The 72,089-nt window shown below is 38.4% G+C and overlaps 4 protein-coding genes and 1 non-coding gene across 8 annotated transcripts; all 5 read left to right on the forward strand.

The window, feature by feature from the left end:
- Positions 1-12,318: 12,318 nt before the first annotated feature.
- Positions 12,319-23,179, forward strand: LOC107774009 (sorting nexin 1). Its single transcript, XM_075222440.1, has 11 exons — positions 12,319-12,467; positions 12,572-12,709; positions 15,111-15,246; positions 15,644-15,777; positions 16,980-17,054; positions 18,251-18,410; positions 19,396-19,529; positions 19,614-19,682; positions 20,755-20,834; positions 22,538-22,598; positions 22,691-23,179. The coding sequence occupies exons 1-11, from the start codon at positions 12,456-12,458 to the stop codon at positions 22,895-22,897; spliced, it is 1,206 nt and encodes a 401-aa protein (XP_075078541.1). The 5' UTR covers positions 12,319-12,455; the 3' UTR covers positions 22,898-23,179.
- Positions 23,180-23,845: 666 nt separating this feature from the next.
- On the forward strand, positions 23,846-26,403 carry LOC107774005 (uncharacterized). The gene is made up of 3 exons (XM_016593447.2): positions 23,846-24,276; positions 25,430-25,483; positions 26,070-26,403. Exons 1-3 carry the CDS (start codon positions 23,980-23,982, stop codon positions 26,301-26,303), a joined length of 585 nt encoding a protein of 194 aa, XP_016448933.1. The 5' UTR covers positions 23,846-23,979; the 3' UTR covers positions 26,304-26,403.
- Positions 26,404-27,423: 1,020 nt separating this feature from the next.
- On the forward strand, positions 27,424-31,416 carry LOC107774004 (protein ORANGE-LIKE, chloroplastic). The gene is made up of 8 exons (XM_016593446.2): positions 27,424-27,818; positions 29,056-29,173; positions 29,290-29,406; positions 29,637-29,723; positions 29,879-29,955; positions 30,121-30,248; positions 30,508-30,641; positions 31,150-31,416. The coding sequence occupies exons 1-8, from the start codon at positions 27,607-27,609 to the stop codon at positions 31,225-31,227; spliced, it is 951 nt and encodes a 316-aa protein (XP_016448932.1). The 5' UTR covers positions 27,424-27,606; the 3' UTR covers positions 31,228-31,416.
- Positions 31,417-48,417: 17,001 nt separating this feature from the next.
- Positions 48,418-52,398, forward strand: LOC107773425 (putative late blight resistance protein homolog R1A-3). Of its 4 annotated transcripts, XM_075222442.1 has the most exons (3): positions 48,418-48,666; positions 48,856-51,496; positions 51,845-52,398. In XM_075222442.1, exons 2-3 carry the CDS (start codon positions 48,859-48,861, stop codon positions 51,853-51,855), a joined length of 2,649 nt encoding a protein of 882 aa, XP_075078543.1. In that variant the 5' UTR covers positions 48,418-48,666; positions 48,856-48,858; the 3' UTR covers positions 51,856-52,398. The 4 variants fall into 4 exon arrangements, 3 of the variants coding, with proteins under 3 accessions (XP_075078543.1, XP_075078542.1, XP_016448331.2); XR_012695316.1 differs by lacking the exon at positions 48,856-51,496; XM_075222441.1 differs by lacking the exon at positions 48,418-48,666 and having other exon boundaries at positions 48,673-51,496.
- A 582-nt stretch (positions 52,399-52,980) lies between these two features.
- Positions 52,981-53,060, forward strand: TRNAL-UAG (transfer RNA leucine (anticodon UAG)). Its single transcript has one exon. It is a non-coding gene; the product is annotated as a tRNA-Leu (tRNA).
- The last annotated feature ends 19,029 nt before the right edge of the window (positions 53,061-72,089 follow it).

Here is a 72,089-nt window from a genome sequence, read left to right on the forward strand (position 1 = left end):
TGATTACAATGAAGTATTTTCTCCAGTTGTAAAACATTCCTCCATTAGAATTATGTTGGCTTTGGTAGCACAGTTGGATTTGGAACTAGTTCAGATGGATGTAAAAATTGCATTTTTACATGGAAACTTGGAGGAGGAAATCTACATGAATCAGTCAGAAGGATTCAAAGTTGCTGAAAAAGAAAATATGGTATGCAAACTTGAAAAATTGTTGTACGGATTGAAACAATCTTCTAGACAATGGTATAAGCGATTTGACAATTTTATGTTGCGGCAAGGGTACAAGAGAAGCAAATACGATCATTGTGTGTATTTGCGCAAACTTAATGATGGTTCCTTTGTATATCTTCTCCTATATGTTGATGATATGTTGATAACTTCTAAGAATTCGGAAGAAATTGATAAGTTAAAGATTCAACTGAAGGAGGAGTTCGAGATGAAGGATCTAGGTGAGGCAAAGAAAATTCTTGGCATGGAGATAATAAGAGATAGACGTTCAAAGAAACTCTGTTTATATCATAAAGAATATTTGAAGAGAGTACTACAGTGTTTTGGCATAGATAAGAAGACTAAGCCAATTAGTAAGCCACTTGCTCCCCATTTTAAGCTAAGTACTACTATGTCGCCAAAGGATGAAATTGAACAGGAGTATATGTCAAGGGTACCATACGCAAATGTTGTTGGTAGCTTGATGTATGCAATGGTTTGTACGAGACCTGACATTTCACAAGCCGTTGGAGTTATTAGCAGATATATGCATAATCCATGAAAGGAGCATTGGCAAGCTGTGAAATAGATTCTACGGTATATTCATAGTACTGTAGATGTTGGGTTAGTTTTTGAGCAGGAAGGTAATCGGTCTGTAGTTGGATATTGTGACTCAGATTTTGCGGGTGATTTGGACAAACGAAGGTCAACTACTGGTTATGTATTTACTTTTGCAAAGGCACCAGTTAGTTGGAAGTCTACTTTGCAGTCAACAGTTGCTTTGTCTACAACAGAGGCAGAGTACATGGCTATTACAGAGGCTGTGAAGGAGGCAATTTGGCTTCAGGGGTTGCTAAAGGAGCTTGGTATTGAACAAAAAAATATTACAATTTTTTGTGATAGTCAAAGTGCTATTCAATTAGCGAAGAACCAAGTTTATCATGCAAGGACGAAGCACATTGATGTTCGGTATCATTTCGTACGAGAAATCATAGAAGAAGGTGGAGTCACGGTGAAGAAAATTCATACTACGGAGAACCCTGCTGATATGCTGACAAAAGTGGTGACTGCGGTCAAGTTTCAACATTGTTTGGATTTGATCAACATTATTAAACACTAATTATTGAAGATGAAGACACAACCAAAATTTTTTATTGAGAGAAAATTGAAGATGTAGAATTTTGCCAAGGTGGAGATTTGTTGAAATTGTCAAAAGTCCCACATCGGTGGATGACAATTTTGAATGGGAATTTCACCCTATAAAAGGAAGCCTAATATTTAGGATTTAAATACACCTCTCATTTGCCTTTTTATCTTCTTAAGGCATTTGTATCTTCTCTCTTTAGTATTATTTCACTTGTAATTTTAGAGTGGAATAAAATATTGATTGTGTCCGAGGAAGTAGGCAAAATTGGCCGAACCTCGTAAATTCTGGTGTTCTTTTATTGTTGTCTTATTGTCTTATTTATTATTTAGTGGTTGTCATAATTTTTAGTATAGTAGTTGTGACTCATTCACACTATATACATTTGGCTTCCGCAACAGATATGCCCGTTTATGTGTGAAAGTTCCTCTTGATCACACTCTTAAAACCCACCTCTTTATAGGAATGCATAAACAAATAATTCATTATGAAAGTTTGGAACTTCTTTGTATTAACTGCATATGGATTGGACACCCCACTACCAGATGCCCCCACTCCACTAAACGAATCTCGACCTCGCACACATCGACCATCGCTGCCTCACCTTCCACCGATTGACAGTCGTCTTCCTCCACCCCACCAGGCGAACCAGAAGAATGGAAGATAGTTGTTTCCCCCCAAAAACAACAAAAACACATACAACCCTGCTTGCATGCAAAAGAATCCTCACTATCGAACTCAATGACTATGCCAATTACTCAAAGGTCGGCGTCGCTATCTCCACCAAGTATGTCTTCTAATCTTACACAAAATATCTCCAATACCGCTGGTTTTCAACTAGATAGTAATGTTAATTCTCCAAAAAAAATTTAATCTAAAACATTTGGCAATATTACCTGATAAGGACTCATCCCTGATATAGCCCACCTACACTCAACCAAACGACCCAATTTTGTGCCTCATCTCCCCACAAGTAGGGGTGAGTGTCGTTTAGTTCAGTCGGTTAGTATAAAAGTATGATTCGGTTTATTGATTTTCGATTTTGTAATATTAATAACCAAACCAAACCAAAGTATTTACGGTTCGGTGCAGTTTTTTCAAGGTTCGGTTCGGTTATTTTCGGTTTAGTTTTTCGGTTATTAACGGTGCAAGTTAAACATAGCCAAATTAATTTGTGAGAAGTGATATATGCTACTGATTTAGTTGTTTGCCTCTGGCGCTGCCAATTTGAAAGTTAACATTTTGTGTAATTAACGTTAACCAGCTGATTCGGAAGAAGATAGTTGAAAGTGCAAAGGAAAGTATCAGGCGAAAAGCTAGTAACTCTGAAATCTATGTCAACATGCAAACTGCGTTCATATAAACAGATAGTTCTCCTATTGTAAGTCTATTTTATCCAATTCTTGACCGTTGATTCACTTTTCAAGTACTACCGAGACTCTTGACACATCTTGTGATTGCATGCTCTATATGGAGAATCAATATTTGTTTTGCCAAATGCAGACTGATGTAGTTAAAGAGTTGGAACTATCGAAGGAGGCAGTAATGAAACATGAACTAAATGAATATGAAAATGGATTTGCAAAACAATAAGAAGAAAGGGATTAGCAGCAATTGCAGTGAGCATTGAATCTTCCATTTTTCACATGAAAACACTCACACTTTTAAGCAACATACGTTAGAGATTTTGCCACGTTATACAGAAGACCGAAGCAGTCAACAACTACTATTTATGGGAGCAATGCAAAAGTTTTAAAGAAGCAGGCAACAATTACTATTTTAGTTCAATACAAGATCCTATAGAATTCAAGAGATAGCCGAAATAAGTCTAGAAATATCATCACCAAATAACAAAACAGTGGCAAACTAGTCACAATCCACAAGCCACAAAGTAAGTCTAGAAAAGGATACGTAAAGTCTTAAATATGAATCACTGGATGAGGCATGAGACACTTCTTAATATGCCTCACTAAGCCAAAAGTTCCATAATACTTCGGACTACAATTATAAACTCGACCACAATGAACGCACTTTGCATTGCGGACTTCTTCATTTTCTTCAACTACCTCAAAATGTTCCCAAATAGGCGATCTAGCTTTAGGACCACAAGGCATAGTTGAACCTACAAAATAATAAAAGATCACATGTTAATTAAAATATTTTTAATTATAAATAACAAAAGAATATCATAAAACAAGAAAATCTTTAAACTTACACTTGTTCAAACTATGCATCAACAATGCTAGTATCTCTTTCAACAATGCAAGTTTCTCTTCCGCTCTTTACCATATCTAAATATAATTTGATAAAGTATGTCATATAAACTTACAAAGTAAATTAATTTTCACTAAAACACTCATAAAACGCAAAATCTTACCAAGTTCAATTTGCTCAAGGAACTCCAAATCTTCTTCAACATTAATAGGAGTACCCTCGCATCTAAACCAATTTTGAACATAAATAAGACTTTGCACCAACCGAGGAGTCAATGAACTCTTAAATGAATCAAGAATGCGGCCACCGGTGCTAAATGCACATTCCAATGCAACACTAGAAATTGGAATGGCCAATACATCACGAGTTAGCTCAGATAGAACAGGAAATCGAGGCGCATTAATTTTTCCTCAATCTAAAATTTTAAAGTCATCAGAATCATCAGACACTGGCTCTTGTCCTTCATCAATATATCTTTCCAACTCAGATTTAGCACCCCACTTACTCTACTTTCAACTTCTGTCATCTATACAAAATTGAATGAAAACAGAATTAAAAATGCAAAAACAGAGGCAAAAAACAGAAGATGCAATTGTCACTTCTTTTTGGCAAATGTTAACTCGAACGAGTCCTAAAAGTCAGAGGCAAACGCACATAAATACTATAAACAAGAGTAGAAAAATCGAAAGTTAAAAGAAACCAGCAATACTAAGAAAGTAATAATAATCGAAAGGTTAATTTTATGCATATTTTAATTTTAATAGCATGCACATTACAATTTTCTTTTTATGCATTGCAAATTTATGCACATTAGAACTCAGAAGAAGAAGAGAACTAGGGAAAAGGAACTCAGAAAAAGGAGGTAACCTGAGGAAGAAGGACGAGGCGTGGAGGACTAGAGGCGACGAGCGGCGGAAGAGGAGGAAGGCATCACAGCAGGCGACTAGGCGCAACAACAACATGCGACAAGAGGAAGAAGGAAAGTCATGTCTCAACTCTCAAGAACCCTAATTAGAATTTAGAACTAAGACAAAAAGACAATTTCTATTTTCTAATTTCTAAGGAAGATTGAAAGTAACGTAAGAGTACTAGACTGTAGGGTTAGTGTATTGGGTAAATTGGGCTTCAGATTTGTAGATTTGTATTGGGTAAATTGAGCTAAAAGGGAGGTGGGTGAGCCCATATGTTCAAACCCAATAATTAATATCCTATGAGTATATTTCTGATTTTCTCAACTCGTTTCTCATAACTTTAATTTTTCGGTTTAACCAAAAACCGAAACACCAAAACCGTAAACCGCATCGAATACCGAAATTAAATAATTTAAAAACCGCACACCGACCGAATAATCGATTAAACCGAAAAATCAAAATTTACGGTTCGACCAATTTTTTCGGTTCAGCCGGTATTATGCCCACCCTACCCACAAGCAGACACATCCCATAATGGACCGGCCCCATCGCCTAATCCATTAGGCCCATTAGACAACACTTCTCTACAACATATCCCACCAGATCGATCCTCTCCAATATCATACGTGGCAACTACCCCCTCTCAACACACCTTACCCATGCACACTTTACCTGACTCAACAACCCTATACCCCCTACCACATCCTAATATTGTGCCACCTCCTCCACCCGACAAACCAACTGACAAAACCCATGATTACCTACCCGACCAGCCCACCAAAAATCCCTCTGCCACTATATATCCTCTAATGGGCTTATCTCAAGCAGCCCCTCCTTTGACGTCACCCTCTCCTATTAATTCCCCTATGAGCCCAAACACAAGCCCACCAACAACTCTTTTTTAATAATACTACTCTTTCTTATACCCATAACATTTTATAGTTTACAAATGACTTCCCTACTCCCTTATATCATGCCTCACCAATTCCACTCAACCCCAAAACACACACCATCTCGACGTGAACCCACCAATCCCAAACATTAACCCTCTACAGAGGATCTTCACAGTACAAACTCCACATGCAACCTCCGACCCCGAGTCATGGCTCAAATTAGCGTTACAGAATCAAGCCCTAGCCTTCACAATGGAGGTCAACCACCAAGAGGTCATGATTCTCCTTCACAACCCATCATACCTTGCCCAGATAGTGACGGAGGGCATGGGGTTAGCCATGGACCTCTACAATCAGTATAATTGGTTTCTCACCACCAATACTACCACCCATGCCAACCTCCATCTCCCACAGCCTCTCAGCCTCCCCTTCTACCCCAACCCATCTCTAATTTCTCCAACTCCATGGATACAACCTTACGTCCTATCCCCAACACCCTGAACACACTCCTACTATCTCTTGTCAGCCCATACGACCTCTCCTCTCCCCCCAGAAACCTCAACCCTACTCCACACACACCATCCCGTTCCCGACGAACTAAAAGATCCTGACCCACAAGAAACTACTGCGATAATACACCAGTACAGAAAAATAAGAACAAAGGTGATATATCGCCGAGAAATCCAAGCCTATGTCCTCAAAGAGCAGTATGCAAAAAATTATTTCTCATCGGTCCACTAAATCTACGTCGTTGCTCAATAATTCTACGTCCAACTACCAACCCGGAGGTGGACAAATATACAGTGGTGTTGAATCCAATGCTACATGCAGATGAGCCACCACACCCCCTTCCCCCTAATTTAAATTTCATCATCTGGAACTGTCGTGGTACTCACTCACCCGATTTTTATATAAACTTATGTTATCTGTTGGATTACCATCGCCCAGCCCTAATAGTGCTCTTAGAATCCCATCTCGTAGATCATGCTACTATTAGGAATGGTTTTAGTTTTACTAATATGGCTCAAGTGCGTGCTGATGGGAACTCTGGAGGAATTGTTGTTCTTTGGCTCAATGACTTACTTATTATTGACGAAATGGCTATAACGCACCAAGAAATACATTGCATGGTCCAGGTACTACCTCTTCCTACTAAGTGGTTATTTACTGCAATATATGCTAGTAATGTCTATACTGATAGATGTCTACTATGGAACAATCTCAAATGTATTTTAGATACTTATAAAGGCCCTTGGCTCATAGGAGGTAATTTTAATGAAATCCTACATGCTACTGAAAAATTTGGTGGTAATATGCTATGTATCTCTAGATCAAACAATTTTTTAAATTGCATAAACTATTGTGGCCTCTCCGATTTAGGATTCAAAGGGAGTAAATATACGTGGACCAATAAACGTTCGAAAGGCCATACAATATTAGAAAGGCTAGATCTCTTGTTTGCTAATTATGACTGGATTCATTTATTTCCAAATGCAATTGTCACTAATCTCCCTAGAACTCATTCTGATTATTGCCCATACAACTTTCCCTTGCAGGATTTACCCCTCCAACCACTAAGGTGTTTAGGTTTGAAACAATGTGGGCTTCTCACCCAGATGTTCAGTCTATGATTTCTACCATCTGACAAAAAAGCACTAACCACATACATGTTATTTCTTGCTTCACCAAAACCATCCAACAATGGAATACAAGTACCTTTGGTAACATATTTTAAAAAATGACATTACTTGCTAGACTTGCTGGCCTACAATCTTCGTGTCATTACCCCACAAGCTCATTCCTACAAAACCTTGAATACGAACTTACCCAAGAGTACAATCATATTCTTAAATTAGAAGAAGAATTATGGGCCTTAAAGTCGCGCATCAATTGGCTAAATGAGGGCGATGCAAGCACGTAATATTCCCACTTATCTACCCTACAACGTCGTAGGAAAAATAGAATCACTGCCCTGCAAGATACAGCTGGTAACTGTTGCTATGATTTGCCATCAATCCACGATACTCTATGGAAATATTTCGCGGGATTATTTACTACGGAATCCATCTATTCCCACAACACCTTTTCTATAGCCACTCACCATGTTCTACGGCCAGAAGCATGCAATACTCTTGATAAACTAGAGGATAGGGAAATTATTTAAGCAGTACGATCATTTATTAAGGCACTCAAGGCAATGGGGCCGGATGGCTTGCACCCTTACTTCTACCAACACTACTGGCATGAAATTCAATGACATGTCCTTGCCATTTGTCACCAAATTTTCGCTATCCAAACCATCCCTGAGAATATTAATTCAACTTACCTATGCCTCATCCCCAAAATTTAAGAACGTGGCAACAGTCCATTGATTTCGCCCTATTAGTTTATGTAACACAATTTATAAAATTATCACCAAAATTATTGTCAATCGTATCAAGCCATTTCTGGACACACTCATACATCCCACTCAAACTAGCTTTCAGCAACACAAACGAGCATCGGATAATGCTATCATTGTCCAGGAGATAATCAATAAATTTCGCACAATGCGAGGTGCCAATTCTAGCATGTTACTCAAATAAGTTTCTAATTTCCGAAATCGTCTTAGCTAAACTCATTTTGTCAGTTTAAGTACTGGAATGGGAGTTACGGATATTCATTCCTAAACTATGTCACCGTTTGATCGCCTCGAATGGTCTTTCATAAAATATACTCTTACCTACTACAATTTTCCTACACCCCTAGTACGCTTGATTATGTCATGTGTTTTCACCTCATCAATCTCTATTTTGATTAACAGCACACCCATAAATGTATTCAAACATTCCAGCGGTATCCGGCAAGGAGATCTTCTATCACCATACTTATTGTATGGAAATGTTATCTAGAAGCATTCATGTTGCTCTAGACTACAACTCCTGGTACCCTATTACTTTATATCCAACAGGTTCTCCAATCTCACATTTTTTTTGCGGATGACATTATACTTACTTCACGCACTACTTCCACTTCCTGCACAACAATTATCAACACTCTTCGCCATTTCTCAGAGTGGTCTGGTATGAAGATTAATTTAAAAAAATTCATATATTTTTCTCCAATAACTACCCCCAACACCTTAGAATTTCAATACTCCAGGCCTTCAACATGTTGGAAGGTAAACCCTTTGGAAAATATCTAGGATTTCCCATTTTTCTAAAGAAGCCAGCAAAAAGGGACTTCCTATTTATCCTTGATAATTTTAAGCTTCGTTTAGCAGGGTGGAAAACCACTTTTCTTACTATGGCATGTTGTACCACCCTCATTAAAAGTACTTTAAATACTCTGGCAAATTACGTCATGTAATACATTAAGCTCCCTCCCTATATCATTAAGTATCTTGAACGCTACCAGCGAAATTTCCTCCGGGGTAGACCACAAAAAAAGATTACATCTTATTAAATGGGATATAGTCACTACCCAAAATCACGGGGGGATTAGGCATTAAAAAATTATCCGTTAAAAATAATGCTCTACATGCATCGCTTGCGCGGTGACTATTTCATTCCCCCACTACTTTATGAGCCTCCAACCTCATTCCTAAATACTGTAAATCCAGAACCAGAAGATCAACCCATTCTTCATTTATCTGGCATAACATCACACAAGGCTGGATTAACTGTCAAAAAGGAGCCTTTTAGAAAATATACAATGGTAATTTTGTGAATTTTTGGCATGACTCATGGTTTGCACCAAATACACCCCTCATATCCCTTATTTGCGCCCCCCTCACTTATCGTGAAAGTACACTATATGTTACAAATTTCATTACCAACAAACACTAGAACCTTTCCAACATATCTTTTGATCTCCCGCCTCATATCACTAATCAAATTTGCAGCATTTACCTACCCCAACTTTCTATCACCAATGATAAACTGTCCTGGGCCCTTACCAACAATTGCCTCTTTACCGTTAAATCCTCCTACCTTGCCCTATTATAACAGAACACAAACGCCACTTTCACATGGATCTGGAAGTTGCATATTCCTCCAAAAATTACGCATTTCCTATGGTTATGTAGTCATGAAAGTCTACCCACAAAAGCTTATCTGTATAAGCTTAGCATTACCCCAGATAATTTGTGCCAAATCTGTCACCAGGAGGAGTCCCTCCAACATATCTTTCTTCAATGTACCAATGCCAAATTCCTTTGGTCACAACTTAATATTTTACATGAGTTAGAATGCAATTTTAGTCACCCCACTAGCTGGATACAATGGCTCTACACAATAACTCGCTTACGGTATACTCCCTTTCCTAATTCACTACCCCCTACTATATTCCTACCATTTTGCCTGTGGTATTTATGGTTAACTCATAATTCCAACTCCTTCCATAATTTACGCCATCTCCCCACTCCTCAAACTATCATCACTAGAGCATCAAAATTTTTCTACCTCACTCATTCTATACCAAGATATACACCCAAAATTCTAATGTATGTGAAATGGCAACCACCACAACATGGGGTCTTTTAGCTACACACAGATGGGGCCTCTACTTCGACCAACAGATCCAATGGTTTTGGTGGAATTTTTCGCAAATCTGATGGAACATGGTTACTAGGATTTACTAGGCACTCCTTCTCAGGCTCAAGCAATGAAATGGAATTATTAGCCATCTTAAGATGATTGCAACTGGCGGATCAATACAAGTTCTAGCCGTTGGAAATTAATGTGGATGCCACGGCTGTATTGTCTTTAATTTACAACGAGCACACCCACTTATCTCCCCTTCTTAATGATTGCAGGTACTTGCCCAACACGCTGCATGATCCTCCTATCAAGCATGTTACAAGGACCAGAATATGGTTGCTGACCAACTAGCAAAGTATGGGACTACCCTAGTAAATATTACAATGCTGCTTCTCGACTCACCACCACCTTTTGCAATGGACGCGTACCAAGCGGACCTACAAGGAGTAGCTACTAAATGCCTTGTCAATACTTATATTTTTTATCACTCCACTACCTCCACACATGTAAATCCACCACAAGCACTGCCTAGTGTTGACATCGTTTTGATCCACTTATGGAAACCCATAGTAAGGATACCGTTAGAGATCCCATTGTAATGTTATGTAGTAACAATGTAACTTTGGCCCATAGTAGGCCTACTGCTTCTACCTCCCTGTAATAGTTTATTATCTAATATAAGTTTTTATCTTTCTTGACAAAAAAAAGGAGCAAAAACAACTAGTAGCACAAAGTAAAAATCTAACTTTCAAATTTAGCAAAGTTACCCTTCGTTTTATGTTAATTTTAACAAGACATCCAATTGAAGCTGATACTTACTCCACGGGGTCACAATCTAAAAATATTTATTCAACTTGTCACGAACTTTTATTACTTTTTGTACAAGGTCATTTAACTAATTCACCTGGTATTTTTCTTTAAATTTTATTTTCATGTTAAAAAGTAATTATGTTTCAATTACATTTCAAACAATAACTAAACTTTTAGCGTTGATTTTTTTCAATTCAAATAAAGATTTTTATTAGACTGAATCAGTAATCAAAATTTATAATAAAACTAGGTGCACACTCCCAATAGAAAGGATTAATATAATTTCTATACTCTCTTGCCAAGCAATATGCAATTAGATTTATCTGTCTCTTAAAGGAAATCAGAGAAATATTAGGATTTCTCCCTAACAAGAAACGACAATCTTCTAAAAGCACTCCAAACTCTGTAAAATCTTCATTTGCTGAATTATAAAAAGCACAATTTCCTCAATATCTCATTTAATTATATCTGAGCCACCAAAATGTTGAATCTACTCGACGAGAGCCAAATATAAACCCTTAATTTCAGCAAGCCTAACATTGATACAACCTTGAAAAATCATAGCACAACAGTCTATGTTCCACTGCAGCCCAAAGTAAGGAAGACAACCGCATCTATATTGCATTTTTAGATCCCACGTGGAGGCTTAGATCAAGACGGAGCCACACCTCGAGATGGAAACACTCACTAGACTTTCCAAGTATTTTTTAGTCATGGCAATCTCTCATTCGCTCAAAAATTTTAGAGGTTCAGATAGCACATAAGTAGGATAAAGAACTTTACGAGTACATGCAAATTCATTCCTCATGGCCCAATTTTTTCAAAAGATTACACATATCGGCCTTCCAATCGTTTGAGCTATTAACAACACAAAAGGAACTGTGTCATACTTATGCTTTCCACATCTAGTTCATACTGCCATGTCACATCCAATCGTACTAGTTTAAAAAGTGATTATGTCACCCAATACTTGCAGCTATATCCGACCTATTTAATTATAACTATCTAAAAAAATACTTTTTTCCTTGGTTACTATTTTTTCAAACGTGTTGTAATATTTTTCACTATAAACTTAGTGGACATTTGAACATAGGAATTGTGAAATTTTGGTAAGAAATAAATTTTTTTTTTGAAAATTAGAGTTGTGTTTGGACATGAATGCCGTTTAGAACTGTTTTTGAATTTTTGTGAGTGATTTAAAGTGAAAATTTTGAAAAATAAGTTTTTTGGAGTTTTTAAAATTTCGACAAAATTCCGATATCCAACTTCAAGCGAAAATTAGAATTTTTATGGCCAAACACCAATTGCGAAAAAATAATTTTTTGTTGAAAAAAGTAAAATTCTTTTCCAGACAGGCACTTAGTTGTTTATAATATTCTTAATAATTTCTAAACATAAAACTTTATTGCCAAAAAGTTCTTTTTTTTTGCAAAAATATTTTTGAATTAAAAATCTTCTAATTCTAATCATGCCTAATTTTCTCATAAAAATGAGATATGTTGGTATTAATATTTACTTTTTCTTGTGGATATATACAAATTTTACTTAAATATTTCATTCTTTTTGAATGGAAAAAACAGTATCCGATTGAAATTGGTGTTTGTGAAATTTGTAAAAATGACAATTAAGACTCTTCATATGTTCCACATGTGTACGACTCCTCACTAAAAGGCCAAAGTCACGATTCACGAGTCGCGAGTTGACAGTTCTACACATCTTCGCACCGTTCTCCGGTAATCTAACCAGCAAAACAGCTATGAACACTATGGTAATTATCTTTCCGCCATTATCACGAATCTTACTTTCTTTTTTGTACTCTAATTTTTGTAATTTGTAGTTTTGATTGATTTTGAAAATTGTAAAATGGTGCAGCAAAGGAGTGGATCAGGGTCATTACAGAGCCCTAGATCCCCATCTTCACAAGCCCCATTTCTATCAGTATCAGTTACGGATCCAGCTAAAATGGGTAATGGAGTTCAAGCTTATATCTCCTACAAAGTCATCACCAAGGTCATTTTATTCGTTTCCTTTCTCTCAATGTATATGCATGTGTAATTTTTGTATTAGTATTAGTACTATTCAGAGCCGGATCCAGTATTTGAAGTTTATGGGTTCTTACAACAATAATTGGGTTCACCGGTAAATATTTTTAGATATTTAGTTTATTTCTTAATACATATACATGGTCAGGACAAAATCTATTGGGTTCACGTCAACCCATAAAACACATGCTAGATCCGCCTCATAATCATATTTTGTGAAAACCCCTTTTTGAATTTGAGCTGGATTGTCCTGTACTTGAGAGTATCTAATGGCATAAGTTCGATCCGATCTAAGATCAAAGTGAATAACACCTGATAAAACGGAAGAGTAATATTGTGGTTAGATGTGATCTATGCTTAATATGTAGAATCAGAGTAAACAAATGAAAAGTACCTTCCCTTGGATGTATATTAGGAAAGATGCCCCAGGTCTTTGGTCTAGTTTTAAGAGCGCAAACATGTTGTGTGGTTAGGTGCATGTTACGATATTCGAACTCTGCTGGAGATAAAAGCTTGGTAATTAAATGGAGAAGGGTAGAGGGTCAGGCCCAGTATTCACCAAGTATTGACCTGTGCGCTAATGATCCTTGGAAATTTCTCGGGTATCCAAAAAGATATTTGGAAAGAAGCCTTGGCATAATTTGCATGACTTGAGAGAATAATGTCTTGATTTGATACTTTGCTCATAGATAGTGTTTTCATGATGATATGAACTATGTAGTTTAAGATACATCATCCATAGGAAGAGAAACTAGACAGCAGGCTGGGGTTTTGAAGAGGCGCCAAGAAATTGAAGAGTTGAACATTACATGCGGACAGATTTATGCCTTAGTTACCTCTTGTTCATATCTTGATTATACTTTCATTTCATAGTTTGACCTTGTTATGATTTCTGCGAATGTCCTAAAATCAAGGGTTGTCTTGTACTTCTTACTGCAAAGAAAGTTCTTTTCTTTCTTTTCTTTTTCTTTTGTTTGGTTTTTGTAATTTCATTGGTACAATAGTGTACGGTGTTCAACATATTCTTACAATTCCTATATCTTGGCGTATGTGGAACTAGGCACCTCTGATAAATAGTTATGGTGGCTAAATCTGGAAAGCTTCGAATTGTCTTTAGCGGGTATAAAAGAACCTCTAGAAAGTAAACTTTTGCTTTATTGGCCCAAACATGTTAAGTTCATTTTTGATAATGGTGGTGAAACTCGAACTCAGGGTTCTGCTCTAATACAACAATAACTACACATCATTTCCAAGCAAGTTGGTTTCAGTATGAATCCTCACTGCTCATATTGCTCAATTTAAGCTCATCTTAGTTCAATTATCAACATAGTTCGTATTGTAAGGACTCATCATAGATTGACTAGCTTTATACTAACTATTAACCTACCGCAATCCTACTCCTTTATCCGTGCATAAGATTGATAACATGAGCAAGCTCGCACAGGCAGAGTTAGAACCTCTGTTCCAATGCTATATTGAATAGTGTGAGCCGCTTATTTAAATTTAAGTTGGACACTTTATTTATTTACATTACGTCCACAACAATCACATTGGAGTTTGTATAACAAAAAATCTAAAGTCACTTGCTATTTTTTCATTTGGTACTTTAATGTTCTAAGGAAAAGGTCCTTATAGGTACTTTGTACCATCTAGGGTATTTGTACTTTCGTTCAATTCTAAAGATCTTTTCCTTTAAAAGTATGCATTACACATAACAACAACAACTACACATCAGTCCCAAACAAAGTTGGGGGTGGCAGTATGAATCCTCACTTCTTTTTCTTGATAAGGTGAATCTTGACTTCTTTCTTTATGCTCAACTCATACCAATACATTGGTGTTTTGGTCATGTTGGAAAGGAATCGTTGAAATTTAGTTGGGGTGGCTTTAGTTTGGAACATTGAGGCTTGAGATGTGAACCTCATAGGTTGCATTAGGTCCCACTCCCACATTGTTTGAGGGTATAGGCTGTAATCTCTTTATATAGTTTTGGACAATCTTTACGTTATGAGCTAGTTTTTGAGGTTGAGTTAGGCACACTGTTTATTTTTTTTAATGGGCTGAAACAAACCATGAAACCACAACTTAAGAACATTTTGAGGCTCAATTTAATGTTCAAAACTCTTTTTGGATCCAGAGCTTACATATCGGTATCCCTTGCATATCCCTATCCCTGCATCAAATGGAAGTTGTTTTGCTGGACTTAAGGTTCAAAAATATTCTGCTTCTTGTGCTTATTCTTGTGGTTGTTGTTTTCTCTTCTTCCTGTTCCTTGAACAGGCATCCATATGTTTTTTATCAGCAGAATGTAGAATATACTTCTCTTGATTCCTTTCTTGTTCTCATTCACCAATTTTTTTTCAAGACAGACAAATTTACCAGAGTACCAAGGGAACGAAAAGATTGTGATTCGACGTTATAGTGATTTTGTATGGTTACGTGATCGTCTTTTTGAGAAATACAAGGGCATTTTTATTCCTCCACTTCCAGAGAAGAGCACAGTAGGTACTGGTTACACTTCTTCCTCATGTACAGGCTTTCTCTTTGATATACTAAAACCAATAGGTATTTAATATATCCAATCTGGAAATATATTGATTTATGATTGCGTATTGGAAATAAGAGGGACAAGAATTAAGAGTCATGTAGGTGGAAGTGGCTATAGATTGACATATTTAACTGTGTCAAATATGTGTAAGGATTTCTATATTTGGGGCATTGATCCATTTCTTTAGAGAAGTATTAGTTATAAAGATAGAGTATCGGAATCTATCAAGGGATGCTACCAGCTGTTGCACCAATAAAATGATCTTATTTTTAGAAGAAGCTGTATATATTTGTCAAACCAGAGCCTGGGAGCTTAAGAAACATTTCGAGATTATTATTCTCTACCTTCTTGCAGAAAAGTTCAGATTTAGTGCAGAATTTATTGAAATGAGGCGTCAAGCTCTGGATGTGTTCATAAACAGAATAGCTTCACATCACGAACTTCGGCAAAGTGACGACTTGAGAACCTTCTTACAGGCTGATGAGCAGGTAATAATTTTAATTTGCTTGTTTGGGCTATTCAGTGGAGTTCATGTGTCAGCTTAACTTTCTTGTGGAGACACAAGGCTTATTCCCCGTGTCTGTGAATTGTGTTGATGTTTCTGATTGTTACTAAGCTATATCATGAATGTCTCTCATCTTGATCTTGTGCTGATTTGTGCTATTTAACCTGGTACAAGCACGATTGATAGGGTACGGCTTTTATAATTAACCCCAAACTCTTCATTAATATTAACTAAGTTAGCACTATCTAAAGAATTTAGGGGTTCTTCAGTCTAGAGACTAGTTATGTAGGGATTAGTAATGCAAGATTGCAATGATTATTTCTTGTTGGATGTTTGGTACAATATACTACAAGTTAGTGTACAATGTTTTTAATTTCAAATGTGTTTACTTTTTAAACAAAAGAAAAGTTTATTTACTTTTATAAAGGTTAGTTTTGTCATTTCAGTGTTTTAATCCTTGTATTATTAGTACCCGCATTCTTATTCCACATTCCATCCAATACATAGATTCTCGCTAAACTTCTGCTAGTATTATTTACGAGGAAAACAAAAGAAGTTACCAAACATTGTATGAAATAATCCACCGAATTTCAAATCATGCGCCAGTTGGCCATCGAGGATTTCTCGGTTATAGAAGCATTACATAAAATGGTTATGGATTATATATGGGAGATTAGCTCTCCTTATCACACCAACCAAACAACCCCTAAGGTAATCTGCTTGGGTGAAATTAATGCACTGTTACCAGATGTGCATTTGGGGTTCTGTGAGCAAATTTGGTGTAGTGAGCTTCTAGAGTAATAAACTGGTCTTAACAGATCTTCAGTAGATTTGAGAGCCTATTTTATTTATTGCTTTCAGATTGGTATTTGAGGACATCTCGTCTCAAAGTTTTCTTCTCTTCAATTATTAAATGCTTTTAATTTCAAAATCTGTAGGAAGAATTAATTAACAATTTACTTGAGATATGAAATGCACCTTAGGTGCACAAAGATTGAGCTCTGTATAATGCTTATTTGCCAACCCACTCCCCTCCCCCCCAAAAAAAAAAATTAAAAAAAAAAAAAAATTTCATGCTCAAGAATGCACTTGTGACATCAGCTTTGATATTTTCCCTAATACTTTGAGTAGTTTCATCTTTTCCACAAATGTATTTACGTTTGTTGTTTGTTGCCTTTTCTTCAGACAATGGAAAGAGCAAGGTTCCTGGAGACTGGTATTTTCAAGAAAAAGCCTGCAGATTTGATACAAATCTTTAAGGTATCTGGCAGTTACATAAAATAATACAATTTCCACGTAATTAAAATTTCAATTCTGCACTTCAGTTAGTGAAACAAAATTCCCCCTTCAATGTCTTTTCTCTGATAGCATATGTATTGATGCATTAATCAAACTGTAAATAGGCAATTCTACATTACCCTTAAAAAAGGTTTCAGTTGCAGAATATAAAATGAAGAAAAAGAGAAATTCTTTTATTATAAAGTGGTGCTTAATTTCTTCTTGTAATTCGAGCTAGTTATTTGGTAATTTTCTTGTTAGGTTCTCCTTGTGGACGATTAATGGTAAAACCTAGACTTTTCGTCGACACCCCTTGTGGCTGTGTTAGTGTAAGATATAGGTGATTGCCTTTGTATTACGATGACCTACTAGAGAGGTAATTTTGGAAATTTATGCTACGAAGGAAGCTATCTACGCTATGTTAATTAAACACCTATGCCATCTATTGTTCTTGTAGTCTTAGCAGTTAGCATGTTCTTGTTCCGTCTCTAAGGGGCTGTTTGGTACATGGGATAAGGATAGTAATCCCGGGATAGTGTTTGGGATTAACTTTATCCCATGTTTGGTTTGGGGTATTAGCTAATCCTGGGATTAACTTTTACACTAAACTACTAGAGAGGTAATTTTGGAAATTTATGCTACGAAGGAAGCTATCTACGCTATGTTAATTAAACACCTATGTCATCTATTGTTCTTGTAGTCTTAGCAGTTAGCATGTTCTTGTTCCGTCTCTAAGGGGTTGTTTGGTACATGGGATAAGGATAGTAATCCCGGGATAGTGTTTGGGATTAACTTTATCCCATATTTGGTTTGGGGTATTAGCTAATCCAGGGATAACTTTTACACTAAACTAGTAGGATTAGCTATCCCATATAGAAGGTGGGACAACTAATCTCATGGGATATCCCACCCTATCCCAGGATATCCCACCATTGTACCAAACGACCCCTAAGTGAGTTGAAACTAAACTTGACATCTGTCCTTTGGTGTGATTTACTATTATTTAACTGTTCATGATTTAATGTGGGGCTTGTGTTGCATAGTGTTTTCTTTTCTCGAGTTTGTTAGGTATATTCGTGTACCCCAAATCACATTTAACCGATGCATTGAATGAGGATATATTACAATGACTTCAACACAGGATTATGTAAAAACTAACAGTAGTTTGTAAATGGCAGGACGTGCAATCTAAAGTGAGTGATGTCGTTCTCGGCAAGGAAAAGCCAGTTGAAGAATCAACCCCAGAATATGAGAAGATGAAGAGCTACATATTTGAGCTTGAGGACCATTTAGCTGAAGCTCAAAAACATGCATATCGTCTTGTCAAGAGACACCGAGGTAGGAGAAATCTGGTTTACGACATGCAGTAGTGTGTTAGTTATTTGCACTTCAGATATTTAATACATTGCTGCATTTCTAGTTCACTCTTATAAAGTGATACCTATCCCATTCTCAAGCAGTGAGAGGCATCGTGATTCAGGATTCATTGCCTTCTCTCTCCCTTTGCTCTCACCCCATTCTCTTGCCTGTAGGATCCTAAGCTTCTGGGAGGAGTCATGCTATATGTTCATCCCAGTAACCAATTGGGCTGATTTATTAACTAATGTTAAAATTCATACTAACAGTTTAATCCTCATTTGTATGCTCAAGTAATGCGGAAAGAAGTTCATCATCAACTTCTCTTCACTGGGAAATTTTACATTTATAAATTCAAATACTGGATTGAAGAAGATTAAAGTTGAAATGTGATTGTGTGACAAACTAGATCCATCTGGGAACTCAGTCGGTGACAGGGTCTCATCTAATTGCAAACTGGCTAAATTAGATAGTAACATTAAGCCATTATTAAGGTCTACTGGAGAAACTCGAAGTGAATAAGTGAAAAGTCTCTCCTATTTCCTCGCATGAAAAAAGTGAAGCAACATGCATGTCTCTTGATTTTTTAACCTTTTGTTTATAGTCATAATGGCTGTAAGAAAATTCAATTTCACAGGGGACAGGCACGTTTTTATTCAGGTCTGTAATTGAGAATAAATTACTAGCATGTAGCAGAGGATCCAGAGAGTTATTACCGTGTAAAATTGCAAAATGAGACCGTATTTCGCAGATGCCATTTGAAAATATGGAATTTCAAATGCGAATGGCATTTCTTGGTCTCTTTTCTTTGCCTAGAAGTTTCCAGTTCCAAAGGTGGCATCTAATTTTTGTTAATTGATATGTCTTTGTTTCTCCAACATGTTGTGTTCTTAATTTCCTTCCCCTCATACATATGATAAGCTTGTCATTCCAAGCGACTGACTTATGGGTGTCCTTGTTAACTCAGAGTTGGGGGAGTCTCTATCAGAATTTGGGAAGGCAGTCAAGCTTCTTGGTACTTGTGAGGACGATGCCCTTGGAAAGGCATTTTCTGAACTTGGGGCAAAGTCTGAGATAATATCAATTAAGCTGCAGAAAGAGGTAATTTCATCAAAGAGAATAACCAATGATCTTTTCTCTTATTCAAAGGTAGGTAATAATAACTGATTGTGCTCTCTCACTCAGGCTCACCACCTTTTAATGAACTTTGAAGAACCTCTGAAGGATTATGTTCGAGCTGTGCAATCTATTAAAGTGAGTGGGCAATTCTGCTTTTGAGAAAATGTGTATTTCCCCTCGAAATGGATGGAGTTTTTCTTTTTGCTGTAGATGCCCCCCCCCCCACACCCCCCCAAAAGTAGTTGAACCTTGATTGGAGATTGTACTTTAATGGGGGTCAAAGAATCATAATATCAAATGTTTTGCTTCCACATAGTGTTGTCAAAGGCAAAAGAAAAGGCCCAAAAAAGGGGCAAAAGAAGTGAAAGAAAAGGCCCAAAAAAGGCAAAAGAAGTGGGTGCATTAGTAAGTTATTTAGAGTTAATTTTAAGTACATGATGTAGTTATATACACGCAAGAAAAATCAACAATAACCACAAATAAATATATGGGTTAATAAATTGCAATAATTGCTATCATGTGGATTGTATGAAGTAAAACCATATCAATTACATTCAGAAGCCTTCTTAATTTTCTAATTCATCTCCAAAAATGCAATTGTGAGTTTCTGCTAAAGACCTTAGATTAATTTCTCATATGAAAATTTTCTTTTCTGTTATTAGTCATTATCCGTATGAAATGTATGGGTTACAATAATATATCATTGTGCCAACTATATTTATTGTTTACTACTGCCTTTCAATACAGAGCTCATGGATCTTATAAATTTACATAATTTAAAAATTGTTGGTTGGTTATCGCTGAATTGCGCATGCTTTAGCGTCTTCCCTATGGCACTACTGAAATGAGGCGAAGCACCAAGCCTGCATTGAGCTCCGCTTCAGGACTCAAGCACGACTCAAAGCATTGTGCCAATCCTGCCTTGGGCATTGCTTTAGGACTCAAGCGCGACCAATGCACACATTTGACAATACTACATTCATGAAGAAATACAACTGTTGCATCTGTATTTGTGCTTTCACCTTTTTTCTTCTGCTAAGAGTAATATAATGTTCTTTTGCTGCCCTACATTACCCCTCCGGGGTAGGGGTAAGGTCTGTGTACACTCTACCCTCCTCAGACCCCACTGATGGGATTTTACTGGGTTGTTATTGTTGTTGTTGTTGTTTGCTGCCCTACACTCATATCCTTCCTAACTTTGAAACAGGCTACGATAGCAGAGAGAGCAAATGCATTCAAACAGCAATGTGAACTGGCTGAGACAATCAAGTTTAAGGAAATAGATTTGTATGGCTCAACCAACTATACTCTTGTTCCTCCTTTTTCGTTTTCTTTTTTGGTGGTTTCCTCAATCTGACCTTAATTTGCCTTTGGTGATAGTTCAGTTTGATTGTTGCAAGTAGGGGTGGCAAACGGGCGGGTCGGATATGAGCAGGTCAAAAACGGGTAATTCAAAAAACGGATAAATTATCCGTACCGACACGTATTTTAGACGGATAAAAAACGGGTTATCTGGCGGATAATATGGATATCTTCTTGAATATGATCACTTGTGGGAGAATTCCTAGTCTTCTAAACTTGAGGAACCCCCAATTTGAGGCTTTACAAATGTAAAAGTTAAGCACATTAGTTATCCATTGGTTATCCATTTGGTTAACCATTTTCTAAGTGGATAATATGGTTCTTATCCATATTCAACCTGTTTTTAAAAAGTTCATTATCCAACCCATTTTTTAATGGATAATATGAGTGTATAACTGTTTTCTTTTAACCATTTTGCCACCTCTAGTTGCAAGCTTTCCTTCAATGGTTTCTCATTTATTAAATGACCTGGTCTATGAGCCTTCTGCATTCTGGGGGTGTGGGAAGGATTAAATATGTGCATCATTAACTCTCTCCACCAACAAGATTATCTTCTGTGCTTGAGCCTGGATCTCAAGGTTCACCATTGACTGAATAGTAACTACTGCTCCTGTTCTGAATGGTATCTTAAATCTGATGATAAAACAAGGGTTCGTGCTGTTTTGCCGCTAGTATGGTCTAATACTCTAATCTGCTATTATTATCCAGCCATGCCTAGTATGACACATGGTTTGATGTTGCTGTAAAATACCGTCTAGGTCTTGTTCTACTGGAGAAGTTGCAATGGTTTTTTACCGGCAGCTAGATCTTTCAAAAGATGTAGTATGGGAATTTAGTGCATTTGATTATTTTATCAGTGTCCTGCTTGTTGTATATAAGTGAAGCTTAGTTGCTGATTTCACCTACATCTCAGCTCAATTTTATGACGGGGGTTTATTAGTCATCATTTTGGTCCCTTGGTATGTGTACTTTTACATGGGTGTCTCTTATTTCTCCCCCTCCCGTCAACCTTAGCCTCTCTCCTTTTGTGAACAATAGCCATATAGGTACTTTTACTCCGCCAATGGTATATACTGTTACACACTATTAGGACGATAAGAAGTATATATTGTGTACAACCCAAAATATAGATGAGACTTTAACCAAAGGCCTTTTAGTCTCAGGTGTCGAAGTGTAACTATTTGGCTCAAGAGTAAATGGTGCCAAGAGCATATTGACACTATATATGTGTACAGTCCAAGTCATTTAATTTAACAGAAAAGCACTAGCCATTTGGTTTAGTGAAAAGTGAAATTACTTTAAGAATTTGATTCACTGAAGAGCGAGCGTGTTACTTATGCAATTTCATTTAATGTAGCATCCTCATTTTGCCTTAAAAATATCTGACATCCTTCTTCTTGCATATAGAATATGCATCTCGTAGGTAGAAAAATGCCATTGTAAACACCGACTTCTTTTTGCATTTTTGGTATCCTGTTCATCTGCAAAGTGAAGAGTCGAAACATGTATATGTTACTTTATCTAAGATGGGGAAATATGCATCCCATTAATAATCTTCATTGGTCATTATATGGAGCATCTCAGAGTCTCTATGCTGAAGCAAAACATGGCTCTACCTTTTATTGCAGAAATAAATACAGGCTGACACGATCTGATAAGTTGGCCGAGGCTGAGCGTGAGTATGAAATGGTCAGTGTGGTTTAACTTACTGTTTTGTATGGCTTTGGCTAGTCGTGAAACTCCACGTGTGATGACTGACATTGTCTTTCTGTGCAATACAGCTCAAGGCTGAAGGGGAAGAAACATCAAGAAGATTTGATACGATAGTGAGGCTTATGAACGAAGAGATCATCCGATTTCAAGAACAGAAGACATTGGATATGGGTCTTGCTTTCCATGAATTTGCTAAGGGACAGGCACGGTTAGCAAATGGCATAGCAGATGGATGGCGAAGTCTTCTTCCCAAGCTCGAAGCTTGCTCTTCATAATAGTTTCACAACAAAATGCGACAAACATCAGCACAATCTGCTCTCAACATGAGGGCGTAAATGGAAATTGTTGCGTTGGGTTTGCGAAAGGGTCTTTGAGAATTGTTATTGTTGCTGCAGCTTGGTGGTTGTATGAATTTGGTTTAGATACTTGTGTAACTTGTACAGCAGCGAAGAGAAAATTGAAAATAGCTTAGAATTAATTTGGGTCAATGTGATAGACGAAGTTCCAAACACTAAATAAACTTGTTTACTCCATAATTCTATTCTTCTTTCTCTTAATCCCAATTTCCAGTTTTCAATTTTGTTTGCAACAATTCCACAGTAGCACATCTCTGGTAAATCATTTTTCAAAACATGTTTAAGTATGATTCCAATTTGGATTTCTCTACGATATATCAAAATGGAAAGCTTATTTTAGGGAGATTGATTTAGCTTCCTCAAGTAGGAAAGGGGATGCTACAATTATGATAATGATGGAATGAATTATTTGCTTCAGAGTAGGGAAATAAAGAAGGATTTAAGTTATATAAATTCATCGCGTGATATTTTTCATATCATCAGTCTAATTTAACCGATTATAGCAAATTATTAATCTATTATTCAGGTTAGGAAAATGACTTGCTATGAAGAGTTATATATTATTGTAGGTTAACATAAAATAATCGGACAATGTAAAAAATTGATATAGGATAAGAGAACTTAAACTCGAATATTGAATTAATGACACGACATTTGTTGTAGACTGTGCAGTAAGAGATTTATATGTCAGTAAAAATGTAGAATATTTAGCACGAGAGAAATTAATATTTTTATGTATTATTTTTGAAATAATAGGCGTGTAAACAGTCTTTTGCAGAAATGTACGATAACGCTACATACGGTTAACCCTTGTGGTCCGAGTCTGGCCTTTCCCCCCAGTTAATCTCACTTGCTTGAAATTGAGCATAGCAGCAATTTCTTGTTATTCTGCTGGGGACAGTCCACCACTGATTTGCAAAATCCCCTTATCCTATCTCATCATTATGGTCACAAAATAACCACTTGTAACTGTACACAGAAGGGAAGGCAAGTAAGTAGCCATGTCTTCCTTAATAACCAGACAACTTTTCCACATAACAAGTAGTAATTCCCAAGTGCAAATTTGTCCTTCCAGGTCTATTCCTGTGTTCCTAACCAACAAGACCAACAACAGTAATAGATTCTTTTACACCAGTGAGTTTTCAGGTTGCCGGAATTTGACTGTTCCAGTGAAGGCAGCTGCTAAGGATGGTAGTATTTCACCTAAGAATCAAGATGATGAAGATGGGGTGTCCTTAGGAACCATGAAATTGCCTCTGGATATTGATATTGCAAGATTTGAAACTCTACTTTTTCAGGTGCTTTTGATTGTGAATTTGTTTCAAGATAGTTACTTTCTTCCAAAATCTGATGTGATTTATGTTTAAATTTCTTTACTTTTAATTGTGTACAAATTCCTTTGATTGCAATAAGTATTTTTAATCCATTTAACTAGAAGTGGTAAGCAGAGTATGCTAGTTCTTGAATCCCAAAGTGACCCTTATCTTTAGAAACATAGACAGACTAAGATAAGTGATTTGTTGTATTTATAGTTTATATATAGAAAACCTCAATGATAAGTGCCAGCGGATATGAAACGGTACTTTTTTTTTTTTGTGTAACCATATTATTATCGATTATCCTGATCTGATTAATCCAAATTCACGCCATGCCACATTGGGCCATTAAAGGGGAAACGCTCTCTGCGAGGGGGTTTTCCATTCCTAAAGTTGAACCACAGACCTCTGGTTAAGGGTAGAGGCATAAATATGAAAAATGTTATTATCTAAAGGGTATTTAACCTCAACAATTAGTCAGAATATACATAACTTATGTCAATTATCAGATACTCTCTGTCCAACCCAAAGACATTCAAAGGGGTTCAAGAGAATGACTAGTACAGAAACAATTTGCCTCCTTATTAGAGATTAGGTAAGGTTCTCAAAATTGGAACTCAACTAACTACACAAGGTAGGAGCTAGAGGGTATCCTCAAGTAGAGGCAGTGAAAAACAGTAATTTCCTAGTTTACCCCTGACACGTGCGCGCTCTTCCTGTTGTGTCTGGTTTCCATATCATCAGCTCGAGACCTAGAAGAGAATTATTAAGAATTGAAAGGAAGTCGTAATAAAGTGAGCTTGTGCTTCATTTCCCCTTTAATTTGGCCACTGAATAAGGAACTTTATGTTGATCATAGTTATTCTAGGTGCCCCTTTTGCATGCAAATTCTCTGCATAAATAACAACAATAAACTCAGTATAATCCCACAAGTGGGGTCTGAGGAGGGTAGTGTATACGAAGACCTTACCCTTAACTTGTGAAGGTAGAGAGGCATTTTCCGATAGAAAGCAAAGATGTAGATTTAAGCACTAATCCTTGAACATTTTCTACTAGTATCTTTGTCAATAAAAGGAGACATAAATGCCTCCTCCTTATGTTAATGTTAAGAATGCTTTGTTTTGTGACTTTGCAGTGGGCTAACAGTCTTTGTCAAGGAGCTATGCTGCCACTTCCAGTGCCTCTAAAGGTAACTCTTCCTGATTTCTAAGCTCGCTAGGTAGAGGCATATTCGGGATTTGAACTTTATCGGTTCGGGATTCTAGGCCAAAGCTATTGGGTTTAATAGCTTAACGGCATGCAGATCAGCCCCTCTCAGTAGGCTGTAAGTTAAACAAAAAATCCATAAGTTTATTTGTTTGGCTCATAGCATCTAAGTTTTGTGTTACAAAAAGAAGAAAAAAGGCATTGAAGTTGCAATAAAGGACGGATAGGCTCTACTTTCGATTTTATGTCTTTTGACTTCTTTCATATTCGTCTCCACCTCACACAAGGTAGAAGGCAAGGTAAAATGTAAGGTCTGGGTACATTCTACCTTCCCCAGACCCTACTTGTGGAATTACACTGGGTATGTTGTTGTTGTTGACTTCTTTCATAATCATCATTTCATTTTCCCCTCATTTTAGACTAATACTTTTAATGATACAAACTACAAAGGGTCTTAGTTCAGCAAAGTCTTTCTTATTGAAAATGCATACAATTTGCAGACTAAAAACTCAAACGATTCGTTTTAATGTTCATCAAGATGACTTACTAGTTAAACGTTTTGTGTACAGGTTGACAAAATTCCTCGCGGAGCCAGACTTGGTTTTATTACAGTTGAAGATGCACAAACTGAAGTTCTTGTATATATAGATTGTATGGTTTTTCCTGCTACGGATAACTCACCTCCAATATTTCGAGCCATAAGAAATGGACCGTCGAGAGATGAGGCGCCTCCAGGGGAGCCAAGAATCATGAGAAGTCTTTTAGGCGCTCTTCAGAAATCTGTTGAGATTGCTAGAGTTTGAAAGTTGGAACATTTCTTCTATTCCAATTGTTCTTTCTTTCGACACCCTTTTATGTATGAAAGCATTTCCTATTTTCTGTAATAGCTTCCCGATTAATCAATTTATCTGCATACAGAAAACATCCCACATTCACGCAGGGTCCGGGAAGTAGCGTAGCCACTGGTCAACATTGTAACTGAGATATCCTTAGAACTATGTACAATTCAACTCTATCCGTTTTTCGGGTAAACACAACCGAATACCCTTCATCGAAAAATTATAGTGTATTTAAAAACTTATATTGTGGATATAGGTCAAAATTTATTGTTTATCTGTATACCATTAAATTTTGAATACCCTTCGCGAAATTCCTGACTTAGCTACTGCCCAAGGGGTGTGATATAGATAGCCTAACATAATGTAAGCATTAGTGGCTGCTTCCACGACTCGAACCTTCGACCTATAGGCCACACAGAGACAATTGAATCGTTGTTCCAAGACTCTCCTTCTGATTAATCAATATACACGGCTTCTTCAAATTCAATAGAACTTCATTGAACTTGACTCTTAGTACAAGATAATGTGTGTATGTTCACGGTGTTTGCTTAAAAAATGTGAAGAAAAGTTTCAACCAAAATATATTTCAATTTCTTGCAAAAGACCGTTCTTACAAAAATTTGAAAAAGAAAAAATTTAAAACAAGTTTTTCAAAATTTTGAAACAAATGCCATTGTCTGATCCTGTTATTTTAGAAAATCCATATGAGGTACTTATATATTTTGTAAAGAGGGAGGGTAACCTCTTGGAGCTGTCAATTACAATGAACGCATAAATGTTTTACCCATTGTTAGATGTTTTTTTGATATTCAATATTTGTATTAAATAATCCATTTAATAGGTATAAAAAGAGGAAGTTTACACGGCTAAAAATATTTATATTCACTAAACATACATATATACTAATTAGACATCTGCAATTTATCTTTTTGAGTGGACGGCAATATAATATAGAAGTTTCATAAAAAAAAATTAACTACCAACTACTAACTAAGACGAGTTACAACTTGAAAAATGAAAACCATTGAGTTAGGACACTATCCATCTCACCTTTTACTATAGTGTACCAAAAGGAAAAGTAACTGCCTAACTGTCGTCAGTATCCAGCAAGTGGTTTAATTGAGAATTTGGACTTTGGCCTCATCCTCTTTGCCATCTTTGATTCTCAGTATAATCCTCCAAAACCCATCTTCTTCTTTTTTTCTTTTTCTGTTTTCAATCTTCACTCCCCATACTATTCATTCATTTCTTTCTAAAAAAAGGAAAGATGGGTTCTATCTTTTTTTGCTTTCATCCATTAATCCATACTTCTAATTTTAATTCCTCAAAGACCCTTGTTTTCTTTAGTTCCACTTTAAGTTCAAATCCAAAGAACCTTTCTTTCTTCAACTGCAAATCAAGAACTCAGTTAGTTTGTTCTTCTACATCTAAGGATGGTCCTGATTCTGTTCAATCTTCTGGTGATAATAATTATCCAAGGTTGGGTTATTAAATTTCTTATTTAATTCTCCAATTTTTTGCCTTTATTTTAATTTTGGTATTTTGGTGCTGATTTGTCCTAATTGATTATCCTAGTTGTGAGCTACAACAACAAACAATCCCGTATAATCCCACCAGTGAGCTTTGGGTAGGATAGTGTGTACGCAAACCTTACCCAGTAGGGGACCGTTTACGATAGACCCTCGGCTATACCCTAGTTGTGAGCTATTGGGGGCTTTTTAGTTTGTTCAATTTGGTAGCTTTAGCTTTAGAAATTGGGAATGTTGTGTGTTAGATTTTAAGGTAGAAATAATCTTCCTTTGACAGTTTATTATGTCCATTATATATGGATGAAATATGATATTGAAACTGTATATATGTTAAAAGGTTTGTTACTTTAGCATCTGGTTAACATCATTTTTGCTTCTTATATATTGGAGGTTTGATTTCCAAGAATTTTTTCCTTTTTATGAAGAAAACAGAGAGATTTTGGTTGAGAAAATTTCGGTTTTCTACATGGTATTAGAGTAAGACGCATCCCAATTCTTAGTTTATACACCGACGTTGGACCCGATATTATGTTGTCCACGCTCCAGTTGGCAAGCCTGAGCTTGCGGGGGTGTTGAGTTGCCCCACGTTTGGTTGTAGGATGGATGTGGGATTGGTCTCCTTATATGGTCACCCAAGGTCCAATTATTCATATTTTCGAATAACATTATTTTACTCGAAGTTCTGATAGTTAAAGTTAGTGCGTGAAATAGATCATTATGAAATATTTTGCTACAAATAGTAATTTTTAGAATGATGATTTTGGACTCATAACTTGGATGTATGTGAACTTTTTAAAGCGTAGCATGTCTCAAGTCCTCCCATCTGTCCAAGCATAGATGCACAGAGTTACCTGGTACTTGTTGCTGGTAGGAGGTAGTAGGTATCCCTGGAATTAGTCGAGGTGTGTGGAAGCTGGCCCGGTAAATGAGGAGGGTTGTTATAGGTTGAAGGCCAGAGAAAAAAATAGTTTCTAACTGTTGATGAATTCTTGGAATACTGAACTCATTTAGATGTTCGACCTGAATAGAGCGGAGCGGAATGGATATACAGGATTCATGTAGCTAACACCAACTACTTTAAGATTGAGGAGTGATTGATTGATTTTATATTGATTGCTGTTTTCAGACTCAATCTATAAGCTTGCATTCTTTTGAAGTAAACTAATGTTGGTCCATGTTTGCTATAGTAATTTCTGCATCATTGAAGGACCAGAGACCGTTCAAGATTTTGGTAAGATGCAGTTTCAAGAAATCCAAGATAACATAAGGAGCAGGCGCAATAAAATCTTCCTCCTCATGGAAGAAGTGAGTTTTCTCAAGTTCTAATGTACTGCCTACCAAAACTTGAAGGAATAACTTATTAGTATTTCCTAAAGGTTGTACTGTCAAAATTGCATCTTAAATTTCTGAATAATTTTCAGGTACGCAGGCTAAGAATACAACAAAGGTTAAAGACATCAAACACTAGACGTGAGACTGGTGAAGATGAAAATGAGATGCCAGATATCCCCTCGACAATACCGTTTATTCCTAACATGGTAATTTGCCGACTGCTCTAGTAAACAATTGAAGTACACCAGGAATTCAGTTGGTACATATTGGTTTGTTAAAGTATGCTACTTGACCAAGACCTTTTGTTTGTTATGATTAGCAATCTTTCTTTATAACTGTTGTCTGAATTAGTAACGTCTATACCTCTTCCTTTAACTTAGTGACTATAAATTTACTCCTTATAGCAGTAACTTAGTGCATTCGTTGTTTGTATCAGACTCCAAAGACGCTGAAGCAGCTTTATCTAACAAGCTTTTCATTCATAGCTGGGATTATGGTCTTCGGTGGATTACTTGCCCCAATAGTAAGCTCCTGAACTCAATTCTTTTTCTTCTTTTTTTCCACTTTATTTATTATTCTAGTGCTGAATTATGCATAACGGGATTGTGGTGTTATTTCGCTTGCTTATTCTTAAGTTACAAAGTCTTTTCGGACTACTGAACCTCTTTGACATGGCAGCTTGAGCTGAGATTAGGTATAGGAGGCACCTCATATGAAGATTTTATACGAAACTTGCATTTGCCTATGCAATTGAGGTATGTATACTGAAACCTGAACTTCATTTTCGAATTGTGCAAAGTTGTTTACCGCGTGATCTTTACTTCCCAAGAAAAGATGGATAAAATATGATGACAAAAAAAATAGAAGACCATTTACATCATTGAACTTTTGATATCGACTTCTTTTTCAATTATTTTCAGCCAGGTAGACCCCATAGTAGCATCTTTTTCAGGTGGGGCAGTGGGAGTCATTTCAGCGCTCATGCTAATAGAAGCTAACAATGTAGTCCAACAAGAGAAGAAACTGTGCAAATATTGCCATGGAAGTGGTATGTTCATATATTTTATCTGACATAATCAAATAATGGTATAACACAATGTTTACATAATTCAATAATGGTATAACACAATGTTTAGACTCGTAAACTGTTGAGGTATCTTATCTCTTCGTAGAGATTTATTGTTTTGAAGAATGCAAGATAGCTTTGTTATCATAACCTTATTTTACAATGACTTCGTTTTCCTTAGTTCATGGTACTAGATTATTGTCAAAAGTGACGATAATATCCTTTCGTGATCTTTTGGTAGGATACTTGGCATGCGCACGCTGTTCAGCTAGCGGTAAATGCCTTTATACCGAACCTATTTCAGTGAATGGTTCTTATCAACCGTTGCGTGCACCATCTCTTAAAAGATGTGCAAATTGCTCTGGGACAGGAAAGGTATGAAACATGATCATCTTTAAATTTTCATGCATTTAACAGTCATCTTAGGATATCAATCTGAAAGTACAGAGTTTTCGGTTTACAATTCACAGATTTATTCTTTATACGTCCTTACCCTGCAAGAAAAAATAATATGTCACGGAAGAATCGTCACAAGTTCGAGCGTCGAAAAAATCTTGTGACGGAAGGATAAAACCGTCATATTTATCCACATTTGATGACTTTCATCATAAACATTCCGTCACAAATGTGTGTTTTGCTTATAGTGTATTAACGTGCTCATGCATCGCTCATCATGTATTTTTTACTACTTTGCCTTATCCTACATATGTGCTAATTTATGTTGCGTGGACTCTCCACAACTGCTGCCACTCTCACATCGGATCCTCCAAAAGTGCACTACTTTTGGAGGATCCGACACAAATCCGGCGATATTTTTGGAGAGTCCGGGCAACATAAATGCTAATGGATTTTGTTTCATTTTATTGTTATTATTATTTTGTAGGTGATGTGCCCTACATGTCTGTGCACTGGGATGGTGATGGCAAGTGAACATGACCTTCGTATAGATCCATTTGATTAGGACATACAACCCCTTAACATATATAGCCACTTTTCATTTTGTAACTTACATTCAGAAAACCTTTGCTTCATTTTCTATTTTTTTATTTCATTTTTTCCTTTGTTATAAATCATAGTTGATATAAAACACCCTAGTTAAAGCCAGGCCTTTGGTAATAAAGATGATAACTTCTCATCTTTTTATGAGTAATAATTGGATTTTAAAAATCCTGATTAGTACTCCAAAATTTCAAATTAACTCAGTAATCTTTTCTTCGTTAGTAGAGTAAGTAGTCAATACAAAGTTTGTTGTTATCATTGAATAAATCCTCTGATTAAGGAAAGGGATTTTTACACAAATAGCCGGCGGATTCACCATTTACTTTTTCTAATAGATTTACATATATTATACACTGATTATATTATATAGGATTATACATATATCTTATATCCTTCGGCTATTAGTTATTTAACAGTTCCACCAATTAACTGTCTTCAAGCAGTCTTTCTTGGGGAATAAAGAGTGGTAGGGGTTAAAAAGGTTAGTAATCTACCTTTTTCTTATCCAAATTGGTGACCAGAATTTGTTTCATCACTGTAATTAACCAAATATCCGTCTGCAGCAAAATAAACCTTACGGAAAGTTTGAAGAACGGTGGAAGACGGCGGACTTGAGTTGTTGACGTACAGGAACGGCTCAGTCCTGAATAATTAGAGACTATAAATCGCAACTAGGATGCTATTTATAAGCCGCAATTCCAAATGCGATTTGAAAACGCCGATTTGAAAACGCTATTTATAAATCGTATAAAATGACTGCGATTTAATAGAGTCCGTTTGGATTAGCTGATTTGAAGTAGCTGATAAGCATTAGGTGCTGAAAAGTACTTTTAAGTGTTGAAACTGATTTAATAAATAAGCAGTTACGTGTTTGGATACAAGTGCTGAAATTGATAATAAGATGTTGCAGTATTTGATAAAAAAAGTGTTGATAAGCTCTTTTTCTGTTAAAATGATGTAAATAACCTTATAACTGTTTACACTTAAAAGAGCGTAATATTTTCAAAAATTTAGATTCCAGATCGATTCAAATACAAAATATTCTATTTGTCATTTTATTTTAAATACAACTGTGCTTAGATAAGATAACTTTTATGATAAATATAATTTATTTTATGATAAGCATATAATCATAAGTTATAATAATTTATAAATTGACAAAAGTTTCTCAGTAAAAAATAAACCTTAAATAGGACAAAATATTTGAAGTGAAACAAACATTGTCTTCATCACCACAACACTTAGAAAGCAATATACCAAAAATTTGATATGTCCTCATTTATTACATATAGTTCAAAGATTAATACATAATCACATAGATACAAATATGCAAAGGAATAGAGAATTTGCTTATCTTAAATAGTCAATGAGATACAAATATGCAAAGGAATAGAGAATTTGCTTAACTTAAAGTGCTTATAAGCTAAAAATTCATAATATGGGCGTGATCGGCTTATGACTTTTGACTTATAAGCACATGACTTATAAGCATTTTTAACTTTATCAAACGCGTAGATAAGCCGAAAAATGCTTATAAGTTAGTTTGACCAACTTATAAGCTTAGCCAAATAACAAATGCGAATATCCCGTTAGTCAAATGTGACATACATGGCATTTGACTTTGTGTGTTTCATTTGGGAGTGACGGAAAGCTCCTTTAAAATCAGTCAAGACAAGGGCAGTTAAAGTCAAAATGATATAAATAGGAAACACACTCACGATTTCGCCACTAAAAATAGTAATAAAATAAGGGTTAATAACTTTTGGTCATTTACCAAAAAATAAGCACATAGTACTTTTGGTCCCTCGGTTATTAGTAACTTTTGACTTTAGTGCTTGTAATATCTGATTAAGCAAATTTAATCTTTAAGTAATTGATCCGTGCACTTTTTATTTTTTATGCTTGTGAACATTCACAAATTTACTGATTTATTAACCATTATATCAGTTAATTACTCATGTGTTACATTAAGTTTGTATCAATTATAGTTCTAAAAATAGTCCAAATATAACAAATTTATTTGTATCATTCATTGTTGTTTAAAATGTTTTATTATTACTTTGGATCAATAAATATCATATTATTGTTTAGGATTAAAATTATTATTATTATTATTATTATTATTATTATTATTGTTGTTGTTGTTGTTGTCGTCGTCGTCTTATAAAATCATTCTTGGTGTGGCATGTGTTGGTAACTTATCTTTTTTCTTAAGTAAAAGTATTCCTTTTCATTCTTTTTTTTAAAAACTCAAACAAAGACTTTAATTCGGTTTAATCGGTTATTCATTTGTTTTATTGTGAATTAATAATCTCTTTATATGAGATGTAATTGATTTATGTGATGACCAAAAAGGTCATCTTATGTTTTAGAACTAGAATATGCGCTCTAAAGCCTTAAAAATCTCATTTTTACCCTCCTCGATTTATGTGCACAATCCGGGCATGTTTTCGGAAAGCTTTTATGTAGAAAACTAATAAAAATAAGAATTTTTGCCTTAAAAGTTAATTTTAGTTAACTTCGGTCAATATTTTTGGTAAGCGGGCCCGGATTCATGCTTTGACGGTCCTGGTGGGTCCGTATCGAATTATGGGACCTGAACGTATGCCCGGAATCGAATTCGGAGGTCCCTAGATTAAGTTATGAATTTTTGATAAAAACTAAAAGTCTCGAAATTATTTATTTTTAAGAATTGATTGATGTTAGACATTGTTAGTACCGGATCCGTATTTTAGTTTTGAAACCCGGTAAAGGTTCATTATGATATTTAAGACTTGTCTGTGAAATTTGGTAAGAAACGGAGTTGATTTGACATGATTCAGACGTCCAGTTGAGAAAATAGAAATTTTAAAGTGTTTTGAGAATTTCATTTGATTTGGTGCTAAATTCGGAGTTCTAGGTGTTATTTTGGCGATTTGATCATGATCAGGCAGGATATGGCGAGGCTCCAGATTTTCGAGGACATGACACTTGATAGGAAGATGGGGAGGTCGAGTATTAGGGTTGTAGGTTATGAGGTAGTTGAGTCGTGCCTTACTTCGTAACATGGTGGGACTAACCATGTAGGGTTTTTTTCCCCAAGATAACTAATGGGAATGTTGTGACTTACTATTTCTCTTTTCAGTGCAGGTCCTATTTACTAGCTATCGCTTTTGCTTTACATCTTTCTTCTAGATTTCATGAGGTTCCTATTTTTCTTATGACTGTTGTGTTGATACTAATATTTACTAATATTGTCTCCCTTTACTTTGCATCTTTCTTCTGGATTTCATGGTGTTCCTATTTATCCTATGATTGTTGTTGTGATACTAATATTGTCTTCCTTTTTGTCCCTTTTGTCTTTTTGTTTTTTTTGAGCCGAGGGTCTTTCGGAAACAGCCTCTCTACTCCTATGGGGTAGGGGTAAGGTCTGCGTACACACTACCCTCCCCAGACCCCATTAGTGGGATTTTACTGGGTTGTTGTTGTTGTTGTTGTTGTACCCATTACATTTCTTGAATTATCAACCTAAAATCTAGAATTTTCATGGTAGAATTAAGAGTTAGGGTAGAAAACTAGGGATTTCAGGAATTTAGAACTCAATTTAAGGTCGGATTCCAAAACTAATTACATATTTGGGCTCGGGGGTGAATGGGTAAAAGAATTTTGGTCCGAACCTCGGGTTTTGACCAAGCGGACTCGGGGTCGATTTTTTGACTTTTTGGAGGAAAATTTGAGAAATTTAATTTATGCAATATAATTGATTCCTTTAGCAATATTTGATATTATTGAGTCATTTTTTAATAGATATGAGTGGTTTGGAGGTGAATCCCAAAGGAAAAATTGTGATTGAGAATTAAGTGGTCTTCGGAGCGAGGTAAGTGTTGTGTCTAACCCTGACTTGAGGGAATTAAGAACCTTAGATTACTTGCTAAGTGAAATTCATGTGAGCGGCATATATGTGAGGTGACGAGTACTTATGCGCCGCCAATTTACCTGTTTTTCATGTTTCTCTGTTTTTCTTGTATTGTCTCATTCCTATGCATAATTGCTACGTGTTATACTATCATGTTTACGGATTTTCTGGTGATAATTGAGTTTTTATTTCAAAGTTGAGATTGATATTATGGAACCAAATGTTGAAGTAAGGTTTGTACTTGTTATTCTATCTCTTTGTTGTTATTTATGCATTGCATTATAGTAAGGGAGAGTGTTAATGCACGAAGGGTGATGCCGTGCCATATTGTGAGTGTTAATGCACGAAGGGTGATGTCGTGCCATATTGTGAGTGTTAATGCACGAAGGGTGATGTCGTGCCATGATATGAGATTTAATGCACGAAGGGTGATGCTGTGCCGTTACTATTAATTTTATGGTAAGATTGAGAGTAAAAGCACGAAGGGTGATGCCGTGTATTTTTCCTTACTGTATTCACTATTCCTGTTGATTCATGGTATATTGACTGCTCCGGTGATCATTCTGTTGTAGTTCTTTATCTTGTATTCCCCTCACTATGTTCCCCTCCCGATAATTCCTGTTTAGTTCTTCATTTCTGTTATTTGTATATACACTGTTAAATTATACATGTTGATTTGTAAGTGCCTTGCCTTAGCCTCGTCACTACTTCATCGAAGTTAGGCTCGACACTAACCAGTATATGGGGTCGGTTGTACTAATACTGCACTCTGCACTTTCTGTGCAGATTTTGATACCGGCTCAGGTTGATTGAGATTTTGCTATTGGTCCGCTGTCGGGAGACTCAAGATAGATCTGTCGACGTTCACAGACCTTGAAGTCCCCGTTTATCTTTTATGTACTATTGTTTTCTTTCATCCAGACACTTGTATTTCTTTCAAACTATTACTTGTAGTAAATTCTAGAATGCTCGTGAATTGTGACTCCATATCCGGGTGGTAGTAATTAATACAGTTTTCTGATATTTCGCACTTATTATATTTCATCTTAGTTAATTATTGAATGGGAATAAGAAATTTGTTTAATGATTATCTAACGTTGGCTTGTTTAGCAAGTGAAATATTAGGCGCCATCACGGTCCCATCTTACATGCACTAATCTGAAAAATAATTAGCAAATTCATTTTTCCTTCCTTTGACCTAGTATTCAAACATAGAGATTAGAAACCAAACCTTAAAGCCTACACTAAACTCATGGGGGAAAAGCCTACACTAAATGTTAAACAAGGTCAATTTTTTTTTTTTGAAAGGTCAAGCAGATGTCTATTTTCTTCGACCCTTCCATTAATTAGTTTTTGAAGATTAATGATCAACCACCACTTAAACTTATCTTTTTACCTGATATATGTGATATATTTTCGATCCTATTTACCCGAAAAATGGATAGAGTTGAATTTATATGTAGTTTCGAGGATATGTGGCGTAACTTAACACAAATTGTAAGGATAAATAGAAATAAAAATATGGATTTCAGAGAATGCGAAATAGATAAGGTTGTAAGGAACAATGAATCTTAGGATTCAACAAATAGAATCAATCTAAGAAATCTGAAAGAACCATTCTTTACTATAGAAGAATATAGCGTTTTATTACAATGTAAGCATGAGGAAAAACTTGTCCTCCAGAAATGGTAACCAAGCCCTTTTATAGTGGAGGAATTTGGCTCTAAGCATAATAAAATAAACATTCAGTGGGAGCCCCATGATAATTCAGCTTTTCCACAATCTCCGCCAAAATTCTCTCTAGTGGGATTGCAACGGCTTTTGTCTGTGAGCTCGATTTTGCTTAGAGCCCTCAATTTTGGTTTGAGCTTGATCACTACCCGAACTCTTAATCTTGGTTCAAGCCCGATCCTAGCTCGATCTCTCGAATTGATTCGAGGTCAATGTTGGTTGGTCTCCGGGTTATAGACATGATAGATCTACTCTGCATCATGGTTCGATTTGGATTCGAGCTTGATAATGATATCGAACCCAACACGGATTGGCCTCCCCGGGTTCGAGGTTAATTGTTCCACCTTTGGGATCTTACTTCGATAGATCATCGTTCGAACTCGATCGGATAAGCGAAGGCCAAAATCTATTTCGACCGTATATAGATAGTCCCCTCGTTTCTTAGAAAGAATGTGGTGAGAAACTATATGATTTTTTAACAGCTCGATCGGATTATAACCTGACGTTTCCATTTGGTTCGACCACGACGTATCTGGTAGCTGTCCCGTCGGTTTACTCTTTCAAGGCATTTAATACATGTCAGGCGGTGGTCGGCCACCGCTGATACTTAACCGCCATCGCTTGAACCTATAAATAACCCTTTTCTTTTATCTTTTACCATTTTCACATCTTCTATCTTCCAAATTCCCCAAATCCTTATTCGTACTCTCCAACTTACCAGTAAATCGATGATTCCTTTCTGCAAAAGCCCCTTTTCACTTCTACCAAATCTTTATTACTTTTCTCTATTCCTTACTTCTGAACTCGAAAATGGCGAAAATGTCACAAACCATCCCTCAGAAAGAGAAAGCTTCATCTTCACAGTGTGCCGTCGATGATACGCCGGCAGAACCACGGCCTGAGGAGTGCGTTCCCGGGGCGTGCGTCCTTACTTCTGATTTCAAGGTCGACAAAGGCTCATCGGTCCCTGGTGGATGTGAACCGGTATCAAGGTATATATGTTCGATAACCGAGAAGCACCTCTAACAACTAAAGAAAGATTGCAATTGGGATAAAAAAGAAATAATGATTCCTTCTTCTAACGAATATATCACTTCGCAAGTGAGAGGGTTCTTGAATGTGTATTCTTATCCTTTCACATTGGGTCCCCTCGATTCCGTTATCATTGATTTCTGTCGTCAATACCAAATAACCCAAGGCCAGGTCCACCCTTCCTTTTGGCGGATCGTTATCCTGATCCGATATTTCATGAGCAAAATCGAGGGGATGCCGTTCACCCTCGACCATCTTATCCGATTATACCGTCCTTGACGTTTTCGAGGAAGGTTAATAAAACTTCATCGTCGGGCTACCAAGGCTCTGTTCTCGAGTATTGACGAGGACATGGACCAGGGTTGGATGGGCAGGTTCGTTCGAGTAAGGACTTCGGACCCGATTCCGACTGAAAAGATGCCCTTTCCTGAGGAATGGAATATGAAACGTAAGTGTGATCCTGCTGTTACTTCTACTTTGTTCTTTCATTTCTTCTCTCATCGACACTCCTCTTTTTGTGATATAGCGGTTCCCTAGATTCCCGGAGCAGTTACCGATCTCAAGAACTGGGTACGAGCTCTTGTTTCGACCTCCACATACGCCGAACGCTCATGGCGTGATTTGTCAAAGGGTCGATGGGAGGCCAAAAATCATAGTAAGTCCATTTCTCGTACTCTTCGATGATTCGAACGAGGTGGTTTTCAAAACATTTATTAAGGTTTTCCATATGCAGGTTTGGGTAAAGACGCGGCTTTGAGGCCCTTGTCCAATGAGGAAGAAATTTCGGCCTCTGTCCCAAAGCCGGTGAAGGAAAATAAAAGGAAAAGAGCCTTTATTCCCGAAGATCCAAAACCGAAGAAGAGGGCGGCTCGTAAGCCGAACAAGAATGTCATTCCTTTGACCGTGGAATCTGTTCTGCGCCTAAGGGATGAAGATGAAGAAGAAGAAAACGATGAGTCCACGCTGGCGGTCCGAATGAAGAGAACCACCGACGCCTCATCGGCAGCTGGATCGATGATGCTTCATGAGGCTCCGCCTCGAACTGAGGATATACCGGAGAAGGATTCTGATAGAGTCCCCGAACTATCGGATATCGAAGACGTATCTCATCGGAGTCAACGGGCAGGGGATATGACCGAAGGGGCCCTCGAACCCCTTCGAACCGAGGAGAATGCTCCAGGCGATTTGTTTGGGGCAGCAACAATCGAGGATTCGCCTACCTTTCCCGCTTTTACCGTAGGGGTGATTCGGGAAGCCCAAGCTCTAGGAGCCCTCGATCTAGACATGCCTCACGATAAAGAAGATCCCTTTCGTGACCTGTTTACGGGCATTGAGGACGTTGTCGGTGCTGGTGATGGTAATGAATCAGATCTTTTTCACGGATTGCGGCAGGCTTTGATTTATGTGAGCTTTTAAGATTATTTTGTCGGTATTACCTTTATGTTCACTTTTTGTTAACTTCTCTTCTTGTTTCTTTGTAGGCAATGGCAGTTCATCGAGAAACATGTTCTCGATCCCAAAATGAGCTGCATCGATACGAGGCCGACCTACAACGGGCTACTGATGAGAGGAACTCCCTTAGATTTTCCTTAGGGCAGAGAGAAGAGGAAATAAAAGACCTCCAAGCTAAGCTGGCCAAGGCTTATCGAGATCAGACTGATTTGTCTGAGCAGATAATGATGCTTTTGAAACCTATGGGCTTGATACCTGAACGATAGCTAACATTTCGGTCTCACAGCTGCAGCTAAAAATTAAGTTGATCGCGAAGCTTCGTGAGGAGGTCGACGTGATAAAAATGGAGTCTTTGAGGTGGAAAGAAGGTATAGACCGCTTTGCTGCAGAGAAAGAGACTGCTCGAGCCCAATTATCATCATCCGAAACCCAACTTCAGAAAATGAAGGAAAAGGCATGGTTCAAGCAAGAAGAATAGAGGATCTTGAGGCTTGGTTGGCCTTTGTACTTGCCAAGGCCGAATTTGATGCCGATGCTGAAGCTCTGGTTTCTGATGGCGATGATGATGACGATGATTATAATAATGGGAGAAAGAGTAGATCCGAGAATGAGGGGAGCCTGATAAAGAAGAGACCACTCCTAACCGAGAAGTTTAATTCTTAGTTTTTACGTTGTAATCAACCATGCAGATAAATTTGTATATAGATATATCCCCTTTTTTGCCGACTTGCTTCTGTTTTTGTTTCCTGTCTTGTGAGGACTTTATTCATGCCTTATGAATGTTTTCACAAGGATTTAAACAACTTAATCAAATTTGGACTTCGTGGCCTCTGTAACCGAGCAGGCGCTTACTCAAACATGGAGCGATGTAGCCCTTAGACTTATTAGTTGAGTCAATGATTCGAGCTCGAAACAATATAGCCCGTAGGCGTAATGGTCGAGTGAGCGTTTGCTCGAACTCGAAATAAAAGTAGTCTGTAGGCTTAGTCGAGTGAACGATTCAAACTCGAAGAAATATAGCCCGTAGGCGTAATAGTCGAGTGAGTGTTTGCTCGAACTCGAAATAAAAGTAGCCCGTAGGCTTAGTCGAGTGAATGATTCGAACTCGAAGTAATGTAGCCCGTAGGCGTAATGGTCGAGTGAGTGTTTGCTCGAACTCGAGATAAAAGTATCCCGTAGGCTTAGTAGTCGAGTGAATGATTCGAACTCGAAGTAATGCAGCCCGTAGGCGTAATGGTCGAGTGAGTGTTTGCTCAAACTTGAGATAAAAGTAGGCCGTAGGCTTAGTAGTTGAGTGAATGATTCGAACTCGAAGTAATGTAGCCCGTAGGTGTAATGGTCGAGTGAGCATTTGCTCGAACTCGAACTCGAACTCGAAATAAAAGTAGCCCATAGGCTTAGTCGAGTGAATGATTGGAACTCGAAGTAATGTAGCCCGTGGGCGTAATGGTCAAGTGAGTGTTTGCTCGAACTCGAAATAAAAGTAGCCCGTAGGCTTAGAAGTCGAGTGAATGATTCAAACTCCAAGTAATGTAGCCCGTAGGCGTAATGGTTGAGTGAGCGTTTGCTCGAACTCGAAATAAAAGTAGCCCGTAGGCTTAGTCGAGTGAATAATTCGAACTCGAAGTAATGTAGCTTGTAGGCGTAATGGTCGAGTGAGTGTTTGATCGAACTAGAAATAAAAGTAGCATGTGGGCTTAGTGGTCGAGTTTATCTTAATTCTGATTGCATAATAAATCTCCAAATAGAGTAATTTTTCTTGGATATAAGATATCGGTAAAGAGGAGGAATTTCTTTGCAAGTCATTATACATGTGTTAATGTTTCGCGTCTGGGTTCGGGCCAACTACATGAGCATGGTTCGTTTTGACCATTTTGGCTCTTACAACTTTTCCTATTGGAACCCCATTGTTGCAAAATAACTTTCTTGCATCAGAACTTGATATATTTGAGGGCTAATGCCCCCCAGCATTCAAGGTCGATTGTACAGGGTCTCGGATACTATTGTAAGTGCAGCACAATCATTGGTTGCCTCATTAAAAACCTTACCGAAAAACCCATTGGGATAAAACCGGTCTAAGGGAAAAAGAGTGCAACGCATGTTCTTAGGCGAAGGACCTATCTTACCTCTTGTTTGAACTTCTGCAGGGGTCAGTTTTGTAATGTAAATGAATATGGAGGGGTCATACCTTAGCAGTAGTATCGTTATAGATGTGACATATTCCAATTGCTTTATAATTGTTTGCCGTTTATAACATTGAGCTTGTATGATCCCTTTCCGACGTTCTCGAGAACCTGATATGGTCCTTCCCAATTTGGTCCTAGTTTTCCTTCGTTCGGATTTCAGGTATTGATGGTGACTTTCCTTAATACTAAGTCCCCGGGCTTGAAATGGCGGAGCTTGGTTCTTCGATTATAATATCTTTCGATTCGCTGCTTTTGGGCGGCTAATTGAACGAGAGCAGCTTCTCGTCTTTCGTCCGATAATTCGAGACTGGTATTCATAGCCTCATTATTTGATTCTTCCATCGTGAATCGAAACCTGGTACTAGGATCGCCGACTTTGACTGGTATCAATGCTTCAGACCTATATACTAAGGATAATGGGGTCGCCCCCGTACTGGATTTTGACGTTGTCCGATATGCCCAAAGGACTTCGGGCAGGATTTCTCTCCACTTTCCTTTAGCATCGTTCAACCTCTTCTTTAGGTTTTGAATGGTGGTTTTGTTCGTTCCGTTCTCACTGGGGTGGTATCGTGTTGATAATATCCTTCTTATTTTGTGATATTCGAAGAATTTTGTTAGTTTGCTGCCAACGAATTGTTTCACATTGTCACATACTATTTCGGCGGGTATCCCGAATCGGCATACAATATGATCCCAGATAAAGTCTATAACTTCTTTCTCTCTTATTTTCTCGAACGCCTGCGCTTCAACCCATTTAGAAAAATAGTCATTCATAAATAAAATGAATCGGGCTTTACCTGGGGTCGATGGCAGAGGGCCGATGATATCCATTCCCAATTTCATGAACGACCATAGGGATAGGATTGAGTGAAGTTGCTCTCCGGGTTGATAGATCATCGGCGCAAATCTTTGACATTTGTCACATTTTCAAACAAATTCCTTCGCATCTTTGCCCATATTGGTCCAATAATACCCCGCTCTGATTATTTTTCGAACTAATGTATCGGCACCGGAGTGATTCCCACAAGTGCCCTCGTGCACTTCCCTTAGGATGTAATCGGTATCTCCCGTACCCAAGCATACTGCCAACGGTCCATCGAATATCCTTTGATATAGCGTCCCATCCGAAGCCAATGTGAATCAAACAGCTTTATTCCGTAGGGCCCTAGAATCTTTAGGGTCCGATGGGAGCTTTTTGCTATTTAAGTATTCAATATACTTGTTTCTCCAATCCCAGGTTAAGTTTGTAGAATATATCTCGCCGTGACCTTCTTCGATTACTGATTTTGAGAGTTGAACGATAGTCCCCGAGCTCAAGTCACCTTCCTCAACCGATGATCCCAAATTTGCAAGTGCATCAGCCTCACTGTTTTGCTCTCGTGGAATATGTTGTAAAGTTCATTGTTTGAAATGGTGCAAAGTGACATATAGTTTATCCAAATACCGTTGCATTCTATCCTCTCGAACTGTGAAGGTTTTGTTTACTTGACTTACCACCAGCAAGGAGTCACATTTGGCTTCGATGACTTCTGCTCCCAAGTTTTTAGCTAACTCGAGACCTGCAATTATGGCCTCATACTCGGCCTCGTTGTTGGTCAACCTGGTAGTTTTAATAGATTGCCTAATAGTGTTACACGTGGGTGGTTTCAAAACTATGCCTAGCCCGGACCCCTTCACGTTCGAAGCCCCGTACGTAAAAAGGATCCATACCCCCTATGATGTACCCGATTTCAACATGAGTTCTCTTTTGACTTCGGGTACGAGGGTTGGCGTGAAATTGGCCACAAAGTCTGCTAAAATTTGAGACTTGATGGCCGTACGAGGTTGATATTCGATATCGTACTCACTGAGTTCGACGGCCCATTTGGCCAATCGGCCTGATAGTTCGGGCTTGTACAAAATATTCAAAGTGGGTAAGTGGTTAATACGCATATGGGGTGACCTTGAAAGTATGGTCTTAACTTTCTAGAGGCGTTTATCAGTGCAAGTGCTAATTTCTCTAGGTGCGGATATCTAGTTTCTGCTTCTCCTAAGGTCCGACTTATATAATAAACGGAAAATTGCGTACCTTGCTCTTCTCGAACTAGGACACCGCTTACGACGATTTTTGATACTGCCAAGTACAAGCAAAGTTTTTAGTCTGTTTTTGGAGTGTGAAGTAGTGGTGGGCTCGATAGATATCGTTTTAGTTCCTCTAATGCTTGTTGGCATTCCGGGGTACAAGCAAACTCGTTCTTCTTTTTTAGTAGAGAGAAAAATTTGTGACTTCGATCTGATGATCTCGAAATGAATCGGCCTAAGGCTGTAATCTATCTCGTTAGCCTTTGTATAGCTTTCACGCTGTTCACGATGGTGATGTCTTCGATGGCCTTGATTTTATCGGGGTTAATCTCGATTCCTCGATTTGATACCATGAAGCCGAGGAACCTGCCCGAATCGACCTCAAAAGCACATTTTTCGGGGTTGAGCTTCATGTTGTATTTCCTCAAAATCTCGAACGTTTCTTGCAAATGGGTCAAATGGTCATCTACGCGCATGGACTTAACTAGCATGTCATCAATATAAACTTCCATTGATTTACCTATTTGTTCTTCGAACATTTTATTTACTAGGCGTTGGTAAGTAGCCCCTGCATTTTTTAGCCCGAAGGGCATCACATTATAACAATATGTTCCATATCTGGTGACAAACGAAGTCTTTTCCTGGTCCTCCGGGTTCATCTGGATTTGATTATACCCGGAATAGGCATCGAGAAAAGTGAGGATCTCGTGGCCGGCCGTGGCATCGATCATGCGATCGATGTTGGGCAGCGGAAAGGAATCTTTGGGGCATGCTTTGTTCAAATCCTTATAGTCCACACACATTCTAAGTTTGTTCCCTTTTTTAGGCACTACAACTACATTGGCTAACCATTCGGGATATTTCACCTCCCGAATGGACCCTATCTTGAGAAGTTTGGTTACCTCGTCCTTTATGAATGCGTGCTTTTCCTCGAACTGGTGTCTTCTCTTTTGCTTCACCGGTCTGAACCTAGGGTCCAAGCTTAGCCGATGCGTCGTTATGTCCGGTGGGATACCTGTTATATCTAAATGGGACTAGGCAAAACAATCAATGTTATCGATAAGAAATTGAACAAGTTTCTTCCTGAAATCAGGGCTCAACCCCGTTCCCAAGTATACCTTTCGCTCGGGCCAGTGCTCGATTAGTGTGACTTGCTCTAGTTCCTCAATTGTTGATTTTGTTGCATCAGAGTCATCCGGAATCACGAAAGATCGAGGGACCCTTTGATCATCATCTTCTTCGATTTTCTGGTTATCTGGCTGGGTCGAAGCCGACATATGTGATTGCTATTTGGTGTCCCATACTCCTTCTGAGCCCGATCCCTTTATCGGTGAAGGCGAGGATATTGATTTCGCTTCCTCGACGGCGAACATTTCTTTTGCGCCCGGTTGCTCTCCGTACACTAATTTGACACATCTCGATGTTGGGAATTTGAGGACTTAGTGTAGGGTCGAAGGTACGGCTCTCATGTTATGAATCTATGGCCTTTCAAAAAGGGCATTGTATCTCATGCCGCCTTCGATCACGTGAAACTTCATTTCCTGGATGGTTCCCAGCCACGTTTATTAGTAGGATTATCTTGCCTTTGGTGGTTTCACATGCCATATTGAATCCATTTAGAACCAGAGTTGCGGGTACGATCTAGTCCTGCTGGTCGAGCTGTTCTATGACCTTCAATCTGATGATGTTGGCCGAGCTACCTGGATCGATTAACACATGCTTAACTTTAGTTTTATTCATGAGTATGGATATTACCAGTGCATCGTTATGAGGTTGGATGACTCCTTCTGCATATTCATCATCGAAGGACAAAGTCCCTATGGGTGCGTAATCTTGAGTTCGATATTGCTTTTCCCTCACAATCGATGTTTTAGTGTGTTTAAACACTGGTCCTTGAGGGGCATCGGCACTGTCGATGATCATGTGAATGACGTGCTGCGGTTCTTCTTGCTCGTTTTGCTTGCCAAAATCCCTGTTTTTAAAATGGTTCTTCTCCCTATCACTCAGAAATTCCCGAAGGTGCCCTTTGTTAAATAAGCGGGCTACTTCCTCTCTTAGTTACCCGCAATCTTCCGTTTTGTGGCCATGATATTCGCACATTTGATTGGGATTCCTTTGGGCAGGATTAGTTTGCATGGGTCGAGGCCATTTAGTGTCTTTGATGCTTCCGATGACCGATACGATGGCGGAAGCGTCAACGCTGAAATTATATTCTGATAACCGAGATGCTTCTATAGGATCAACATATTTATCAAAGCCGCTCTTGCTCATAAGTCCCCGAGAATTTTGCCCTCGATCAATCCTTCGATTGTTCCGAACTGTATTGCGTGTTGAACCGTTGTTCATCCGATCTGCGATGTACGGTTGATATCGGTCTCTGTTCGACCTTTGTTCTCTGTCGATCTCTCTTTGATTTTTAGTAGCTGTCCTGTTCTGATGCACGAGTCCATACGGAGCTCCCAACTGGTCATCTTCAACCCTAATTTTTGATTGATATCGATTGTGTATATCTGCCCAAGTTATTGCTGGACACTCGATCAAATTTTGCTTCAGCCTACGTGATGCTGTCGAACTTTGCTCGTTCAACCCTTGGCTGAAAGCTTGTACGGCCCAATCGTCTATGACCGGTGGCAATTCCATGCGTTCCATTTGAAATCGGGATACAAATTCCCTCAGCATTTCATTACCCCTTTGCTTTACTTTGAAGAGGTCTGATTTCCTTGTTGCAACCTTTATGGCACCAACATGTGCCTTTACGAACGAATCTGCTAACATGGCAAATGAATCGATGAAATTTGGCGATAGATTGTAATACCAGATCATTGCTCCCTTCGAGAGGGTCTCCCCGAACTTTTTCAACAAAAACAGATTCGATCTCATCGTCCTCCAAATCGTTACCCTTGATGGCATATGTGTAAGAGGTGACGTGTTTGTTAGTATCGGTCGTACCATTATATTTGGGAATTTCTGGCACACGAAATATTTTGGGGATTGGTTTTGGGGCCACACTCGAGGGAAAAAGGCTTTTATATGAATTTTTTCGAATCCAACCCTTTTATCATTGGTGGAGCTCCCGGGATCTGATCGACCCTAGAATTATAAGTTTTTACTTTTTTATCGTTGGCTTCGACTCGCATTGTGAGTTCCTCGACCAATTTAGCAATTTCGGGAGTAGTCGCCGATTCTTGCTCATTTGACTTCACTATGGCTGGTTTCGTTCTGTGGGTGATTTCTCGGGGTGGATTGGGCTCCGACCTGCTTTGTAGCTGGGTTTGGCTTTGCAACTGGGCTATTGCTGCTTATTGGGATTGTAACATTTCAATAATCAAACGCAAGCTAACACCGTTTTCGTCGACGTTATGAGTATCTCGAACCGCAGACCGAGTTCCACCATGAATGTTATTCTCCGGTTCTGCATGTAGGTTTGTCTAAATGGCTACATGCGAATTGATATCAATTGGCGCTCTGATTCGAGCTCCAATAGTATTCACAAGTGGTCTTTCAGTACTGGGTGTCAAGTTGTTATTTTCGTCTTGAAGACCGGCCCCGTTATCGATCGGTGAAGCCATTTGATTAATGGTTATTCGTAGCTGATATGAAATTCAAGATGTTTTTGGAAATAAGCGCAAAGCACAATGGCATATTTTTTCAGATTAGTATCAAATAACCAGTGTTATCCTCGGTCCCACGGTGGGCGCCAAACTATTTACCCGAAAAATGGATAGAGTTGAATTTATATGTAGTTCCGAGGATATGCGGCGTAACTTAACACAAATTGTAAGGATAAATAGAAATGGAAATATGGATTGCAGAGAATGCGAAATAGATAACGTTGTAAGGAACAATTAATCTTAGGATTCAACAAATAAAATCAATCTAAGAAATCTGAAAGAACCATTCTTTACTGTAGAGGAATATATTATTTTTTTTACAATGTAAGCCTGAGGAAAAACTTGTCCTCCAGAAATGGTAACCAAGCCCTTTTATAGTGGAGAGATTTGGCTCTAAGCATAATAAAATAAACATTCAGTGTGAGACCCATGATAAGTCAGCTTTTTCACAATCTCTGCCAAGATTCTCTCTAGTGGGATTGCAACGGTTTTTGTCTGTGAGCTCGATTTTGCTTAGAGCCCCCAATTTTGATTTGTGCTCGATCACGACCCGAGCTCTTGATCTTGGTTCAAGCCCGATTCTGGCTCGATCTCTCGAATTGATTCGAGGTCAATATTGGTTGGTCTCCGGGTTATAGGCATGATAGATCTACTCTGCATCATGGTTCGATTTGGATTCGAACTTGATAATGATATCGAACCCGACACGGATTGGCCTCCTCGGGTTCGAGGTTAATTGTTCCACCTTCGGGATCTTATTTCGATAGATCATCGTTCGAACTCGATCGGACAAGCGAAAACCGAAATCTATTTCGACCGTATACAGATCCATAGCTAGAGGACTTGGATTTGAGGTGAGAAGTCTCGGATTCGAACTTTAAGAACGAAAAAACTCCAAATAAATAACGCTTTCTCTTTTAATGAACCTTAATAGTAAAAATCCGGGAATTTTTGAATACTGGGTACTATATAAAATAAAGGCATTGGACTGTGTGTATTAGGTGAGCAAAAAGAAAGGGACCAGACAACCGATTAAACTTGTTTAATAGAACAAGACTGAGTCGTTTAATTTGGACCGTTGACTTTCTCTTCTGTAACTTCTGGGAAGCAAATCAGTTGCATACAAATTAACGAAATAGTATACATTTTTTCAAAGCTTAATGTTATATTCTTCTCTCAATGTTTATTAGAATATTATATTGAAAATTTAGTAGGGACTGTTGTACCCAAAAAATATTTTCAATGCATTGAAAACAAAAACTTCTCTTTCTCTAATATAATCCTTGAGTAGTTCAAGTCATAGAAGACTGTTTACATTACAGTCGTTGGGGTGCGATCCTTTCTAATACCCTGGGTGAACGTGAGATGCTTTGTACACCGAGCTACTCTTTGAAAATACTTGAGTGATTAAGGCACTTCTGACTCAGTAGCAGGTACGGTATGGTTTGAAAGTCGTTTCAAATATTCTTTGTATGCCGAGAGAGATTGCTTCTCATTTGATAAAATTGGAACATATTTATTGTGTTTAAAACTAGTACCTTATTGTGTTTAAAATTTATTGTACACATTGGTGTGAGATGGGTTATGCAGCTGTGATTTCTCTAATTCAAACTTTGAAGCAGGTCATGCAACAAAAGCCACGTTGGGTAATTGGTGATACAAGAAAAATGGTGGAATCACTCCTTGATAGTGTTGGATATTTCCAAAACTTTCTTGAGAGTAGTTGCAATATTAGAAGGCAAGACTCATGTAAACAACAGTTTGAGGAGTTAGAGAGAGAGATAAGAATTGCAGTGAATGAAGCAGAGAATGTGATTGAACTAAATATATATGAATTTAATCAATTGGAACGTTGTCGTTCAAGACTTGGATTGTCACGCCAGCCTATATGTGACGATTTGCCTCCACTTTTAGAAAAGATTGATGCTGTGAAGAGGAAGATCTTGATGCAAAATAGTAGTATTATTAGTAGTACAAAAGTGGATTCTTTGCTAGGTCTTGATTCATCATCTAGACATATTGTAAATATGAGTCTAGAAAATGTTGTCGTGGGTCTTGAAGACGACTTGATGAAAATCATGAGACGACTAATAGGGCCACCATGTGGTCGAGAAGTTGTCTCAATTTTGGGCATGGCCGGTATTGGCAAGACAACTCTTGCTAAAAAAGCATACCATCATCCTGAAATCAGGAATCGCTTTGACATCCATGTTTGGGTAACGATATCTCAAGAATATCGAATTAGAGATTTATGGTTGAGCATTCTTTCTTGTATTCCTCACATTAGTGAGACTTATCCAATGGATGTGAGAGATGAGATTAACGAAAGTACTGACAATCAGCTGATGGATATGATATACAAAAAGTTAAAGTGTCGGAGGTACCTTGTTGTCATGGATGATATTTGGAGTAAGGAAATCTGGGATCTTATGACAAGAATTTTTCCTGATGATAACAATGGGAGTCGAATTATTTTGACTAGTAGGCACGAACAGGTCGCTAAGCATGCAGATCCCGATAGCAAACCTCATAAGATGAGCCTCTTGAATTCGGATAATAGTTGGAAGTTACTTAAGGGCAAGGTGTTTGGTGTAGAACATGTATGTCCTCCTGAATTAGAAGATATCGGAAAGCAAGTAGCACAAAAATGCCAAGGACTACCTTTAGCTCTTCTAGTGGTTGCAGGACATCTCTCGAAAATTTCTACAACACGAAAATGTTGGAATGATGTTGCCAAAACTATAAGTAAAATCGTTGCTAGTGAACCAGATAAATGTCTTGGAGTGGTCGCGATGAGTTATAGTTACTTGCCCGATCACCTGAAATCAAGCTTCCTTTCTATGGCAGCTTTCCCGGAAGGTTTTGAGGTTGAAATTCATAGATTGATCCAATTATGGATTGCTGATGGTTTTCTAAGGAATGAAAGGGTCAAAAGCTTGGAAGAAATTGGAAAAGAATGGTTGGAGGATCTTATTAGTAGAAACTTAATAATGGTTATAAAACGGAGATTTAATGGCGAGATGAAAACATGTGGCGTTCATGATCTGGTGCGAGACTTGATTTTAAGACAAGCTGAAAAGGAGAAGTTTATGCAGGTTACCAGAATTCATAAAGTAATCAGAAGATTCAATGATTCAGCTTGTAAGCCTTATGTTCGTCGTTACAGTTTCCATTCAACCATTTCTCCGACTGATTGCTGGAATTCATCATCTAGTTTTACCCGAACTTTGTACTTATTCAATGGACTAAAACTTGTATCGCCCCTTTCTAAACAAGTACCTTTTTTAGCGCGCTTCAAACTTCTAAGAGTGTTGGCAATCCTTCAGTATACTTTCCGAGAATTCCCTCTCGAGTTAACAAAATTAGTACATCTCAGATATCTTGAATTCAACTGTTATGATGATCTTCACAGGTCAGTGTCCGAGCTGTATAATCTGCAAAACTTAGTTTTTGGCGGACACTCTAATTTACCAGTGGATATCTGGAAAATGAAACTTTTGAGGCATCTTCATGTAAGAAAGATTTCTTCTTTTCGTGTTCCATCGAGTAAAGAAGGGTCCGGTTTCAAGCTACAAAATCTCGAGGGACTTTCAGATATAAGTATTTCCTGTTGTACTAAGGGATTGTTTACTGGTTTTCCCAATCTAAAGAGGCTGAAAATTCATGGTGCTTGGGCAGAATGCAGGAGAGATATGATTTTCCAGACGCTAAATAACCTTTCGTGTTTAAATAAGCTTGAAATATTGAAGATAATCTGCTCTAGAAAATTATATCCGCACCCTCTCCCAAGTAAGTATGCTTTGCCTACATCTCTGAAGAGGTTGACATTAAGATGTACTTATTTACCATGGGAAGACATGGCTAATATTGTAACGCTGCCAAATCTCAAAGTGCTTAAAATTAAAGACAATGGATTTGATGGCGATGTATGGAGATTAAACAACCAAGAGAATTTCGTTCAACTTAAGTTCCTCCTAATCGACAGGACAAATCTGAAGCATTGGGACGCTGGCAGTGTTAACTTCCCAAAGCTGAAACGCCTAGTTCTGAAACGATGCTTATACCTGGAGGAAATTCCTAAAGATATTGGCGAAATTTGTACGTTGGAGTCAATAGAGTTGCATAACTGCAGAAGTTCTGTTGCAAAGTCCGTCAAAGAAATTCAAGAAGAGCAAGAGAGCATGGCGCATGATATCCTTAGTATTCGCATCCATGAGAAACCTTGTGAGAATCAAACTATCTCAAAAGAATACTTCCAAATCAGTTAGTATATATTTTTCTTTGTGTTGCTACTTTACATCCTATATATTCCAATTTGGTTGTCTGATAATGATATCTACTGTGAAACAAGGGTGAAAACAATGTGTAATAATAGTTCAGTCTTTACACATCTAATTTTTATAAGGTATTATGTATTCACAAAAGAGAACAAAAGAATGACCACACAGAGTTTGTTGCTCACTTTAATTTCTCTTCACATTTAACACTTGCAGTTGTGATTCTTTAGAATAACGGAACTTTAATATATCCCCTAAACTCTTCATATGGTTCTATGATGCTTTTAACGCCGTTGATCTGCTTCAAGGATGACGGAGTTTCTTTCCCTTGCAGGGTGGGATTAATAAATAGTTAGTTCAAGACAGCTGATCATCTGGTGCTGCGCAGAGTTCTATAGCCAGGGGCGAAGCTACACTCGGGTAAGGGTGGTCAATTACACTTTATATATAAGTAAAATATTAGGTTTTGGAGGTATGTAACATATATTCAATACACTTTGTCGGGATTTTTTTGTTTAATTCTTTCAAGTTTGAACACCCTAGAGGAAATTCTTGGCTTCGCTACTGTCTATAGCAGAAGCTTAGAAGGTGTGATCACTTGTTACTTCATCATTCTCTAGTTTATCTTCTACTGTTGCTTCAAGTTGAACTAAGGATTTTATCTCTTTTCTGCTAATTAAGTTTTTATTAGTCTTCCCCATATCTGTTTGGCAGATCGTTCTCGTGTAGAGAACTTGAGAAATCTAAGCCAAGACAGTGTTGTTCAATTTGAACTAGTAATATTTTTAACATTGGAAAGGAAGTAGTTCCTTTTGCTTAGTTGTTCCTATGTGATGTCCTAAGTTTGCTTTCCATTGTAGAGATAATGATAACCAGACTGTGAAATATCCCTCCACTTATCTTGTCTTTATCATTAGTCTTGAGTTTTTAATTGTTGTTCTTGTTTCAAGTGCTACTACTTTTATATTTGGCCATTTGGAAACATCATTCTTCTTGTTGCTAAGCTTTTCTTAGTCTTCCCCATGTCACTCTTGCTAGAGAACATGAGAAATCAAAGCCAAAGAGTGTTGAATTATGCAGTCTGAAGTAGACTTCTTTTAAAATTGGGAAACTAAAAGTATACTAAATTTTGAACACAAGCTAAGTATACAACATTAGTTAATGTATCTAAATTAACAGACGTGGCAACTTTAGGCCGTTCTCTATGTATTTCACCTAAATTTGAATATCGAATACATGTTTCACTCCAAATGACACTTGAAAATATGTTATTTAAATTTCTATCTCAAATCTAACATTTTCGTCCAAGTGAACCTTTAAATGAAATTGAAAAAACAGTTTCTTGTCAATTTGAATTTGAGTGGCATTGTAAGACAAAGGTAAAACACATCATGTCATGGTGAAAACTCAAGTTGAGACGCTGCAAGAATTTTTAATATAAATTAAATCGACGAGTTTTTGCCATCTCTAGACAGTTTGGCCGAGTGGTCTAAGGCGCCAGATTTAGGCTCTGGTCCGAAAGGGCGTGGGTTCAAATCCCACAGCTGTCAATTACTTTGTGGTTTTTTGTTTTTTTATTTTTCAAAACATGCTTTCTAATGTTAATTCGTTTCCATACTGTTATGAATTATGAATTTTCATATTATAAAGTGATTATTGTAAATAATGTATCCAATTTTCCTCCTAATCTCCCTGAAAAGCTGATCTATCTTAAGAAAACAAAAGGGCAATACTTGTTTAAACAATAGACTCATCATAAGAAGAGGAACCAGAAATATTTTCTCTCGCACTAAGTGCCATTTTCTCAGCCTTTCTGTTAGGCCATACTGCTCTAATTCTTGTAGCTTACTCGTTAAAAATGATACTTATAATTTATGTGATTAAAATATCAGATCAATCAATGAGTAGTTTCATTTGCCCTACTAGTTGACAACATTGTTTCATAGCATTGGCGGGGCCACATAGCTCCAAGGGGTTGACAACACTTCTTTGCAGGAAAATTATTGTCACGCCCTAAAAATCACGTGATCGGCACTCGGTAATCTACCCGATCCGAGTGAACCATACCATAACTTAATACTCATTTGTATGCCTAATAGAAAGATGTGAAAGCCTCTTCAAATACAATCATTTTAAGATATAAAACAAAATATGAATAATATCTTTAAGTAAATATTTTCCTTTGAAAGAAAACTTCGTAAAGATAAAAGACAATTTCATCCATGCATGCCATATGAATAACCATAGGATTACAGCCTAAAAATGAATACTACTATTGTCTATGGAATCTCTATGACACGGAAAAGAAATGGTCAATCAAGGCATAATCCGGTGGCTCAAAAGATTAATAGTATAATAAAGTCCTCTACGAGTACAAGTGTGGAGTCTCACCAAAAAGCGTAAACAGAGAATATAAAGCTGTCCTATCCACGCGACCCAAGTTGATCAGGTCCACTCCCTGAAAACAGAAATGGAAATGTGGCCGAAAGGCCTAAGCTCCACATGCCTAGTACGAATCATGAACCGTTCCCCAAAAGAAAATAGGACAAGACTTAAGAAGATATAAGATATGCAATGACAATTGATTTAAGAAAGAAGCTTTCATATCAATTTACAATTTAGAAAATGAAATAAATAATATAGTACAACATATTTCAAAGTCTTCCTTTAGCATTAATCTTTGTAAAATCATGTTAGATTTTTCATTTATCGGGAATACTACAGCATCACCGACACAGAAGAAAATCAACTAGGTTATGTACCTAGCAGCAAGTATCATATACCCTACTTACTCAGGTCGTCTCATCGTTGTGCCGCACGAATCGACTCAGCCATGCTAATAAAGTAGCACAATAGTACCCCCTCACGGGAAGTACTCTGCCGTAGTTCCCAACCATAAGGTAGGTTCTACGCTTACACCGACATGTGTAGTTTCATGACCTAATGAGGAAAAGTATCCAAGGTCAATCTCGGTGAACTTAAGTAACTCCCAAAACCTTTTCATTTATCAATGATGATATTCGTAGCCAAATCAACTATTTGAGAATAGTTAAATCCAAGATATTTCACAACTCATATATTTCCATTTCAAAATACTACAAGTGCTATTCCTCATTTATTTAGTTTTAAAATTTGAATAACATTTCAAGAAAATAATATTCATAGCACTTAAAATATTTTATGATGCAAGAAATGGTACAATCCCAACTCGCTCGTCCCCACAAACTAGGACTCACATTTAGAAACTCAATTTAATTGTGTTACGATATGAGTTTGGAGAAAAGCTCTGAGGGTAATAAGTTTCAATGTACCTCAAATTGCTTCCAACCTCACCCCAAATGATTCAATAATGCCGACGAGTCACAATCTACATATACGAACTCACATAATTTAATAACATGTCACAACAATACCAACTAAGCCAACTAAGTGTCTAACACTTAAGTCCAATTTCATAAGTTTAGCAAAAGTCCCCGTTTCATCATTTGAAGGTCAATCCTTGAATTTTAACTCCAACTCATTCATTAAACTTGTTATGGGATCTAGTCGTTCCTCTAAAAACTCAAAATAATACCGTTCAAACAAGACCCAACATTATTCATCATCCCTACCAACCAACTCTTCAATTTCAAGACTAGCTTCTAGGGTTTCATGAATAGATGTTTAAATACAAATCTAACTTCATAAATATACCCTAGTACGTCCATGGAGTATAGTACATAAGATTGGAGTGAAGAAATTACCTCTTTGTCAAACCCTAGAATTTTGAAGATTAAGTTCTTGAGATGAGATCGGAGAGTTAAAAGGATGTAATAAATGAACCCAACCTACCAAAGAAATGAATTTAATACTCATCTCAAGACATTTATGGAGTAGTAGCTCTCTCTTCTTTCTAACTCAAAAGAACTTGACCCAAATAATCTTTCTCACTCTCGAATAGCCTATAAAAAGGTTGCTTCAGTGATTCTCGCGGGACAGGTGCGACGCATCCTCATCGCGCAACCTGTCCCTTCGCTATAAAAATTTGGACGCCTTCGTTGCATTACACTGCTTAACCTTTGGCAATTGCAACATTCAGAGGCTATGGGGATGCGACGCATGCTTATTAGCGTCGATCCCTATAGCTTTCCATTTGGTTTCCTTGTTTCCTCCTTAGTTCAAAACTTATACATTGAATATAAAATAGTATCCAAGTATTCCATGAATCAGTTAATTCCTTTGTACGTTAATTAGCCCAACAATTCACTCCTTAGTTTAATTTATTTTCCAAGTGTCCTGGGGGACTTTTCTTAGCCATAGTAACTCTTTGTTTCCATTTCCTTTTTATTCCCTTATTAGTTTCCATTAGATTCATACTCAATTTATTTGGTAAAGTAATTATCCTTAAGCTTTTCATTAACCTTGTACCATTTAGGTACTCTCACACGGTTCGAATTTAATGGAATTACATCCTTAAGCTCAAAATTAACCCAAATTAATTTTGCAAATTTACGGGGCTTTACATTCTCCCCAGTTAAAAACATTCGTCCTAAAATGTAAATCCTTGGTCGTATTAAAGTCCAAAAGTGTAATCTCCATGTCTTTCCTAACTCCTCAACTCTTAAGGATTCAAAATTTGACTAACTCTCTAAATTTTCAAGAATTTTGACAGAGTTTCCTTTGTTTATAGGTCTATCCAAAATTTCCAACCTGACAGCGAGCCACAAGAGTACTATATAAAAGGCCTTACATGGCTCTACCCATCATAACTACATTAATAATTGCCTTCATAGCTTCATACATCCCCAGCTACCATTACATAGCCTTTCCTGACGTCACAACAATAAAATTTATTACCATGAGACAAGTCTAACAACCATGTATAATAGATGAACCAATCAATCACCCGTCCCATGGAAGTAAATTATGATAAACTCTAAACTCAAATTTTCAAAAAGTAGCCATACCTGAAGTCGCGAATAAGTGGGGATATCAGATTTTCATATCTTCCTCGGCCTCCCAAGTAGCCTCCTCGACGTCATGATTACGCCATAACACTTTAACTGAAGCTATGTCCTTACTCCTCAACCTATGAACTTGCCTATCAAGAATCTCAACCGGCTCTTCGTCATAAGTTAAATCGTCATTTCTTTCTACTACCTCCGGTGAGATGATGTGAGTAGGATTGGGCACATACCCCCGTAGCATCGATACATGAAAAACAGGATGAACCAAAGTCATCGATGCAGGTAACTCTAGCTTGTAGGCTACTTCACCAATCCTTTTCAAGATTTAGTATGGACCAATAAATCTAGGACTTAGCTTGCCTTTCTTCCCAAATCTCATAACACCCTTCATTGGCGATACTTTCAAGAATACTTGATCACCCTCTTTAAACTCCAACTTACGTCGATGTAGATATGTATAGCTTTTTTGTCGGCTCTGAGCGTTCTTAAGCTGTTGTTGAATCAAAGCCACCTTTTCTAAGGCATCATGTACAAGATTGGGACCAAGTAGTCCTACCTCAATCTACTCAAACCGCTCAATGGGTGATCTACAACTTCGTCCATACAAAGCCTCATAGGGAGCCATCTGGATACTAGCATGATAACTATTATTGTAGGCATATTCAATCAGATATAAGTGTTCATCTCAATTACCACCAAAATCAAGGACGCAAGCCCGCAACATATCCTCAAGTGTCTGAATAGTTCTCTCAACCTGTCCGTCAGTCTGTGGATGAAAAGCGGTACTCAAATTGACACTTGTACTCAATCCTTCTTGAAAGGACTGCCTGAAATGAGCAGTCAACTGGGCCCCTTTATCAGATATAATGGAAACTGGAATACCATGAAGTTTGACAATTTCTTTCAAGTGCAACTTAGCATACTGCAGTGCCGTGTCAGTCATTTTTACCGGTAATAAATGCGCAGACTTCGTAATTCGGTTTGCAATCACCCAAATAGAGTCATGCTTCAAGTGAGTGCGAGACAAACCAACCACAAAGTCTATATTGATCATCTCCCACTTCCAATATGGAATCTTAATATTCTGAGCCAACCCACCAGGCCTTTGATGCTCAACTTTTACTTGTTGGCAATTTAAACATCTAGCCAGGAAGTCCGAAACGTTTTCCTTCATCCGATTCTACCAATACATCTCCCGTAAGTCCTTGTACATTTTTGTGGACCCTGGATGTATAGAATATCTCGAACTGTATGCCTCAACCATAATTTCATTACGGAGTCCATCAACATCCGGCATGCACAAGTGACCGTTCATCCTCAACACCATATCCTCGTCAAGAGAAAAAGAAAGGATATCTTTAGATTGTACACCATTTTGGATATTCACCAAATTTAGATCTTCAAATTGTTTACCCTTGACATGCTCAATAAGAGAGGAACATGCTATGGCACAAGCCGCAAGCTCTTTACTTATCGGTAAATGTGCCAAAGTACCTCCTGACTTTCGGTTTAGCGCGTCGGCTACCACATTCACATCTCCCGGATGGTAATGAATGCTTAAATCATAATCCTTCAATAGTTCTAACCATCTCCTTTGCCTCAGGTTTAATTCCCTCTTCTTGAATATATATTGCAATCTTTTATGGTCGGTGTATACTTTACAGTGCTCACTGTACAAGTAATGCCGCCAAATTTTCAAAGCAAATACAACCGCGGCAAGTTCCAAGTCATGGGTCGGATAGTTCTTCTCATGAATCTTCATCTGTCTAGAAGCATAAGCGATAACCTTTCCTTTCTGCATCAAGACACAACCCAACCCAACTCTAGAGGCATCACAGTAAACCACAAAATCACCCAATCTTGTTGGCAATGTCAACACCGGCGCCGTAGTCAATCTAGCTTTCAACTCTTGAAAACTTCTCTCATAAGCATTCGACCACTGAAACTTTGCATCTTTTTGCGTCAACTTGGTTAACGGAGATACAAGAGTAGAAAATTCTTTAACAAACCGCCGATAATAGCCTTCTAATCCTAATAAACTACGAATTTCTGTCGGTGTAGTTGGTGTAGGCCAACTCTTAACCGCTTCAATCTTTTGAGGATCAACTTTAATATCTTCACGAGATACCACATGACCCAAGACTGCTACGGATTCGAGTCAAAATTCACACTTAGATAATTTGACATATAACTCATGCTCCAAAAGTGTCTTCTGCAACACTATTCTCAAATGATTGGCATGATCCTCTTGATTTTGCGAATAGACTAATATGTCATCAATGAAAACAATCATGAACCTGTCACGAAATGGTTTAAAAACCCGATTCATTAGACCCATAAAGGTTGCGGGTGCATATGTTAACCCAAATGACATCACCAAAAATTTATAATGCCCGTAGCGGGTCCAAAAAGTTATTTTGGGAATATCCTTCTCTCGAATTTTCAATTGATGATACATTGATCTTAAATCAATTTTCGAGAAGTACTTCGCCCCTTGCAATTGGTCAAACGAGTCATCTATTCAAGGTAATGAATACCTATTCTTGACGGTTACCTTGTTAAGTTGCCTGTAGTAATTACACATCCTCAAATAACTATCTTTCTTTTTCACAAATAACACATGCGCACCCCAAGGAGATGCACTAGGTCTAATAAACCCTTTATCCAGTAAATCTTTCAATTGTTCCTTCAATTCTCTTAACTTAGCTGGAGCCATTCGGTACTAGGGAATAGATATTGGCTGGGTATCTGGCACCACATTTATCCCAAAGTCGATAACCCGATTTGGTAGAATACCCGGAAGCTCATCAGGAAAAACATCAGGAAACTCGTTAAAAATTGGCACAGACTAAATGCTTGCTACCTATGCAGTTGTGTCAGTAACTCTGACTAAATGGTAAAGACATCCCTTCATAATCATCTTCTTTTCCTTAAGGTATGAAATAAACTTACCTCGAGGCTCAGTAATATTGCCTTTCCACTCACGAACTGACTTATTAGGAAACTCAAACTTGACCACGTTAGCACGATAATCAAGAATGGCGTAACACTTGTATAACCAATCCATCCCCTGATCATATCAAAGTCAACCATTTCTACCTCAATGAGGTCTTCCATAGTCTCTTGATCTTGAATTATAATCACCCAACCCCTATAGACGCGGGAGGCAATAACAGAATCTCCTACCAGAGTCGACATAAAAAATGGTTCAAGTAATTGTTCTGGATCTAATCCGAAATCCAAAGCAAAGTATGGAGTAACATAGGAAAAAGTAGATCCAGGATCCATAAGAGCATAAGCATCTAGAGCACAAACGGTAAGTGTACCTATGACGACAACATCTGAATCCTCTACATTAGGGCGAGTAGGCATGGCATAGAAATGAGGAAGAGTCCCCTGGGAAGTAGTAGCTGACTACGACACCTTTCCTGCATCAGGCCCACTGTGGGCCCTATTACCCCTAGTGGAGGCGGTGCAACCGAAGTAGTAGCCATAGATGGTGACGGATGAGCTATCGAACCCTGTTGACCATTAGGGAAAAACTTTCGGATATGACCCATCAACCCGCAACCATAGCACAGACCACGAGGTCCCCTGGTAGCACTAGACTGATGCTGATGAGAACCCACACTACTTTGAGCCTATTGTGCAGTATGGTGGTCACTCTAAACGGGCCTAGACTGGTCTCTCTGTCCGGTACTGTATGCCATTGGCGGGATACTGGAAGTTGTCTGCATCTAGACTGCGGTGGGCCAGATGGCCCTTTGCTGCTGTGCCCCTTGCCCGAACTAGGCATTTCACTAAAAGTGCCAAAAGTCCGGGCCTTTTTGTTCTGCTCCCTATTGACCCTCTCCTCCTGATGAAATCTCTCAAGATCCATTGCTAAATCCATAAAGTCAGTAAAGGAGGTGTTTCTTCTCCCACTAATTGTATCTTTTATGATGCCCCGAATCAAGCCACGAGCAAAGCGATCAATCTTCTCATCCTCAGTGGGGATGAGGTAGGGAGCATAATAGGATAGCTTCTCGAATTTGATGCTATACTCTAGGATTATCATGGTATCATGCTTTAAGGTCTCAAACAATATCGCAAGGGCAACTCTCACTCCCGGTGGTAACCACTTCTTAGTGAAGATCTTCTTAAACTCCGCCCAAATCATTGGAGGTGCATCCTCTGGTCGACTCTTCTCTACCCCTTTGAATTGGAGGTCAGCAATGTCTTTAAACTAGTAGGATGCCAATCGAACCACACGGTAGTCTTTAACTCCCAGCAAAGTAGTAGCTTTCTCAACTTCCTCCAAGAAGTCCTGAGGGTCTGCAGTAGGATCTGTACTAGTGAAAACTAGTGGCTCAAGTCTCACAAATTTCATGGCCAACTGCTCCATGTCCTCAATCGATGGTGCTCTCATCCCTCCTTATTAGAGTGCCTGAATACCCACTTGATGGTTCTGTTGGGTTTGCAAAGCCATGAAGTTAGCAAAAGTATCCATAGCTTTTCTAATATCAATAAGGGTCTTTTCCAAGTGATTTGGTTATGGAGGTGGAGAATGTGATCTCGTCCAATTTCACTCCTCAAATCTAGGTTATGAAAACGGTCGATGCAATACCCAACAAGAGTCAGGGTCGAATTCCGCATGGAGCTATATGTATGGGAATTAGTAGTTTATATCTTAGCGTGTGAGTTCGTATATCTAAATTTGCACTTCCATAATATTTTGTTTGTTTAAAAATCTAAACTAAACTACAATTGCAAATTAAGAAATAAAACTAGAAGATTGTTTTTGTTGTTTTTCAAATGTTGTAAAAGGCCTAGGGCTATGACCTTCGCCTAAGTGTTTGCCTAATGGGTTATAAACTTTAAAGCTTATTTTATTGGTCGGGGTTTATTATAGCTATCAACACTCGGTTACCTATTCAATACCACTCGGTCAGCGAGTGATTTTGCCCAATTTGGATTTCTCAAGTCCAAATGGGTATTGAACAAAACAATTGATAAAAAGCTCAAGTCGGATTTTACTATGTTTAGGTTCAACCCTTTAATTGGGCTTATCAATCTTTTGATTGACCCAATTTCTTGTTAGTCAAGTTTTTCTAGACTAAGTCTTTCTTTCTCAAGTAGAGACCAAGTCAAATAGGCATGAACTAATATTTGCAACCATTAATTGTACAAATAAAATCAAGGACAAAGCTAAATAATAAACACCTAACCATAAACAAGTAATAAATCAAACACCCATTGAGTTTACACACTAGGGTTGGGTCACAACCCTAGTGAAAATCTAGCTACTCATGCTTAAATTGGAAGAAAAAGAAGAAGAAATGATAATTAAACCCATATTGCTAATTAAAATAATTAAATCAATGTTCAATTAGCTCAAAATAGCAAAACCTACTAAAAAGAGTAAAAGAAACTGTTTACTATAGCAGCTGATGTCAAAAGTTCACCTAAGAAAGTGAAACTCTTCTATTTATACTTGGCTGGAAATTTCGGACAAAAATGCCCTTTCGGAGATTCTGCGGCCGCACAATTCCATGAGCAGTCCGCACTTTTTCTTCATCTTGACAGGATTGGAAATCTACGGCTGCATAATTCTAAATTGAGGCCGCACTGCACTCTTTCTGCAGTCTGCACAATTGTAAGTGCGGCTGCACCTTGCTCTTCTGTGGTCTGCATAATTGTAACTGCGGTCGCATAACTTTTCTTCTGTGTCCACATAGTAATTGTGCGGTCCACACTTTTTGGTAGACTTGAAGTGTAGGTTCTCTGAACTTTTGCTATGACCCAGCTTCTGCGGCCGCACAATTCATGTGCGGACCGCACTTTGCACCAATCGCTGATGGATTTTTCTTGATAACCTGCGGCCGCAAATGATATTCTGCGGTCCGCACTTCTGAGCTTTTGTTCCTGTTTTTAATTTTAAGTTCAGATTACTCCTTCTTGAGTTGGATTTCATCTTGGGAGTTTATCTTCCAATATTCCTGCAATTAAGCACATTTCATCAGTTTTCAGGAACACAATTAAGCGCTTTTGGACTAAAACGAAAGCTAAAGGGCGCTAATAAGTAGTCAAAATCCCCACTTATCAACTCCCCCAAACTTAAGCTTTTGCTTGTCCTCAAGCAAATAAAGTTATTCCCACCTCCATAAGTTAAAAGCTATTCCATCTAATCACTAAAATCATACAAATTCGATACATGCTTCAATATTGGACCAGTCCTTAAATAGTTCAAAATGATGTGGGTGAGTCATTCACACATCAATTGGGACCAACAATTACCCACACCACTTATGAATTATCAACAAGGCAACAAGTTAAACTTTTAAGCACATATAGTTCTAATATGACGCTTGAGCATCAAGAGTTAACTTTATTCATCAAGGAAGCTCGCTCTTTCAAGTAGGTCATTGTGGATCCCAAACTCCTCCTCCTCTACTCTCCGTTTGCCTATCTCAGTTCAGAATATAGCACTCAATCCAAAGATTTGCAAAAGGTTCACTCATCTCTCTCAAAAGAATATCGCAAGTACGGCTTTAAGTACCATAGGCTTGCCCCTCATGTAAATCACCACTAATGTAAGTTCACTCGGTTTGAAATCACGTAGGGCTTTTTTGAAATACAATGAAGGCTTTTGGACTAAGGTTGGATATGCTATGATAGAACGAGTTCATCTTTCCTTAAGCACTCCATTTTCTTTTCTGAGCTCATGCTTTGCCAATTATTTGAGGCATTTTCTTTTTCTTAGGGGAACTAGAGATACTTAACATCAGTGTTTCTTGGTCATGATATTCAATTTCTCCTTCTTTGAATTCTCCATGCTTTGCATCATTACTTTTCTTTGAACCCCTTCAACTCTTCAACTATTTCACTTTCTTTTTGCATTTTTCTTTTTGTTCTTTCTTTTTCTTAACTTTCCTTTTCTTCATTTCTTTTCTCTATTTGTGCCTTGATACCTCTTTCAAGTTCCTCGTCTCTCCCCCAAACTTACGTTTTTAGCCAATTGTTTCACTAGAGTGTTAAGGAAAGCTCGGGTGCCAAGAGAGGGTCACGACAAAATGGGTCAAGGATTGTAACATGGTTATCAAATGAGAAAGGTTTTAGGCTCAATTGGGTTGACTAGGGATAACAACGTTGGTGGGCAATGGAAAAATTCAAGTGGGTCAAGGAGAGCCTACAATCACTTCTCAAGCCAAGCAAAACTTAAAATTTCGCCTAGAAGCGCATTCGGGGCAAGTTCTAGACCAGTAGCATGGGTACTTGGACTTGCAACAACAACATCTCACCTCTCATGTAGTTGGATTGTTAAAGAGGATCGATTCGAGGGCCCACACTGACCATATTCAAGATTGAAAATTACTAAGGTTTGATTGAACCACTCAATGATTGTCTAAGTCAACATGAGAGTCACAAGGTCACTAACTAGAGCTATTTCTTTCCAAAAACCTTGTTTTAAACCATAAGCACGTAGTTAAGTGTGTTGGTACCAAGTGACTCATGTTTGACTCTTCAAGTATGCCTCAATTAGGTCTTTTTAATTCATTTTTACTACTATTATTACCTAAACACCAAAAACGGACTCAATCCCTTAAGAAGGTTGTTACACCATCTATCGTTGGGAAGAGTCACCCGGTTCATACAAACACCACCTTTGGAAAGAGCCGTGGCATTAATAAAACCAAAGGTTTATTATCCACTAAGACATAAAAAGAAGCTATTAAATCAACAAGAAGCTAGTAATTCAAAAAGAAGACAAACATAAAGATAAAGAAGCTATAAAACAAAAGAACTTTTGAAAGCTAAACGAATATACGTAATAAGGGATAAGAGAGAATATATACACAATGATAAAGAAGAATAAAATAGTAATAAGTCAATTACATGCCAAATGTGTCATAGTTATCAAAATACATAATCATTAAACTGTCAAAGAAACTCCACCCCCCGAATAAAAATAAGCATTGTCCCCAATGCTTAACAAAATAAGTGTTAAGTAAGGGTGAGAGTGAAGAAAACTCCCTATGTCTCTATGGCCATCTCCGTGTCCCCAGTAGTGGCACCAACTTCAGTCTCCAATTAGATCTCATCATCCTCAAGTTTGGGAGTAGCTGGGTCGGTGAACATCAGACGGACTGCCTCAGCAATGTCAGAAGCAAGGTCTGGCTCCTAAAACTGGCCAACTGATGCGGTGGGCTCTGTGGGATCTGGGCCTGGGTGGTGCGGGTTTATCAACATGTCAAATGGAATGTCTCCGGCTTCTGCAAGCTTGGTGACCTATCACCTGTGTTTATCCACTGACTTCTTCGATGCCTGTGACTTCCGAATCTTCTTCCCTTCCTTGGCCAATTCTTCAATCACGGACCCATGTTGTACCCGAGTGGCCATAAAAGTGTTCTGGTTGTCCAGGATCTTCTTCAAGGTTTCTTCGACTGTGGGAAGAATCTGGGGTGCCAGAGAAGATGACTGTGCTACAATATGACCAGATATGTCAGTCAGCTTTGCAGTAGCTGGCTGCATCCAGTTGTTTAGGCACGCCGGTGTCTGGGAGACTTGCAACACAGAGAGTGGAGCAGATGTCATAGGTACCGGCTTCAAAGCCGAGGTGGGAGGCACTGAGGCTAAAGGTGGAGGCATGGCAGCTGCACTGGTAGAAGGCTCTACTGAAGTGGATGGCATATCAGCTATCTCTGTAGCTACCACTGAAGGCTCATCAGACTGGCCTACAGTAGTAGTCTGCTAACCCTTTCTCTTCGGGTCCTTCGGATCCATCAGAGAATACCAAGAGAAAGGCTTCTTTGCCCGAACCTTCGTGTCAAAATCTCTAGGCTCTACCCATGCATCTGTAAGTTACTCCGTGAGGGTGTTGGGATACGGGTAGGAAGTATCAGTCTTCCTGGCAACCACTGACATGTTGGCAGATATCACGGCACCCACATTGATCGGGTACCTGGCCATAATAGAGGCAACTAGAACTGCCCGTGGAATAGGTATGTTTGTCTCGTTCTGGCATGGGTCTAGTCTGCTGCATACGAAGGTCTATCATCCTTTCGCCTCGAAATCTAGGTTGTTTAGCTGAATAGGAACCCCTACAGTGATCCATAGTGGTGATGGCCCTAGGGCTGCAAGAAGCTCAGCTAGCCATGGGCGAGCTGCATCACCGATCGCCAGCTTCTCCAAGTACTGTGTCGGCTCAACGTCCTCAAAACCCAAGTAGGAGTTAAGTGTGTGCTGGTCGAACCACACCTTCAAATTTCTCACTTTTGTAACTTTGGTCCCTTTATTAATATGTGCCACATTGGTATAGAAATCCCGGACAAAATACTCCTTGGTGTCCGCAACTGACTGGGTGAACCACATCCACCCCTTCCTCTCTTAGAGCTGTCTCGACACTTCTGAATTATACTTGTCAAGATCTTTAAGATAGAACTGTCACTCAAGAGTGAGCGATCTCACTGGCCACCACCTACGAAAGCTGGTGAAGGCAGCTAGACTCATAAAATGGTCCTCCGAGACCTCTTTCTTCTTCGACCTCTCAAGGCCGGCAACTGTAGTATCACCCCCTCGGCTATCATCCAGAATATCATCAACAGTAGCTGATGGTGCCTCAGGGATAGGTGTAGTAGAGGGCTCTGAAGCCTAACTTACACTCTCCGAACCCTTGGAAGTGCTATGTTAGGAGGAAGGCTTGTCCGAGAGTTGATACCTTCCATGTGGCTGATGTGGTTGTGATTGGACAGCAGGCTGCTCTTGCACTGAGTCGCCCTCCGATGCTTCCCGAGATGGGGCATACGAACTAGATTCGAAGGGCTCAGGTTGTCTTCCTCGGCCTGCGGTAGCTTTCTTGGTAATTATCTTTTGGAGTGCGAGGGGTAAAGTGCTTTTGCCTCGACCTCTGGAAGGTTCACCCCTCCCCTTTGAAGTGTCACAGCGGCCACGAGATCTAACCATTTTCTTTAACAAGAAACAAAAATGGTTAGTTGTAATTCAATTACACACAGACAATATATCACATTGTAGAACATGAGAGCAGGGTGAGAAAGTGCGGTCCGCACAATTACAAGTGCGGCCGCAGACTGGGTTGTGCGGAATGCACAATTTGAACTTGCGGCAGCATAAATGAGACTGTGGTCCGCACAATTTTGAGTACGACCGCATAATTGATGTTTGGTCCGTACATTTCTCATTGCGGCGGCACATTAGATTTCCCAAAAGTACCAACTCTCTGATGACAGAGATTGATCTTATCTGCGGCCGCACACACTTTTCTATAGCCGCGGTGGAATTTCTGCGGTCCGCACAATTTCAAGTGCGGCCGCAGAATTAAGCTTCTCATATAGTACGCCAATCTTGACTTTTGCGAACCACACAAATTTTTGTGCGGCCGCAGGTTTCAAACCAATGCCGATCAGACTCCTAGGGCTTACAAAATTTGTCAAAAATTGACATGGTATTAACAATTAAGCATGCAAATCAATTGACCCAGTCCCCATAAAGCAATTAGTTCTAAAAGTTGAAAAATTCTATGAGAAATTAAGCATACCAGATATGAAGGAGTGAAACTAAATGATCACAAATGTGGATGGAGTGTGGCAGAATATTGAATAGATGATTTCCAAGTTTTAGAGTTTAGAGTGCTCGTAGAGGGAAAAACTTTGTACACTAGCCTTAGGCTACTATTTATACTTGCAGGCAGACTTGGGGAACAAAGGAGGAGTGCGGCCGCATAATTCCTTCTGCGGTCCGCACTCTATTACCTGGAGCATCAATAGCCTTTGTTGATCTGCGGTCCTTATAATTTGTGGTGCAACTGCAGATTTTGGCTGCGGACCACAGAATTCGATGTGCGCCTGCAGATTGGCCAATTCTCTGACACACCAAACTTTGGAGAGTTTGCATTTTCCCTTTCCAAGTTGTGCGGTCCGCAGAAGAATTGTGCGGCCGCAGTTGCCTTCTGCTGTAGCACTCCTAATTGTGCGGTCCACACTTTTTCCATACTTAGCCAATTTTCTGTAAAGCACACTCATTCCTGCAACACACTTCAAATCCAGTTAGCACAAAATAACACCTATGTACAAAAGAAGAAAAGAAAAAAGAAAAAGAAAACATGGGTTGCCTCCCAAGAAGCGCCCTATTTAACGTCGCGGCACGACGCATATTACCATCACTTCAAATGAATAACTGCCACCATGTGGCCATTATCAGCTTGTCCCAAATAATTCTTCACCCGGTGACCATTGACTCAGAATACCTCAGCATTTTTGTTCTTCTAGTCCAATTCACCAAAAGGTGTTACGCCCACAATTTCAAAGGGACCACTCCATTTGGATTTCAACTTACATCTTCAATCGTGAGTTGAACAAAAAAACAAGATCGCCCACCTTGAACTCCTTGTTTCGGATGTATTTGTCATTAAGGTACTTCATTCTCTCTTTGTACGAGGACGAACTTGCATATGCATGGTACCGAAACTTATCCAATTCATTCAAATGTGCAACCCGCAAGTTAGCGGCTGTATCCCAAAGAAGATTCAACTTCTTTAAAGCCCACATGGATTTGTGCTCAAGTTCCACCGGAAGATGACAAGATTTGCCAAACACTAACCGATATGGAGACATCCCGATAGGAGTTTTGAAAGCAGTCTGATAAGCCTATAGTGCATCATCAAGCTTCTTTGACCAGCCTGTCCGATTAGCATTCGCTGTTTTGGACAAGATACTCTTTATCTCCAGGTTGGAAACTTTCACTTGACCGCTAGCTTAAGGATGATAGGGAGTCGTAACTTTATGAGTGACACCATACTTGCTAAGCAAAGTGTCAAAAGCCTTGTTGCAAAAATGCGACCTCCCATCGCTTTTGATAGCCCGCGGAGTACCAAATCGTGTGAAAATATTCTTCTTCAAGAACGCCACCATACTCTTCACTTCATTGTTGGGTAGAGCAATGGCCTCAACCCATTTAGACACATAACCAACCGTGACCAAGATGTAGGTGTTTCCATAAGAACTCACAAAAGGACCCATAAAGTCAATACCCTACACATCAAAGATAGTGATCTCCAAAATGGTAGTGAGAGGCTCATTCTTCTTCGAGATTCTACCGGCCCGTTGGAATTCATCACATCTTTTAACCATATCACTTGCATCTTTGTTGAGAGTGGGCCAATAGAAATCACAACTTAGCACTTTAGCCGTCGTTCTTGCTCTGCCATGGTGACCACAATAAGGCGAAGAATGGCAAGCCTCAAGAATAACATTTTGATCTTCATACGGTACACATCTTCTAATTACCCCATCCATGCAAATCTAAAAGAGTTAAGGCTCGTCCTAGTAATAATCTTGACAATCCCGTTTGAGCTTCTTCCTTTGATTTGAAGTGAACTCATCCGGGATGATTCCACACACAAGGAAGTTTGCTAGATCGGCGAACCATGGCACCTCCTTCATTGAAATGGCCAAGAGTTTCTCATCAGGGAAGGAGTCATTGATCTCAAGGACATCATATAGCCTCCCCTCCTCCTCCAAACGAGACAAATGGTCTGCCACTTGATTTTCACTCCCTTTCTTATCTTGTATGTCAATATCAAACTTCTGCAATAATAGCACTCATCTCATCAACCTAGCTTTTGAATCTTTTTTGCTCATAAGATAATGAAGTGCCGCATGATCCGTATGAATAATAACTTTTGCACCCATCAAGTACGTGCGAAATTCTCTATAGCAAACACAATGTCAAGGAGCTCTTTTTCGGTAACGGTGTAATTTACTTAGGCATCATTCATCGTCTTACTAGCATAGTAGACCAGATGAAAAATCTAGTTGATACGTATGCCCCAAAACTGCTCCAACCGTTACATCACTAGCATCATACATGAGCTCAAAAGGAATACTCCAATTAGGAGCGGTGATAATGGGAGTAGTTGTCAACTTGAACTTTAGCAATTCAAAGGCTCTCATGCAATCATCACTGAAGTGAAATTTAGCATCTTTCTCCAAAGGCTTGCACAAGGGGTTTACCACTTTGAAAAAATCCTTTATTAAGCGCCGGTAGAACCCGCGTGACTCAAGAAACTTCTCACGCCTTTCACTGATGTTAGAGGTGAAAGTTTAGAAATCACCTCTATCTTCGCCTTATCGACCTCTATGCCCTTCTTTGAAATCTTGTGTCCAAGGAAAATGCCTTCCTCGACCATGAAATGGTATTTCTCTCAATTCAACACCAAGTTCATTTCTTCACACCTTGCCAATACTTTATCAAAATTTTCCGAGCTATCATCAAAAGAATCCTCGACTACTGAAAAGTCATCCATGAAGACTTCAAGGTAGTCCTATACCATGTTAGTAAAGATCTCTATCGTACACTGTTGAAAAGTTGTCGGTGCATTACATAAGCCAAATGGCATCCGCTTGAAAGCGAAATTGCCATAGGGATAAGTGAAAGTTATTTTCTCTTGATCTTCCGGGGCAATAAGGATTTGATTGTTTCCCGAATATCCATCTAGAAAGCACGACCGGCCAAACTATCAAGCATTTGGTCAAGGAAGGGGAGTGGAAAATGATCTTTCCTTGTGACTTTCTTTTGCTTCTGATAGTCCATACACACTCTCCACCCGATCACCGTTCTTGTGGGAATCAACTCGTTCTTGTCATTGGTGACCACAGTTATGCCCCCTTCTTCGGAACGCATTGTACCAGAGAAGTCCACGAACTGTCAGAAATGGGGTAGACAACCTGGCAACTAACCACTTGATGATCTCCTTTTTGACCATGTCTTGCATGGCTTCATTGAGTCTCCTTTCATATTCAATGGAGGGTTTGACATTTTCCTCCAAGTTAATCTTGTGCATGGAAAATACGGGGCTTATTCCCCGAATATCCGCCAAAGTCCACCCAATAGCTTTCTTCCTCTTGTGGAGCACCGCCAATGCCGAGTCAACCTGCCCGTTAGTCAAATAAGAGGAAAGAATAACCGATAAAGTAGAATAAGGGCCAAGGAATTCATACCTGAGATGTGGAGGCAATGGCTTCAACTCCAAGATAGGAGGCTCTTCAATTGAAGGCTTTGTAGGAGGAGTTTTCCTATTCTCAAGATCCAAGGAAAGTTTTCGGGGTGCATAGTTATACGACCCCATTCCTTGCAAATAATTAACATATTGCATGAATCTATCCATCTCGTTATCATAAATATTAAGCAAGACAGACTCCAACATATCACCCATATTAATTGTGGCACTTGTATCATCAATATTCACATCTGTCACCAAGTCCACGAAAGAACGAACTTCATTGCTATTCAGTTGTCTCTTAGATTTGCACACATAGAACACCACCTTTTCATCACCCACCCGAAAAGTGAGTTCTTCATCTTCCACATCAACAAGAGCCTTCCCCATAACAAGGAAAGATCTACCAAGAATAATCGGCACCTCATAGTCTACTTCACAATCAAGAATAACAAAATCCACTGGGAGAATGAACTTGTCAACTCGAACCAATACATCTTCAATCACCCTCAATGGTATCTTTATTGTACGATCGACCATTTGTAATCTCATAGATGTGGGTATTGGTTTCCCAATTCCTAATGTCTTGAAAACTGAATAGGGTATCAAATTGATACTTGCCCCAAGATCACAAAGAGCTTTTGCAAACTCGGCGTTTTCAATGGTACAAGGGATTGTGAAAGCACTGAGATCTTCTAACTCAGGAGCCATCAAACGCACAACTGCACTCTCTTGATGAGTGGCTTTGATAGTTTCAAAATTCATCGACCGCTTCTTTGTCATCAAGTACTTCATAAATTTGGCATAACCGGGCATTTGCTCTAAGGCTTCGACTAATGGCACATTTATCGAGAGACTCTTCACCATATCAATGAACTTTTTGAATTGATTCTCGCTATTTTTCTTGGCAAGCCTTTGAGGATAGGGAGAAGGTGGCACATGCAATGGTGCCTTAGCCTTTTGCACTACCAGTTCCGGTATGTCAATCACCTGATCCCTAGACGGGTTCACATCCTCTTGAGTCTCTTCCACCGTGTCATCAATATCAATCCGCACTTTATAAGTTTCTTGCACAACATTGTTCGGGATCTCCTCTTCTTCTACTACTTGCTCATCATCCACAAGTTGCTTTTGACTTGAGGTAGGTGAATTCCCACCTCTTCCACTTCTTGTAGTAACGGCCATTGCATGTCCCGTATTGTTTCCACCCTTCGGGTTCACCACCGTATCACTTGGTAGTGCCCCCTTAGGATGAGAATTTATTGCTTGAGATATTTGACCTATTTGCACCTCTAGATTGTGGATCGATGTGTCGTGTGAAGCAAGTTGGGCATCAGAATCGACATTCTTGTCCATCATTTGTTTGAACATGTTCTCAATATGACCCATTTAATTGTTGGACGAACTAGGAGCATGGGAAGGATAATGGGGTGGGTTTGCTCGGTTGTTGAAATATCGGGGGACTTTGAAAACCCGACCCCCAATTTCCTTGATTGTTATTCCACCCGCCTTGGTTGTTACCTCCCCAATTGCCTTAGTTATTATTGTTATGCCAATTCCCTTGGTTGTTGCTTCCACTCTAAGGTGGTGTTCCATGTGTGCCTTAGTTGCACTTGTTAAAGTTGAGCATTTGCCAATTG

This window comes from Nicotiana tabacum, chromosome 10 (genome assembly GCF_000715075.1).
Source record: "Nicotiana tabacum cultivar K326 chromosome 10, ASM71507v2, whole genome shotgun sequence".
NCBI lineage: Eukaryota > Viridiplantae > Streptophyta > Magnoliopsida > Solanales > Solanaceae > Nicotiana > Nicotiana tabacum.

Coding starts and splice junctions, on each gene's coding strand:
- LOC107773425 (XM_075222441.1), top strand. CDS start 48,811: ATGGGTTATGCAGCTGTGATTTCTCTAATTCAAACTTTGAAGCAGGTC.
- LOC107774009 (XM_075222440.1), top strand. Junction 15,247..15,643: donor TCCAGAGAAGAGCACAGTAG/GTACTGGTTACA, acceptor ACCTTCTTGCAG/AAAAGTTCAGATTTAGTGCA. Junction 18,411..19,395: donor TCTTGTCAAGAGACACCGAG/GTAGGAGAAATC, acceptor TTGTTAACTCAG/AGTTGGGGGAGTCTCTATCA.
- LOC107774004 (XM_016593446.2), top strand. CDS start 27,607: ATGGGTTCTATCTTTTTTTGCTTTCATCCATTAATCCATACTTCTAAT. Junction 29,407..29,636: donor TACCGTTTATTCCTAACATG/GTAATTTGCCGA, acceptor TGTTTGTATCAG/ACTCCAAAGACGCTGAAGCA. Junction 30,249..30,507: donor CAAATATTGCCATGGAAGTG/GTATGTTCATAT, acceptor ATCTTTTGGTAG/GATACTTGGCATGCGCACGC.
- LOC107774005 (XM_016593447.2), top strand. CDS start 23,980: ATGTCTTCCTTAATAACCAGACAACTTTTCCACATAACAAGTAGTAAT. Junction 24,277..25,429: donor TTGAAACTCTACTTTTTCAG/GTGCTTTTGATT, acceptor GTGACTTTGCAG/TGGGCTAACAGTCTTTGTCA. Junction 25,484..26,069: donor CACTTCCAGTGCCTCTAAAG/GTAACTCTTCCT, acceptor TTTTGTGTACAG/GTTGACAAAATTCCTCGCGG.